This window comes from Littorina saxatilis, linkage group LG17, assembly GCF_037325665.1.
Source record: "Littorina saxatilis isolate snail1 linkage group LG17, US_GU_Lsax_2.0, whole genome shotgun sequence".
NCBI classification, from domain to species: Eukaryota; Metazoa; Mollusca; class Gastropoda; order Littorinimorpha; family Littorinidae; genus Littorina; species Littorina saxatilis.
In genome coordinates, this window is record NC_090261.1 from 3,464,176 (window position 1) to 3,532,305 (window position 68,130).

The following is a 68,130-nucleotide window of genomic DNA, read 5'->3' on the forward strand; positions in this document are numbered from 1 at the left end:
CACCGAGGGCTGGGAGTGGGACACGGCTGTGATGGTGGGAGGGGGGTTGACACGCACCATGGTGCCGCCCTGAGAGTGAGAGAAGTGCGGCAGGAGGGTGCTGACAGGCGGGAGAGACACTGTGGCCATGGGGGAAGGCTGTACCATGGTCATAGTCGCCGGAGCGATGGGAATTTTAGAGCTCTGAGACACCGGTGAGGTTTTTATCCGGCGTGGCTTCAGCTCAACAGCAGGCAAGATGGTTGAGGGTCCAGGGGCGGGTTCCTGTGCATGCATGGGCTCATGGGACGGTGATGACTCGTTGGATTTCTTGTAGGGCTTGGTGCGCACCTTAGCAAACTCTTCCCGTGACATGCGCTTGATGCCCCTTGCCGTCAGCAGCTTGCCGTGTCTGGTCTTCAGGTGCCGCTTGTAAGTGTTTCTTGTCTTGAACTTCATTTTACAGTCTTCACACTCGTAGGGGGTCTCACCAGTGTGTTTCCTCTTGTGCTCCTGCAAAATTAAAACACCAGTCATGAGAAACTACATGTCAACAACAACCAATACAGCGGAACCACACTTGCAAACACATAAGAAACTACTCTACAGCCCATCCAAATCTAAAATGTGCCATAACATCAGTCCACCTTGGTAAAACACACTGACATTCAGATCTTGTCAGCTGTGTTAGTGTTATTACTTGTAATTTCCATCAGAAATGATTTCCTTGTCTTTGATCACATAAACTGCAGAATGCTGTTTTCAGATTACTGATCAATGCGGCTCTCATCAACTGTTTTTGTGTTTAGGATTTTTGCTATAATTTCTCTCAGTAATATTTTCCTTTCCTTTGCACACAAATATTGCAGAATGCTGTTTTCAAAGTACTGATGAAGCATGACTTACATTGTAATGTGAAGGATGCCTGAAGCGTTTGCCGCAGTCTTTACAGACAAAGCGACTCTCGTTTCTGTGAATCATCATGTGATAATTCTTGGAGTGCTGCCTGGTGAACTTCTGCCCACAGTCGCTGCACTCAAACGGCTTGATCCCTGCAACAAATGGATCACACATTGTAACTTTACAATTACAGAATTAACAGCATGCTACTCGTGCAATCAATCACACTGAATTTGCAGCTTTCTACAAAACCAAGAATTTCTTTAACCAAAACAAAAAGTAAAAGAAAGGTTAGTTAGTGGAATGCTCAACTCATTGTCTGCCTGGTACGAATATATCCGTACCCACTCAGATGGCTCTATCTGATCTGGTACGGATATATCCATACACACAGTCACTTCAGTCGCTTCCTGTAACGTCAATCTAACGCCTGCATTCCATCGTGTTGATACACAGTTGCTACAATTCTGAGTTACCTGCTGCAGCACAGCTCGTCTCGGCTAAAAAAAAGTGTTAAATATAGACAAATTAAAATTCCCTACAACTTCAACTCTTTGATAGTGAATGAACAAGACACACACCAGACAGAGAACAATGACAAAAGATGATGGCAGGAAGCAAAATGACAAAAGGAATGGCGCAGAAAGGTTGAAGTTCTTGTGAATATTGTTTTGTTTTGTCTACAATAATTAAAAGGTCCATAAACTTATCCTACCGTATTTGACGGACTACAAGCCGCGACTTTTTTTCAAAAATAATCGCATTGCAGCTTATAAAAAGATGCGGCTAAAACGTTACCTAAACTTGAATAGCATTGACCTAATGGAAGTCGCCGAGGATTTTCATTTTGCTCAATTTTGCTTTATTAGCTCTCTACTCAAGACTCTGCGCTTTTCTCTTTCTTTCGCGAATCTTCGTTTGTCAACAAGTCGTCGTGACAAGATAGCGTACAGAGAAACACCGGATGTATCAGGATGTCGCGCGCGCAAGATTTTGTTTTTTTGAGTCTCGCGATAGTTGGAGGAGCGAGAGGCGCCATGTTGTGTTTTCGTCTGCTCGAAATGTGCGCTAAAGTCGTAAATCATCCCAAAAAAGCTTATTCCGGGCGGGACTACATGTGTGTGTTGGTTACAAATTGTGTGTGTGATATTTTTCTTCAAACTTTTTCACTTTTCTTCTTTGTTTCACTTGTTTATTCTCGGAGCCGATTTCGCCAAATACCGTACTTTCAATTGCCTGGTTGTTTTGATTGATTGACACGATCTGATTAAATTTTTTTTCGACGGCGGCTAATATAGTGACGCGGCCTATACGTGGCTCGTCCCAATTTTTTTTTTAAAGTCGGGGGTGCGGCTTATAAAACGGTGCGTCTTGTAATTCGTCAAATACGGTACTTGCTTTTCATTCTTGATTTGGAAAGCAATTTCGGAATTTTTCTAGAACTGTTTTTGTTCTTGGTCAGAATTAAACAGAAACATACCTAACTAGATCAAAGACAGTTCAGCAGTTCAAATGTGCATTATACTTTATCAATTGAGCCATCAACATGACAAAACATGTCACACATAAACTATAAGGGGTGATGCACAAGTCTGCATTCTTTACAGATTATTTGAGTATTACTTTTTGTTTTTAACTTGTAATTATTAATCAGACACATGTGCACATGGGTGTTGGAACAAACAACTCAGTGATAAATGCCTTCTTGTGTAATACTCAACAACAATTTAGGCATAAAGAAAAACAGTGCATTAGGAATTGTGGAATTCATACCAGGGAGAGAACATACTTCATTTTTATCTCTGGTCCCTGGGCACACCAACTGACCAAGGGAGACAACACACTTCACATCACCTCCGATCCCTGGGCACACTAACTGACCAAGGGAGACAACATACTTCACATCACCTCCGATCCCTGGGCACACCAACTGACCAAGGGAGATAACATTCTTCACATCACCTCCGATCCCTGGGCACACTAACTGACCAAGGGAGACAACATACTTCACATCACCTCCGATCCCTGGGCACACCAACTGACCAAGGGAGACAACATACTTCACATCACCTCCGATCCCTGGGCACACCAACTGACCAAGGGAGACAATATACTTCACATCACCTCCGATCCCTGGGCACACCAAGAGGGCCAAATGAAAAAGGTGACACAAGGAAGAGAGTCTTACCTGCGTGAGAGCGGTAGTGGTAAATGAGAGTGGCCCCAGCAGTAAACTTCTTGCCCTCCTTGCAGATCTTGCACACATACTCGATCTTTTCGTCTTTCTTTCGCTGCTTCAACTCTCGGATATACTTCAATGCAGATCTCTGAAAATGCAAGAATACCTGTGTAACAACAATCGATGCAATATACGCAGGTGTCATTCTCAGGTTAATCAAAATTGAAAGTACACTTCACTTCATTGCAAGTACTTTTCTTCGAAGATTTAGACATAATCTTTTAAAACATCAAAAGAAATGAAGTCATCATTTCCCTTATTTACACTCAATTACAGGTAAGATATCTAGACAGACAGAGAGGATACTACATCCCCCAAATCCTTCATTAAAAAAATGTGTTTACTGTAAATAAAATACCTACTGTTATTAAATACATCACTTGTGCGTCTCCCTCTGTTCATACATTTATAAAATCTGCTGGTAATTATGCTAATTACACAAACACAACTACAACACTAAATGCTTCCTGACCCTCATGATTGTGATCAAACAATTTTGTACCTTCTCCCACTCTGGAATTTCGTCGTTTTTGGTGCGCGGTAGAGCTGGTCGCCTCTGCTTCTTGATTCCAGCCTTGCTGTCAAGCTCATCATCCAGGTAGCCATTTTCCTCCTCCGGGACATACAACTGCCCTCGCCCCGTTGACTTGGTCGCTGATGGAAACACTTCTGCAGATACGAAGAATCATGCTATCAAACCTAGCTGCATTTTTCGTTTTGGACTGACAACAAGAATTGCCATCATTCCAGGCTAGTAACTTTAGGGATTCACTTCATTTTCATTTCCACTGACCCAAAATGCTTTTGATATATCTCCATAACTGATGTATCTGTAACACAGAGAGTTTAAAAAAAAAGATATAAATATAGCATTTTTGTTTGTTTGTTTGTTTGCTTAACGCCCAACCGACCATGAAGGGCCATATCAGGGCGGTGCTGCTTTGTCTTTGACATATAACGTGCGCCACACACAAGACAGAAGTCGCAGCACAGGCTTCATGTCTCACCCAGTCACATTATTCTGACACCGGACCAACCAGTCCTAGCACTAAGAGGCAACTTGTTCTTCTTTCATTAACCGTTATCTGGGTTTCCCAGCCTGATTCACTTTCCTCAGAAAAGAAAAAGATCGGTCGGCTATCTCATCCTGTACAGAGTAAACTGTACACTTGAAAATTGCAAACTGGTACCATGGAAAGTGGTTGGAAAAATAAATGTTTATGTTAACACTAACTGGAAAAAGCTTACAAAGACACAGACAGAAGAAGAGAAACAAAAAGAGACAATAGCTGAACAAGACAAAAAATAAAAAGCTCACTTTTTTCTGGCATGGATTCGTGGAAGGTCTCCTCCTTGCAGACCATGGGAGTGTTCGTCAAGCCTGCGTCGTACAGATGGATGCCTCTGGAGAGATCCTGGGAGGCCCTGGAGTCCAGACTAACACCGCTGGATATTGACGCTTCGTCGTCCGAGTCTGCCATTTCGTCCTCGCTTCCAGAATGTTCATACACTTTCCTTTCATGGCCAGCGGGGGTAGAGTAATCGTGATCACAGTGAGGGTAAGGCTTCAGTTCATCAGCTTCATCCTGTGTAGCGGATTCTGCTGGTGCGCCCTCACTACCCGACGTTTCACTCAAAGAAGGGTTTTTGACTTTCTTCTTCCTCTGCACACTTGGGGTGGAGCTGTCGGTTGCTGTGGATGAAGTAGTGGTGGGTTTGTTTTCTTTGTTAGCGTGTTTGCTGGTTTGCTTTCTGGGGGTCTCTCGTTTGACCTTCTTAGCTTTGCTGGCTTTTTTCTTGGCCGATTTGGTGCCAATGTCGGACTGCTCTGACTGGTCTTCTTCCTGCATGGCTTGTTCGTCTTCTGGAGAGTTGGCCTTTATGGAGGTGAACTTGCTATTTCTTTTGGATGCAGAAGATGATGACACTTTCTTGCGCTTGATTTCTGCAAAGAAATGTTCTGCTTTAGTTCACATAAAACAACCTGTTGCAGGTAAACCTTCATGATCAAGCAAAAATTCAGGACTAACAATTTACAAGAGGAGAGAGAGAGAGAGAGAGAGAGAGAGAGAGAGAGAGAGAGAGAGAGAGAGAGAGAGAGAGAGAGAGAGAGAGAGAGAGAGAGAGAGAGAGAGAGAGAGAGAGAGAGAGAGAGAGAGAGCACATGCATACAAACCAGTGCATTATCCAACATAGACCAGTGCAAGTGCCTTATGATATGTTTGTTATACATAGAAGCAGAGGTATGTTGGTCAAATTTAACTTTCAAAGATAAAAAAAAAAACACAATTACTTCAAAGATATCCATTGATAATGTTTGACATTTATCCATTGATAATGTTTGACATTTCTTCTTCTTCTTCAGCGTTCCAGAAATTCTGGTGACGTGTGAGCTTGTTTGCCCATTTGGGTTCCCCACACTATACTCTGAGAGCATAGTCAGCTTCACTCCGCTTTCGTTGGGTAGGCATGCTGGGTATGTTCGTGTTTCCATAACCCACCGAACTCCGACATGGATTACAGGATCTTTTCCGTGCGCACTTGGTCTTGTGCTTGCGTGTACACATGAAGGAGGTTAAGTCACTAGCAGGTCTGCACATAAGTTGACCTGGGAGATCGGAAAAATCTCCACTCTTAACCCACCAGGCGGCAGCGACCGGGATTTGAACTCACGACCTCCCGATTAGGAGGCCAACGTCTTACCACTGCGCCACTTCGCACGTCTACTTTTAGATTCAAACTCATTCAAATGCAGAACCTTATTTTTGCAAGAACAGAGTAAGACATGAGTCTGTAGCTGTAAGACATTTAACAATGCCTAATTTAGAAAGGGCTTCCCTTTCTTGTTTAATTAATTAACTGAACACCTGAAAACAACTGAACCAGAGGAAGAAAATGTTGTTATGAGAGAAGACAAGTCGCGTAAGGCCAAATAACAACATTTAGTCAAGCTGTCGAACTCACAGAATGAAACTGAACGCACTGCATTTTTTCACAATGACCGTAGTCCGCCGCTCGTACAAAAGGCAGTGAAATTAACGAGCCTGTTTAGTGCGGTAGTGGTTGGGCTGTGCTGCAAAGCACGCTTTTCTGTACCTCTCTTCGCTTTAACTTTCTGAGCGTGTTTTTAATCCAAACATATCATATTTATATGTTTTTGGAATCAGGAACCGACAAGGAATAAGATGAAAGTGTTTTTAAATCGATTTCAGACATTTAATTTTAATCATAATTTTTATATTTTTTATTTTTATAGCTTGTTTTTAATCCGAATATAACATATTTGTATGTTTTTGGAATCAGAAAATGATGAAGAATATGATAAACGTAAATTTGGATCATTTTATAAAAAAAAAATTTAATTACAATTTTCGAATTTTTAATGACCAAAGTCATTAAATAATATTTAAGCACCCAAGCTGAAATGCAATACTAAAGTCCGGCCTTCGTCGAAGATTCCTTGGCCAAAATTTCAATTAATTTGATTGAAAAATGAGGGTGTGACAGTGCCGCCTCAACTTTTACAAAAAGCCGGATATGACGTCATCAAAGACATTTATCAAACAAGAAGAGCAAACGCTCGATCGAGTCACTTTCGCAGTTCTGAATATTATATGAGGCATCAGATGGACAGGAAGAAATTGCTATTCACAACACAATGAGTCACGTTCACATAAAATTTGAGCCCGGTCACTTTTATAGTTTCCGAGAAAAGCCCAACGTTAAGTTGTGTGTTGCCGAACAGAAAAGGCTAGTTATCTCCCTTGTTTTTCTGATAACGTTCGTAAAAGGCTACAGATGTAAATACTTTGATGTAAAGAATAATCCTACAAAGTTTCAATCACATCCGATGAACTTTGTCAAAGATATAAAATGTCTAATTTTTCCTTTGACGCTGACCTGTGACCTTGAAAAAGGTCAAAGGTCAACGAAACCATCGTTAAAGTGTAGAGGTCATTGGAGGTCACGACTAAACAAAATATGAGCCCGATCGCTTTGATAGTTTCCGAGATACTTTGTCAAAGATATAAAATGTCTAATTTTTCCTTTGACGCTGACCTGTGACCTTGAAAAAGGTCAAAGGTCAACGAAACCATCGTTAAAGTGTAGAGGTCATTGGAGGTCACGACTAAACAAAATATGAGCCCGATCGCTTTGATAGTTTCCGAGAAAAGTCCAACGTTAAGGTGGTGTCTACGGACGGCCGGCCGGACGGCCGGCCGGCCGGACAGACTAACACTGACCGATTACATAGAGTCACTTTTTCTCAAGTGACTCAAAAATGAAAAAAACGTCTGGGGATATCATACCCAGGAACTCTCATGTCGAATTTCATAAAGATCGGTCCAGTAGTTCACTCTGAATCGCTCTACACACACACGCACAGACAGACAGACAGACAGACACACACACATACACCACGACCCTCGTCTCGCCTCTATGTTAAAACATTTAGTCAAAACTTGACTAAATGTAAAAAGGTTCATGGGCCTGCAACTTACCAGCCTGCTTTTCTTGTTTAACACGGAACTGAACTGAAGTAGTTTTGAAATCCTTTGATGAAACTCCTGCAATCACAGAAAAACATTGAAAGTGAAACAATGAAACAAACACCCAAGCACACATTGAATTATAAATGAATACAATGGTTCCTCTTGATAGTTTTGCAGTATAGTCATTTAGTATAGACCTCAAACACCAAGCATACAATGTTAAATGTTTAACGGTACCGCCCTCTCCAAATGGACAATGGTGCAAGATATATTTGTCGAGACATTTACATGGGATCAGAGCATCTTTCACGTGGACAGATATACCATGGAGATTCACAAGAAGGAAGCTATCTCTTACAGATCAAAGCGGTCTGACAAGGATTGTAAGAGTGGGATCAACACTGAGAAAAACAGGCAGGTAATTATCACTATAGCACATAAAGCCTTACCTTTCTTGATGAGTTCATTGCGGTGTTTGACCATGTGTTCTTCCATCCTTCTGCGCACTTGGTCTTCGTTCCGATAGCCTTTAAACTCTTCCGAGCACACGGCGGGGTCTTCAAAGAACTTGCACAAAAAGGTGATACGGTCCTCGTACTGGTTGTCTGTGTGCAAGCGTTCAGAGAACAAGTCCACCAACGTCTTGGTTGGCAGCTTGACCAGCATGTCGAAGGTGATTGCCTCCACTGTCTGCAGGTTCCTTTTGGTCCACTAAAAATACAATAGCAACAGACAAATTAGAAGAGACAAATTCCATTCACTTGGCTAACAATAAGTAACATGTAAACTTGTAAACGTAAGCACCTCAGCCTTGTACCGATAACAACATCTCTCGCACTATATTATTACATAGCAAAAGAGTAATAAGAAGAGAAAAAGCCAATTTTGTTCACTTGGTTAAAATGTAAACTTTTAAATTTAAGCACCTCAGCCACATCTCTGGCAGTATATTGAATAGGTATGACAGGGACACACACCTGGACAGACAGCAGGGACAGATGTGTTTTACTTTCAGCTGCAACCACGTCAATCTGCAGCCAATAATACCTTTCCATATGAAGTGCATGCCAGAACATCATACCTTTTGAGGTTTAGGAGTCGTCTTCCTTGGAGTCTCCTTGTCACCAGTTGCAGCAGCAGCTGACTGGAGTGTTGTGTCCATGTTTTGCTCATCCTGAGTTGTAGCACCTGCTTCTGGTTCAAAAGAAGTGTCAGCACTTTTGGCCTTTTGATCAATGACACTTCCCGCAGCTATCAGCATCATCAGACCATCATTCTGTTTCATCGTCTTCTTTCGTGGGGACTGTCGTAAAGGCGCAACTGCAAAAGAGGAGCGAACACAATAGTCAAGGCAAACAATTGCTAAAGTGAAGATCAAGAATGCTGCTCTGTCAAAACAACAAAACCCAATGTAATGTATTTGTAAAGCAATCTTTCAAACATATTGCTACCTTCGCTTCAATATCACAAAAAGTAATCCATTTTACTGAGGTATGAATCAGGTCACAGGTGAATGAACTTACAAGTTCCTATTATATATTATCCTTCATTGGCTCCCCTAACACCAATTTTTAACCACTTGCTTCCTTTAGTATATAATAAACCAGCCATAGGGCGTCGTAGTTCCCCATGCTCATGAATTAGTGTGTTAGACAGACTCAAATTTTCTCTTTTGACCCCAAAAGACATTGAGCCCGTGAACATTTTCCCAGAATTACCCATTCTAATTTAAGTAACATCGGCTTTAGGGAAAAGCCCAATTGATGATTGTATCACTGCACGTCAACTCCATGTAAATTGTAATGGTCGTTGTCTACATTTCGTTGAATAGCTCTGTCCTAAACATTATTCTCTATGAGCAGTTAACCTGGTGTGTGTGTGTGTGTGTGTGTGTACTCTAGTTTGTGCATGTGTGCTTTGTTGTGAGTATCGATCAGTCTGTTGTATGTGTTTGTTCGCATCCTTGACAGTGCATACAGTGGTGCACTGGTAAACTATTTGTTTCTTGGTATTACTACCCATACATACCCATGCTTTTGCATTTATGTATGTGTGCTCTTTGATGAGTATTTGCCTTTTTATTTGAGACATTATTAATGCAAATGTATTAATTGTATATATCATGATTTTGTTGGATTGAACTTGTTAAGCACTTTGAGCTGTGGGGAAGCGTTAAATAAATGTTCCATTATTATTATTATTTATTACTTCTAATAAATACACTAGCTTCCGCCGTCACAATATCCCCGATTGTGTCCCAAAGCTTTATCCCTGTCAAGCCTTGTATTATACATATCCCCCAAATAAGAAATAGTATTCACAGAATGAAATAAAACATAAAGCAAATAAATCAGTTAATCCCTGTATGGTTAAAGGCACAGTAAGCCTCCCGTAAACCATCACAGATACTGTCAGGCTTTTACACACAGTACAAATACCCTTCCATTTGAACGCTCACCAAACGGGAACATCCTAGGTGCCCTACGTAAAGAGCGAGCAATTTTTAAAGAATTAATTTTTCTCGGACACTTTTTGGACCCATCCTGAACTCAGGTCAAAAATGAGTTACTTCCCTTCGGGTCTTATTCTAAACTGGCGATAGCCGTGGATCGAAGAATGTTAATGGACCGTGGTGCGTTTTTGCGCTAGACCTAACTTTTAAAATCTAAATAATAAATTGACAGCTTGTTACACAAACATTCTTCAGTTTAATCATAAAAGAATTCTTTTTTCATCAAGACAAGATCAGTACAATTCGAAGTTGTGAAAGTTTAAAAAAAGAAAAGCCCGGAAGCAGGGTCACGCAAGGGTCGTAGCAGACGACGGATTATGCATATCGCCAGTTCCTCTCAACAGTCAAAAGCCATCGCTAGAGTTCTTGTGAACCACAGCCGTTTGTTTCGTGCATAAAAACGTGCTATTGCAGATAAGCTCACATCGAGTCGCATTCAAATTACAGTAAAACCTGTAGAATGCGGTCACTGGACTTGACGGCCACTCGCACAATACGGCCAGTCTTTATTGGCACGGATCGTTTCCTTCATTAAAATCACTGTACTTAGCGGACACCTCGGAATTACGGACGTGGACGCTTATTTTAGGTCCCTACTAAATTGTGTAACTGCTCAATACGGACAAAGGATGTTCGTTTAACTTCCAAACATCATTGCGATTGTCTGTCTTCTCTCTCTCGCAAGCTTGATTTGAGAGGTAAAAGAAGCTTAATCGCGATTGGTCGGCTTTGAGCTGAAACTGAAACAAGCTTATTAGCGATTGGTCAGCAACCTCATAGCCAATGAAATGCATCGAAAGTATTCGACGGAAGTCGGTACATTTGTAAACAACATCGAAGATTCTCACACACTTGCACAGCTGATTCAATCGCGTTTTGCCGAAGTTTGAATGAATCACGATGGCTTCTAGGTTGCGGAAGGAACGAAACGCTCTCACTTTAGAGCAACGAATGTCGAGCAGATCAAAAAAGGATTTCGAAGAAGGCAACTGATTATGAGGAACTAAATGATGCTGTTTTCCAATGGTTTTCAACAAAGTGTGCTAATCATTTTGCCATCAGCTGTTCAACCTGTGTTAAAGCTGTTGTGATAAGTTGTCTGAAGGACCAATTATTTTTACTTTAAATAATTTATATATTCTTGTTCTACCTGTGTTAACAACATGTGATAAAGTGTTCTTTTTAAAAGTCCTTCTCTGTGGACTGGATCTGTTACAACTGGTAATAAAATACTGTATTTCACTGTTTTTACTTGTTTTCTTTTTACTCTTAAACATGTACATACTTGTACAATATAGCACTTTCCTTTTCGCAACCACATTTGCTTGAACCTGTAAAATAAGGACACCTGCAGAATAAGGACACTTTTCACTGGTCCCAATAATAAGCATGTCTGAACAATGTTTATAAGTTTCACACCTGAAAAATAAGATAAAACTCTCCACTCTTTTATAGTAGTTATAGTAGTACACGTAGTAGTGGTTAGGGACTGGATTGATATCCATAAGCCTCACCCTTTTTTCGCACCCCATCTCATTATCAAATTTGTTGCAGGTCAATCATATTAACATGCTCAAAGTCGTATTTACTCAATATCAATTATCGTACAAATAAAGTGACTCACTTTGCACGCACTGCTACAATGTTCCTTACCAACCAAATGGGACAACTTTTCCTATAAGATCACAAACGCGCTCAGCACCCGACCACATGGAATAGCGTCACGGAAGTTTACATAGCCTCGTTCTCGATGCACAGCAGTCGACAGAATTTGGGGTGCAACGCAAATGTATTCTCAGTAAATGTCCCATGTCAACGATTCGTACCTGCTCATCTGCTCAACAGTTAACAAAATAATCAAGCCCATAGTGCTCCTCGGTAGAATTCATGACCGGAGACGAAGAGAGACATATTTCTTTGGCTGCAACAATCGGGACGACCGCAGCCTCGCTTTCGCCACGAAGCAGACGGCACGTTACCCAAATGGTGTTTTCTTTGTGCACTGTTCGAAGAGATGCCCGCCTGTAATTCCAATAACGACACGCCAAAACCATTACATACCTTTCAGGGAAATACATTGATGCTAACAATAGAATAAAACGGATCTCAGTTAACATACTCAGCAAAAGAACACACCAAACGTTAACCTGTTCTGGCTTTGGCGCCGAAAGTTATTTCCCTGCTAAAATCCGCCATCTTGATTTTTCGTCTGTAACTTGTAGTCTTTGTCGAGCAAAAAACGATCAATCAACTAAAACAAAGGCATGTACAATGTCAATTTTACAAGTAAGGCAATCTTCGAACCATAAAGCATCCTAAAAAAGACATCGTTCATCGAACAGTCGGACAGATCGTAGCAGATTTAGCTTTTAGTTTTCACTGCTGCTGTTAACAATTTTAGCAGTCGACGAGCCATGATCAACGTTGGGACGAAGTATGTTATTGGACAGTAAGAAGCGTAATTCGACCACAAAAACTGTAAAAACCAGAAAAGTAATCGAAATCAAGTTACTAACGTTTAGCTGGAGAATCTTCCGTCTTGAAAACGGTTGCTTTAGCAGCCTTTTTCCTTGGAGAAGCCATCTCGTCTGCTCGAGGATCGTTGCCTGCCTCGACTGGCATGTGTCTGCTGGCCCAAAGTGATGAAACGGTTTAGTGATGGAGCCCAATTTGGGGATTTTCCATACGGGTTTTTGAAAGAAATGTAATTGCCATATAGGCCTAATTTATGTCAGATTCCCATTGCGAAAAAGTCTCAATGATTATTTTTATTATCATAATTATTCATTATTAATTATTATCATCATTATTATTATTAATTAATTATTTAATAAATATATATATATATATATAAATCAACAAATAGATAAATAAACCAAGCAATAATAAGACTGGCAAGCCAACAGCCGCAGCTCAGTGTAAACGCTCAACAATAAAAGGCCAGCCGAGATCAAATAGCTTCTTTCTCTAACTTCGGGAGTAGATAGATAGATACTGAGATTGTAATTGTCTGATTGGTAGGTCCGTAACAGTTTGGAAGATAACCGCAGAACAAAAACTGATCCGGCAAAAAGGCGTAGCTAGTGCTGACCGCTGACCATAGTGTGTAGACCACTTGGTATCAAAAAGAGCATTTCCTTCCTGTACACATGAACAGGCCACAATAGGCCAAACAGATACGGCTTATGTGCAGTGATGTGGCCCTGTGCAGTGACTCAGTGGCCCGAAACAATAAAATACTTGACTTGACTTGACCGTTGAATACTTGAAGAGCAACTCTGCTCCGACACGACACCGTCTTCAGAAATCAGTCACTGAAGTCTCAGTCTTGCTGACTTAATTACGCAAATGGACAAAGCTGTCAGTTACAATATTCCCCCTGCATCCCCCCCCCCCCCAAAAAAAAAAAAAACCACACACACAAAAAAAACACCACCCACCTAACAAACAAACAAACAATTAGGTCGCGTAAGGCAAAATTACTACATTTAAGTCAAGCTGTGGAACTCACAGAATGAAACTGAACGCACTGCATTTTTTTTCACAATGACCGTAGTCCGCCGCGAGTGCAAAAGGCAGTGAAAGTGACGAGCCTGTTTTTCGCGGTAGCGATTGCGCTGTGCTGCATAGCACGCTTTTCTGTACCTCTCTTCGTTTTAACTTTCTGAGCGTGTTTTTAATCCAAACATATCATATCTATATGTTTTTGGAATCAGGAACCGACAAGGAATAAGATGAAATTGTTTTTAAAACGATTTGGGAAATTTATTTTTAATCATAAATTTTATATTTTTAATTTTCAGAGCTTGTTTTTAATCCGAATATAACATATTTATATGTTTTTGGAATCAGAACATGATGAAGAATAAAATATAAGTAATTTTGGATCGTTTTATAAAAAATAATTGTATTTACAACTTTCAGATTTTTAATGACCAAAGTCATCAATTAATTTTTAGGCCTCCATGCTGAAATGCAATACCGAAGTCCGGCCTTCGTCGAAGATTGCTTGGCCAAAATTTCAATTAATTTGATTGAAAAATGAAGGTGTGACAGTGCCGCCTCAACTTTTACAAAAAGCCGGATATGACGTCATAAAAGACATTTATCGAAAAATGAAAAACATGTCTGGGGATATCATACCCAGGAACTCTAATGTAAAATTTCATAAAGATCGGTCCAGTAGTTTACTCTGAATCGCTCTACACACACACACGCACAGACACACACACACACAAACACACACAAACACACACACACACACACACACACACACACACACACACACACACACACATACACCACGACCCTCGTCTCGATTCTCCCTCTATGTTAAAACATTTAGTCAAAACTTGACTAAATGTAAAAACACCAAAAAAGCCCACACCAAACAAACAAACAACAAAAACGAGTAAGGCGAAATTACTACATTTAGTCAAGCTACCGAAGTCACAGAATGAAACTGAACGCACTGCATAACACCCCGCGGCACTTATCCCGTGCAACACGAAGTGAAATTGACAATCCAGAATAGCGCGGTAGCGTATTGCGCTTAGCAGGAAAGCCCGGTTTTCTGTATTCTTGTTAACTTTCTAAGGTTGTTTTGAATACAACATATCTGATCATATTTATATGTTTTGGGAATCAGGAAAGGATAAAGAATAAGATGAAATCATTTTTGGATAGATTTCCTAAATTTTAATCGTAATACTAATTAACCTATTTTCGTTAATTGTGATCACATTTTAAGAGTAAACATGGCATATGTATATAATTTTAGATTCAGAATTTGATGAAGAATACGATGCAATCTATTTTAAATCTGTTTGCGAAAATTTCATTTTAATAATGACAACTTTAATGAGCAAACGAATTAATTAATTTTTAAGCCTCAACGCTGAAATGCAATACCAAAGTCTGGGCTTCGTCGAAGATTACTTGAGCAAAATTTCAACCAATTTGGTTGAAAAATGAGGGTTGACAGTGCCGCCTCAAGTTTAACAAAATGCCGGATATGACGTCATCGAAGACATTTGGCAGAAAAAAGAAAAAATTGTCTGGGGATATCATACCCAGGAACTCTCATGTGAAGTTTCATGAAGATCGGTCCAGTAGTTTTCTTGGAACTGATTTATACACACACACACACACACACACACACAGACACACACACACCACGACCCTCATCTCGATTACCCCTCTATACTATGTTAAAGCATTTAGTCAAAACTTGACTAAATGTAAAAACAACAAGAACCGGCAAACTTGTGTCAACAGAAAGCAGTCAGGAGGCTGCATATGTCTTGTATTCAGTGCCCAAGTGGAAAGATGCTGCTCACTCATACCTCATGTATAAACCCGGCAGCTCTCTTGTCATTTACAACATTGTATACATGTGCACAAAAGAAAGGTACATGTACTTGTAGGGCCAGAGATGACACAAGCTTTTGGTCCAAAACACGTTTTAATTCCTCAACATTTTTGGTAGTTTACACACAATGGAATCATTGTGCGATGACAATTTGTCCTTTTCATCGCATGTATCCTCTTCCTTGCAATAAAGTAATAATTTTCAAAGTAATTTCATGAAACTTGACAGCATTTTGAATAATTTTGACGCAGGCTATTTTTTCAGAATCGTTTTTTGAGAAATACTTCATTGGGAAATACTTATCTTCTAGACAAACTGTTAAATCTTCTTACTGTTTTTATTGTTAGTGTTATTTTTTTAACAAATGATGTCCCTGTGCTTTAACAGAGAGAATTTTATTATGAAATACTGAGGAATGATTTTAGAAATTCTGTCAAAGTACATAACCTTGCCTCACTTTTCGAAATGTTGTTTGTGCCTATGATATCTACCCAGGGAACAAATTTGTTTATAAATATGAACAAAATTGCTTTATTATTGCATGGTGGGACCTGTTCAGAGTGAAATAAAACAAACTTCAAAATTCTATTTATTTTTTTCTTAAAAGATGAATGTTTTTTCGAAAACTAAATTTGTTACATCAAAAACATCATTTCTGACCCATAAATAAAGTAAATATCACTTTTCATAACAAAAAAACAAAAACCCACCTTAACTGAGTTTTTTTAGTTTTTTTTTTTGTGGTGGTCAACAACCATGAAAAAAACAAAAAAACTTTAAAAGTTGTTCAAAAGAGACTTTCGTAGCACAATCCTGAGCATTTTGCCTGACCCACATTGAATTGTTTGTGTCTGTCTTTCTTTTTTCTTTACATAGTAAGTCAAACATAAACAGGGAACATTTCTTTTTCCATTTTGATATTACCCCTTTTTCACTTTTTTGGATGATTTTTTTTCTCTATTTCTTTTCTTTTGTGTGTGCGAGTGTGTGGGAAGATGTTATTAATAAAAAAAATCCTAGGCGACGCGGAGATTGGTAACCAAAAGGTACAGAACTGAACAAAATAAAATACTGCATACCCACTTTGGTTATCCAAACCCGTACAGGAATTTACCGTTTTGGTTCATGATAGCAGCAGAAAGTATTGTCAGCCAATCAGGCAGAGGAAAACAACCACAGTTTGTCACGTGGGAGAAAATGCTGTCAGCAATTGGTTGAACTTAAAAAGGCAGCCATGGCTGAGAAGTTTGGTTTTCTACACATTGTCCAACTTTTGTCGTTAAACTGAAACTGCCTGCCAATAAAAGTTATTTGAATGATTCACAGCAAATTTTATTAACATTAATCCACACAGTATTTAAAAAGATCAATTTATAACAGAAACAACCATTCGATCAATAATAAAGTAGTGAAATGTACAGCAAATCCTCACAAGCGAACAAACATAGCAGACGAAAGCCAGTGGAGTCTACAATCTGCCCAATTGTGTTATATTTTGCGATAAAACACAGGTAATAAGTCAATCAAACTCGGGAAAAGTATTTGGGCCACATACACAATACATCAGATGCAGCCTACTTGAATAGGATTTGTTATACTAAGCGATTGTTCGCGTTGTGAAGAAATTCGTCTGCTTTGTTTTCTTCCCAAATTGTCATGGCGGACAAGTCGTTGCAGACGAAATTGAACAAACGACTGGCTGCGCGAATCCCTGCCTCTAACTTCGATCATTCTACAGTTGTCCTTCCTTTATTTACAAAGCTTTACGTTATAAGACAAACAAAATGAAAATTAACAGAGAACTGATTTAAAACAAATACATCAATATTACCAGCGATAGAGGTGTTGGTCAAGTCACGTGACTTTAGAAAACGTACAAGATGGAGTCTTCCGTAGACGACCTGGAAGCAACATTCTGTTAAATTTATGGGAAAATTCAGTTTCTCTCGCAGAGTTCAGTCCGATTGTAGGAAGTAACGGATCCATTACTGTCAATCTGTGCATGATACACACAAGGTAAGCTGAAGTATAAGTGATGAACGCAATCAATTTGGGGCAACACTAGTCATAATAGTACACAGACAACGAGATCCATCATAAGATTTGCACTAGAAACAAACAATACATGCATGAAGGTCACATGTAATGTAATATCATGTTAGACATAACTCTTAAGTACAAAATAACATGTAAAAGCGACAGGGTTGTGGCACGAATGGCGAGTGGGGAAGAAGTGTCTTGTAGAAACAGGGTTTAACATCATCAACTCCAGGGATGGAAAGCACCATTTGTTTTTTAACATCATTCATTTGGTGGATTGACTGAATGCTATGACATTTGTTTGCAACAGTCCCCTACAACAGCACCAGGGACAGTCATGGAAACCATAGTTGCAAGGAGATACTTTTTACTCTTAATTAATCACTTGTAGTTGTACCGTTGTACATTTCCTTGCACTTGCATCGAACATTGCTATTTCTCAAGATTCTTTGGATGGTATATATCCCCCAATATCACTCTGTAATGTCATATTGGGTACTTTGTCTTAATAGGTACTGCATCACTTCTTGAAATCTCATTGTGTAAATTACATAAGAATTTCTGTTTGTGACGACAGCGAACTGTCATCTAAAATAATTAAGTTATCGGGTTCAAAGATATGTTATCTATCGACCAGTCTCTGCTTTGAGGATTCTGATGTTTCTTGCTTACAGTTTGTCACTGATGTTATACCTTACCTGGAGCATATTTGTGCACAGGCCTTTGATTTACTAGTTAGCTTCAAGAGTCATACCAATGCAGAGGTGTGTCGGACTCGGAGTGTGTGCTGCCAATCATGTCTGCTATATTAGTTATAGTTCCAGCGTTGTTCCCAGGCCTTAATTGGTCTTCAGTCACTGACATATATACTTTTTCAATCTGACGCATAGGGCTGACCCTAGCTGGTTGACCATCTGATAGTTTTGACACGTAGAGGTTTTCTGACCATCCATTCCCTACTACATGTAATACTAAACAGACTCAGCCAGGATATTTGGTCCCATAGATGTATTTTGTCGATCCAATTGACCTGTTGTCCTCGGAGAGTTTTAACTGAGACATTTTCATTTCAAATACAGTTGAAGCCCGTTTTAAGACCTCCAGCATAAGGTCATAAGGTCATAAGGTCATAAGGTCTTAAAATAGAAGGATTGAGGGGTCTAAAAATGGTTGTAAATCTACAAAATATGTTATGAACGGAAAATCATTAGGCCAAAAAAAAAAAATAGTCTGTTTACGGTAACCCGACCGACCCTATTTTTTTCGCGCAACCCTAGACTATTTTTGGCATTTGGGAAAAAAAAAAAAAATATATATATATATATATATATTTTTGGGTTTTTTGGCAAAATAACGTACAAATATGATTTTTGGGGAAAAAAAAAATTAAAAAAAAATCCCGACCTACCGACCCTATTTTTTGGGTCTATGTTACCGTAAACAGACTATTTTTTTTGTTGGCCTTAGCAGGTCTTATAAGGGGGCAAGTCTTAAGTTAGGGGTCAGTTTCAAGAGTCATACCAATGCATGTATAAATGAACCTAATAAATAAAGCACTTTCACTTTCATAGATTTATGCAGCCTGCCTTCTACAGTAGTCATGCAGTCACAATTTTTTTTTATCGATGTCGTCACAGAGTTTTGGCGTAACTGGATTTAGACAGCTTTTCAAGAGAAGGCCAAAACTGCTTATTTTTATTATGAAATAGTGTTTATATTTGTACCTGGTACAGTTAGAAAAATAAAAGAATGTTATATCATGTATTATCAATCGTAGTTAAGGGAATATTTTTTATTGGAGAATGATTTACTTAGTCGAAAGCACAAAAAACATCAAAATCGCCAAGAATCGAGTTACGTCCCCCCGCGGGTTAGGGGGAAGAATTTACCCGATGCTCCCCAGCATGTCGTAAGAGGCGACTAACGGATTCTGTTTCTTCTTTTACCCTTGTTAAGTGTTTCTTGTATAGAATATAGTCAATTTTTGTAAAGATTTTAGTCAAGCAGTATGTAAGAAATGTTAAGTCCTTTGTACTGGAAACTTGCATTCTCCCAGTAAGGTAATATATTGTACTACGTTGCAAGCCCCTGGCGCAAATTTTTGATTAGTGCTTTTGTGAACAAAAAACAATTGACAAGTGGCTCTATCCCATCTTCCCCCTTTCCCCGTCGCGATATAACCCTTCGTGGTTGAAAACGACGTTAAACACCAAATAAACAAACAAACAAAATCGAGTTACGCCCAAATTTTGTGTTGACGTTGATATGACGGAACAGTGCGTAATTCTATATATGAACTGGAGAACGATCCCTTAGCACTAGACTGCTTGGAGGTCGGTCAGTAACATGTACAAGTCAAGGTATACAAGGCTTGTTTGAAAGTATTGAGAGATCGAGTTTCCCATTCAGACATCAGCTGAAAGAACTGCTCTGATTTGTTTTGTTTCCTTGCATGGGCCATGTGTTTTTTGTTTTTTCCTCTAAAAAAGACAAAACAAATTCAATCATGGCTTCTCAGAGAGTGAGATTACAAAAGGGGGGGGGGGGGGGGGGGGGGGGGGGGGTGCCGTGTCAGTAAATACAAAGCACCCTGGATGTACTGTCCACAAAATAAGATAATTGTTTTTGTTAGGTCTTTAAAGAAGGGTTCCACTGTACTGGAAGAAGAAGAAGAAAATGCTGCCTTTGAATGTATTTGACAGGTTCCACTTATAGAATTAAAGTTGCCCCTGTGTTATTGTGCTAAATTAGTTTGATTTGTTAATTCCTGTGACTTAATGACTAACTTATAACATAAGGCAGCTACAGTATTCTTCACAGATGTTAGGTGGTATCTATTAATAGAAAGGCTTTAAGTGTTATTGTTGCAGAAATATAAGTCCTGCTTGTGTCAGATACCATTGACATGCAAGTTTTCCTTGTTCTCCTGGTTTGTTGACAGTCTCTCCAGCAAAGAAATGATTGTGTGTCAGTCTTGATAATGACTGTAGAGTGTTAAAAGTGTTTTTGTGTTAGTGTGTCTTGAATTTTCTTTTTCTTTTTATGGAACATTGTAAATTACTCATTTTTATATTTAGTCAAGTTTTGACTAAATATTTTAACATCGAGGGGGAATCGAAACGAGGGTCGTGGTGTATGTGCGTGCGTGTGTGTGTGTGTGTGTGCGTGTGCGTGTGTGTGTGTGTGTGTGTAGAGCGATTCAGACTAAACTACTGGACCGATCTTTATGAAATTTGACATGAGAGTTCCTGGGTATGAAATCCCCGAACGTTTTTTTCATTTTTTTGATAAATGTCTTTGATGACGTCATATCCGGCTTTTCGTGAAAGTTGAGGCGGCACTGTCACGCCCTCATTTTTCAACCAAATTGGTTGAAATTTTGGTCAAGTAATCTTCGACGAAGCCCGGGGTTCGGTATTGCATTTCAGCTTGGTGGCTTAAAAATTAATTAATGACTTTGGTCATTAAAAATCTGAAAATTGTAAAAAAAAATAAAAATTTATAAAACGATCCAAATTTACGTTTATCTTATTCTCCATCATTTGCTGATTCCAAAAACATATAAATATGTTATATTCGGATTAAAAACAAGCTCTGAAAATTAAATATATAACAATTATTATCAAAATTAAATTGTCCAAATCAATTTAAAAACACTTTCATCTTATTCCTTGTCGGTTCCTGATTCCAAAAACATATAGATATGATATGTTTGGATTAAAAACACGCTCAGAAAGTTAAAACAAAGAGAGGTACAGAAAAGCGTGCTATCCTTCTTAGCGCAACTACTACCCCGCTCTTCTTGTCAATTTCACTGCCTTTGCCATGAGCGGTGGACTGACGATGCTACGAGTATACGCTCTTGCTGAAAAATGGCAGCTACTTGACTAAATATTGTATTTTCGCCTTACGCGACTTGTTTTTAGTTTTTGATGTCAGTTAGTCAGTTTTGTATGGCTTCATATTTTAGATTAAAAAAAAAGAAGGTATGTGTCAGTGTGTGTTTTAAAACAATAGTTCTTTTATAAACCATAATGCAGATTATTGTGCAAAAATGTCACAACATACAAGCACATCACCAGGCTCCAACAGAAACTAGTGATCACTCAGTTATGGGTACATGTAGTATTTAAACTTCTGGCACCATAGGGGAGTGATGCACTTGCTCAAATTCATGCACGTCTTTTTTTTTACATTCAGTCAATACTTGATGGAGGGTGAGGATTGTCTCCTATACATGTGTGTCTGTGACAAGCATTTCTTAAAGACTACCCAACGTATTTTTTTAAATATTTTTTTTTTTGGGGGGGGAAGAAGAAAACCTGTTGAAGAAGCTAGACTAAAACAGGCATTTGTGACTGGTTGATTTTTGTACTTTATGCTACATGTACTACATGTATTTGAATATGAAATTAATATTTGCAGACAGAATTCCACGTAGATTTTATTTGTTGGTTATTGTGCCAGCGTCTATAATTTAACTCATAACATTTTATTGATCCAACAAAGGAAATTAAATTGGTCATCAGCATATATAGGTCATTAATTAATAATTATAAAAAGAATAAGAGAAGAAAATTCATAAAACCCATGATAACAAAACAAATATCTAAAGTAATATATGTACAACTACAATACCCTTTTTACTTGCACACTTGACACACCGACACACCAACACACATGCATACATACCTACATACATACATACCTACATATATACATACATACATACATATATACATACATTCCATGTTAAAGTGCAGCTAAGAATATCACAATAACCATATCACTGTTTGGACTAACAGACAAGTCCCCATGCAAATGATGATAACAACAATCCATAATTAACGCTATTGCACTACCAAAAGAAGAGACCAACCAAACACATAAAACCAATTTCATATCATTGTTATAGATCTATGAACGTTAATGGAGTGAGCTAAAAATACACATGAAATTACAGAAATTGATTTTTCTCAGAGAAGTTATAACACAATGTGACAGTAGGTTCCACTGTATTTTAAGTAGATGCCTATGAGAAAAAAAAATTCAAATACAAAAACACACACACACACACACACACCACACACACACACCACACACTAATTCAAACTTCCACCTCCTATTCTGTGAGAATGATTGACAGTGTTATTACTTCCTTGTTTATGTTGCCTATGACAAAAAGTGTCTGACAGATTTTCACAGGCACCTGAAAAATACACCATAAATTGTGCAAAATGCACATTGGCGATCCTTTGGAAAATAAATACTAATTTTTATATCTTTTAACAGCAGTATGACAGGTTTGTCTGTCTTGATTTGATGAATAGTGCTTGACATTTAATCTGATTCTGACAGTCACACCTCATTTTCTTGTACAGTGGAACCCGCCTTTAAGACACCCCCCCCCCCAATTTAAGACCTTGTTTTGTCAGACTTTCTGTTCATAACCTCTGTCAAAATACCACCATTTTAAGACTCCCTCCTTATTTAAAACCCAATTTTCTCAAATTTTTGAAGGTCTTAAAAACTAATAAAAGGGGGGTTCCCACTGTATAAGAAGGGTGAAAGGAGCACTTAAAACTCACAGTTACATTAGTTTTAATGCTTCTTCCCTCTCTCATAAACAGCTAATACTCTAACAGGAAGTTGTATGCTTCCTACAAAGTACAAAGCTGCTGTAGAGCAGTTCATTTAATATTCTGCTCACATTCATGCTATGATGACTGTACTGAATATGTTGTTGGCTGTCATTTTTACTGAATTCATTGTGGTGATGATGATGAGTGTGGTAATTGCATGGTTGCTGTTATAGTTCCTTTCGTAAAATGAGAAAACTTTCTGCAATATATTACATTGAATATTATATATATGCATTTAAAATATAGTTTTACAGCGCCTGTACGAGTCTACATTTTCATGCCAAACTCCATACATAATAGATATATATAAGTGTTGTACCAAGGCACTTAGACTTTCATTTTTCTAGTGGAAAACTGTACAAGCTGTTGACAGAAATTGAGGGTGCAGCATAAGAATCTCTTTTGGACTCCTTCATTTGACTTATGGAGTACTGTGACAGTTTGTTTAGTTGTGTTTAGTTAATTAAAAATTCAGTAAGGTGATATGCCATATGTTGAGGAATTAAAAAATCGGATTTTTTGTACAATTTTAAGATTTTATTTGTAATCAAAATCTTGATTGGCTTGTATAAAATAGAGTGGATAAGTGGAGTAACTGTTCTGCTTGTCTTCAACTGCAGGTAATACAAGATGAGTGTGTGGAAACGGCTTCAGCGAGTGGGCAAGTCCGCATCCAAGTTCCAGTTCACAGCATCCTATCAAGAACTGGTTGTCGAGTGCACAAAGAAATGGTAAGTACATGTACCTCCATCATTACTTATGGGCTTCGGAATGAGGGGGTGGGGGGCAGAGAGAGAGAGAAAAAGAGAGGGACACAGACACGGCGAGAGAGGGACACATGCACAGACAGACAGACAGACATAGACAGGCAGAGAGAGACAGAAAGAGACAGACACAGTCAGTCGAACAGACAATCAGAGATACAGAGGCAGAAACAGAGAGAGAGATTTACTCCATGACTGATTGATTTATCTTTATTTACATGAAGGAGAGAGACAATGACATAGACAGAGTCAGAGAGATGACAGGATATGCTGGTGTTGCTGGCTTGTTCTTGATTGTATGCAATGTTTGAAGGAATGTCATGGTTCCATGCTTCCAGTCACACTGACTTGGATTATTTAGCCTGTTAGTGTTAACTTAATTGTGTCAAACTGGATTCATTGTGATGTCACTTTGTTCTGTCTTTTTTCCTAGGCAACCAGACAAGCTCTGCGTAGTGTGGACACGCAGAAACAGACAAAAATCTTCTCAGGTGACATTTGTTTAAAATATTCTGCCAGAGTGTGTTTGTGTGTGTGTTTGTGTTTGGTTTAAACATAAGTTTATTTTAACAAAGGTTACAATCATGACATGTATACAAAGTTCACAGAAACAGCAACAAGCTAGAAGCTTATAGTGGTGTTCCTGCATGACAGTACAACATAAGGCGGTAACGGCTGAAAAATTTGTCTCAATAAACCAAATCTATTAATAACGTAATGAACGTTGCATAATGATGATAAAGAAAGACAGTAAAGGAAGAAAGGAGGGAAAGAAGATGAATAAAAGAAGAGGGATGGGTAGGAGATGTGCAGAAGTTAAAGTTGTTGTCCGGCTTGTAGAGCATTTATTCTGATTTACCCAAAGCGGCCTGAACGTTTAATGAACGAGTGTACGGTGGAAATTTTTTTCTTGTGTTTGTGTGTGTATGTGTGTGTGTGTCAGTGTTTGTGTTTGTGTGTGTGTGTGTGTGTGTGTGTGTGTGTGTGTGTGTGTGTGTGTGTGTGTGTGTGTGCAAGCGTCCGTGCGTGTGTGCGTGTTTGTTTGTGAATTTTCAAACCAGCTCTTGTTTTTGGTTTGTACAGCATATTCTTAGTCATATGTACATAAATGTAATTGTTAACAAAAACTAATGCTTAGTCTTCACACTTCTTCTTCTTCTTCTGCGTTTGTGGGTTGAAACTCCCACGTACACTTGTGTTTTTGCACGAGTGAAATTTTACGTGTATGACCGTTTTTACCCCGCCATTAAGGCAGCCATACGCAGCTTTCACACGAAGGGGGATAAGCCACTAGTAGGTCTGCACAAAAGTTGACCTGGGAGATCGGAAAAATCTCCACACTTAACCCTCCAGGCGGCCGCGGCCGGGATTCGAACCCTCGACCTTCCGATTAAGAGGCCGACGTCTTACCACCCCGCCACAGTGCCCGTCATCTTCACACTGAACCGACAGTTTTACAGGATTAAAAAAGACACATAGTGACAAACACACACACACACATGCACACACAAAACCAAAAACACAAGCAACAAAAATAGCACCAAAAAACCAACAAAAAACAAACCGAAAAAACCCCCAAAGAAACAATTGCTTTAAGAAAGAAGAGAAGAGATAAAAGTGAAGGACAGAAAGGGGGATGTTGTATTAATACAGAGTGACTTGTTTCTTTCAGCATCACACGTGGAACCCCACCATCCAGTTTCCCTACGTGGGCCAGGTGGTGTGGACTGTGCCGGAGAACGTAGAGATCCAGGTCACGCTCTTCAGGGACTCGCGCCACTCAGACTTTGAGGATAAAGAGTGGACCTTCGTCATTGAAGATGTGAGTCATTCAACAGGTTTCTGCAATTCTTGTTCTTTGCAAGTGCGGTTGACAACATTACTTATTTACTCAGGGGATTTGTATTTTTCACAATGTTTTATAGTCTGGTCTTGGTTTTAATTTGTCCTTGGAAAAAGCCTCCTTTTCATTGTTCTGGCTTAGTGGTGTCATGGTGATTTACTCACTAAAAAACAGAATAATGTGGGTGTTGTGTCATGGTGATTTACTCACTAAAACAGAATAATGTGGGTGTGGTGTCATGGTGATTTACTCACTAAAACAGAATAATGTGGGTGTGGTGTCATGGTGATTTACTCACTAAAACAGAATAATGTGGGTGTGGTGTCATGGTGATTTACTCACTAAAACAGAATAATGTGGGTGTGGTGTCATGGTGATTTACTCACTAAAACAGAATAATGTGGGTGTGGTGTCATGGTGATTTACTCACTAAAACAGAATAATGTGGGTGTGGTGTCATGGTGATTTACTCACTAAAACAGAATAATGTGGGTGTGGTGTCATGGTGATTTACTCACTAAAACAGAATAATGTGGGTGTGGTGTCATGGTGATTTACTCACTAAAAAACAGAATAATGTGGGGAAAAAAGATCACCACTTGTTTCAATGTATTGACTCATATCTGGTGTTATTATTCTCATGACCAATGGGTTTATTAGTGGGGAAATAAAGAAGAAAAAGACAACCAGCACACATAATAATAATAATAATAATAATAATAATGATAATAACTGGACATTTTTAAGTGCTTAACCTATGGCTCCAGGCCCTTTACAAAAGAACATATACAAAATAGAACAATTAAATGTACAGTGGTACCTGTGATGAAAGGACACCCTTGGGACCAGCCACAAGTGTCCCTACATTGCAGGTGACCTTTGATGACAGGTATACTTTGGTAGAGATTGTATAAAAAGGGACAAGAGAATGTGTCCTTTTAAGGGAGGTGTCCTCTCATGGCAGGATCTACACATTGCAGGCACTGCTGTACAACCTACATAAAACAATTAATCATACGGACAAAAATCACCACATGTACTGTTCACACAATATTCATATATATATGCTATACACACTATATATGTATACACATACCCAGCGAACACTTTCAACAATCATACCAACTTAAAGGGAGAGGAGTGCCTGCAGAAATGGAATGGAAAAGACATTAGGCCGGGTTGGTGTAATATTGTGTGAAAGAGAAAAAGAAATTGACACATTCTTTTGACAGCTAACCCTTCATGCACACTAACTTTCAGTTGTTCAGTTTTGAATGAATGACTTTGCGTGTGTTTAGCATTCCAAGGGGAAGAAGAAGGTGCTGGCGAGCCAGACCATCAACATGGCGCAGTACGCCAGCGCAATCCCGATGCAGACAGACATCAAGCTCAATCTCAAAGCCGCCAGCAAGAAAGTGGTGGCTGCCTCCATTCAGTTCACCCTCTCCTGTGTCTTCCTCAGGGAGGGCAAGGCAACGTAAGTAATGTTGTACTCTGTCAGCTGATATGCCAGCAAGAAAGTGGTGGCTGCCTCCATTCAGTTCACCCTCTCCTGTGTCTTCCTCAGGGAGGGCAAGGCAACGTAAGTAATGTTGTACTCTGTCAGCTGATATGCCAGCAAGAAAGTGGTGGCTGCCTCCATTCAGTTCACCCTCTCCTGTGTCTTCCTCAGGGAGGGCAAGGCAACGTAAGTAATGTTGTACTCTGTCAGCTGATATGCCAGCAAGAAAGTGGTGGCTGCCTCCATTCAGTTCACCCTCTCCTGTGTCTTCCTCAGGGAGGGCAAGGCAACGTAAGTAATGTTGTACTCTGTCAGCTGATATGCCAGCAAGAAAGTGGTGGCTGCCTCCATTCAGTTCACCCTCTCCTGTGTCTTCCTCAGGGAGGGCAAGGCAACGTAAGTAATGTTGTACTCTGTCAGCTGATATGCCAGCAAGAAAGTGGTGGCTGCCTCCATTCAGTTCACCCTCTCCTGTGTCTTCCTCAGGGAGGGCAAGGCAACGTAAGTAATGTTGTACTCTGTCAGCTGATATGCCAGCAAGAAAGTGGTGGCTGCCTCCATTCAGTTCACCCTCTCCTGTGTCTTCCTCAGGGAGGGCAAGGCAACGTAAGTAATGTTGTACTCTGTCAGCTGATATGCCAGCAAGAAAGTGGTGGCTGCCTCCATTCAGTTCACGTACCTCTCCTGTGTCTTCCTCAGGGAGGGCAAGGCAACGTAAGTAATGTTGTACTCTGTCAGCTGATATGCCAGCAAGAAAGTGGTGGCTGCCTCCATTCAGTTCACGCTCTCCTGTGTCTTCCTCAGGGAGGGCAAGGCAACGTAAGTAATGTTGTACTCTGTCAGCTGATATGCCAGCAAGAAAGTGGTGGCTGCCTCCATTCAGTTCACCCTCTCCTGTGTCTTCCTCAGGGAGGGCAAGGCAACGTAAGTAATGTTGTACTCTGTCAGCTGATATGCCAGCAAGAAAGTGGTGGCTGCCTCCATTCAGTTCACCCTCTCCTGTGTCTTCCTCAGGGAGGGCAAGGCAACGTAAGTAATGTTGTACTCTGTCAGCTGATATGCCAGCAAGAAAGTGGTGGCTGCCTCCATTCAGTTCACCCTCTCCTGTGTCTTCCTCAGGGAGGGCAAGGCAACGTAAGTAATGTTGTACTCTGTCAGCTGATATGCCAGCAAGAAAGTGGTGGCTGCCTCCATTCAGTTCACCCTCTCCTGTGTCTTCCTCAGGGAGGGCAAGGCAACGTAAGTTAAATGCTGTACTCTGTCAGCTGATATGCCAGCAAGAAAGTGGTGGCTGCCTCCATTTAGTTCACCCTCTCCTGTGTCTTCCTCAGGGAGGGCAAGGCAACGTAAGTAATGTTGTACTCTGTCAGCTGATATGCCAGCAAGAAAGTGGTGGCTGCCTCCATTCAGTTCACCCTCTCCTGTGTCTTCCTCAGGGAGGGCAAGGCAACGTAAGTAATGTTGTACTCTGTCAGCTGATATGCCAGCAAGAAAGTGGTGGCTGCCTCCATTCAGTTCACCCTCTCCTGTGTCTTCCTCAGGGAGGGCAAGGCAACGTAAGTAATGTTGTACTCTGTCAGCTGATATGCCAGCAAGAAAGTGGTGGCTGCCTCCATTCAGTTCACCCTCTCCTGTGTCTTCCTCAGGGAGGGCAAGGCAACGTAAGTAATGTTGTACTCTGTCAGCTGATATGCCAGCAAGAAAGTGGTGGCTGCCTCCATTCAGTTCACCCTCTCCTGTGTCTTCCTCAGGGAGGGCAAGGCAACGTAAGTAATGTTGTACTCTGTCAGCTGATATGCCAGCAAGAAAGTGGTGGCTGCCTCCATTCAGTTCACCCTCTCCTGTGTCTTCCTCAGGGAGGGCAAGGCAACGTAAGTAATGTTGTACTCTGTCAGCTGATATGCCAGCAAGAAAGTGGTGGCTGCCTCCATTCAGTTCACCCTCTCCTGTGTCTTCCTCAGGGAGGGCAAGGCAACGTAAGTAATGTTGTACTCTGTCAGCTGATATATGTCACATAAGTATAGTGTACTCTGTGAGCTGATATGCCAGAAAGCTTTTTCTGTTTTAGTTAGTACAAAAAGGTTTATTACGGTTTTTTATCATTATTTTAGAAAAGCAAGATATTTGAGTTTTTTTAACATTTATGTTTCCTTTCCTTGCCACTCCAGTATTCAAGAAGTTTCAAACTCAACTGACTAGATAATGAACAAGTATAAGATGGAAAGGTCTTTGAAAAATGATGAAGATGGCATGATGAATAACGAACATAAACATCTTGCCTGACTGCAACCCTCTTGTTTGTAATATTCGTTATGTTGTTATTCATCATGCCATCTTCATCATTTTTCAAAGACCTTTGGGTCGACGTACTAGTAAATGTAACGTTTTGTTTTGTCAATAATAAACGATCCCATTACCTACCATTCTTGTGTTTTGATTCTGTGTTGTTCAGGGATGAAGACATGCAGAGCGTGGCCAGTCTCATGTCCATGGGCAGGGTCGACGTGGGCAACCTGGATGACCTTGAAGAGGACGACGAAGAGGAGGGAGGGGTTGCCGAGGGCAACAACAGCCGGCGCCAACAGATGACGTCGGAGATCAGCTCCATCACTAACAAGATGCAGCGTCTGGACGCTCACTTTGGTAATCCTTTCGGCGACGATGACATGGGCTTCCCTGACGATGACCCTGCCTTGAACCCTTTTGGTGAATGCTTTCTTTGGTTTCTTTGTGTCAGACTTCTTAGCGAAACTTGCAGGGCAGATTTTTTTCTTTTAGAAGGGATGTGAGGTGGAGAAATCTAACGAACAAAAGAAATGAGCACAGTGATAAAGGTCGGGGCTTTCTAAAAACATCAGTTTTAGAATATTTAAAAAAACAAACATTCTAAGCACCTTTGCTTTTTCTAAACTGTTGCATATTTGCGATTTGTCACCGCAAATACATGTACACATGTCAATTTAATATGGGGTACCTAATTGGGATCCAGCTGTTTGGTTGAAAAACTATTTTTGTAATCAGTCAAGTTGCAAGGATTTTGGGACAAAGTATGGTCTTTGTTGTCAGCTAAGGTCAACTGTACTTCATCACAAACTCTTGCACCAACTTTGATAATCATTTTATACTTGTCACCTGTGGAAGTGTCAGATGCTGCTCGTTAACACTTCAGTCACAGGAATTCTGGGAGAAGATGTTAGCTTGTAAGTAAAGCTACGTGTTATCTGGGTTTGAAAGCAAGTTTCACTGAGGTCCTTGATTCCTTGTTTGATTTGCATTGCTACTGGCCGTGCCATTATTATTTGATGACGGCATGAGCCTTAAAGGCACAGTCATTCCACTGCAGACGATCTGGGTCACCATCCTAGATCTATCCAGGCCTTTAGTTTTACATGGGATAAGACCACCCCTCCACTTACACATATACAACAAAAAACTGACTGGATGCTTCCAGTTAAGAGCGGGAAATTGGTAATGAATTCAATTTGGTGAAAGCCACCAGTGTCATTTATACAAATACGTTCCCATCCATCACAGAGTGCAGCTAGGCAGTTAATTGTTGTTATTCCCCCCTCTGCTTCTTTCTCTCTGTAAATGGTGCAGGGCTAGTTATTTTTCGGTAACTTACCCAACAACCAAAATCACTTACCCAATTAACAACGGGCCTGAATCCTCGATAGCTCACAGGTTGACGAGTTAGACTTTGAGGGAACTACTTTAGCGATTGAAAAGTTCCGAACGCTCCAATGTACGAAATATACATCTCTAGACCAAACAATACAAACATACTGCATTTAAACTGGCAACTACAGGCTTGAACACATTAATCTCCATATGAAATCGATGAGTCTCGGTTGTTTTCTAAATCCAAATCTAACGATCAGTGCAGAGAAACTCGCTTTAGTGCACGCAAACTCCCAAGGCAAGTAACTCTCGTACGACAAGAGTAGTTCCCCTTCCAAATTTTCTGAACTGAGTTGCTTGGACAAGAGACTGCAACCCGACGGTTAGTTTTTGACAATATTTCATTTTATAAACAGATCACACGCAACCAAATGCACACATCGCATCAATTTAAAGAACATACAGCTGTGTCATACACTATTTTGCCCCAGAAAACGGAACTTCATACAGTTTTTAACGTTGGAACACGGGTGCAAAAGTTCGTCTGCTTGTCCCATTCGAAGAAAGAACATTTCCTACGCGATACCAAAACATGACCAGAACAGATCTGCCTTTACCGGCACAGTAGAATAACAACAGAACTGTGTACTTGATTTTAGTCAAGAAGTGTTAACAGAATTGATTGATTTTCTCTGAACTATACAACCGCGCATTATTCAATCGCCAGCGCAGGTAGACTGGTTGAGTGATTTGGATTCGATCAAACTTTCGCACAAAAACTCTTCTTTTCTTTGAATAACTGAAGAAAGGAGGAATAAAGAGGTTACATACCTCGTCTCAGTGATTATTAAAAATAATGGTCTCAGTTCGCGGTCATGAAAAAGCTCGCTGAAGCTCGCATTTTTCATGATCCGCTAACTTCGACCATTATTTTTGATAATCACTGAGACTCGGCATGTAACCTCTACGTATTTGTCCAAATGGAGGGGTGGTCTTATCTCAAGTACAGTAGAAGACTGGACAGATTTGAGATGTTCATCAGAATTGTTGACAAGAGATTTGGATTTTGCATTTGGTATTTTCTTGTTTCATTGTTGGTTTGTTGCATGTTGGACACTATCTGGTAGATATCCTGCCATTTTCATTTGCTGTTTGTTTGTTTTTCCTATATCTGTTTGAATTGTTTCATTGCATTTATGGACATTTACTGGAGTAACTCCACTGTACATGTTTATGTTGTTATGATTTGATGTTGTGTGCAAACATTTTTGTTGTACATACAAAGTATGTACAATGTTGTTATCAACGCATGTTCTCTTTATTGTTCTTGTGATATTAAAGGCACAGTACTTCTCGTGTAGGCAATTGTGCATTACACCATGAATCAGTCCAGGCTTTTACATGTGATCATAGCATCCTTTTACATGTGATCATAGCATCCTTTTACATGTGATCATACATGTAGCATCCTTTTACATGTGATAATACATGTAGCATCCTTTTACATGTGATAATAGCATCCTTTTACATGTGATAATACATGTAGCATCCTTTTACATGTGATCATAGCATCCTTTTACATGTGATCATAGCATCCTTTTACATGTGATCATAGCATCCTTTTGCTTGGACACATACCACAAATCAACAGTGTGACAGCTTAATGCGCAGAGTGGTAATCTTTTGCTGAATTAAATTTGTAAGTGACACCAGCTTTGACAGATTGCCAAATGAATTCAGTGAAGAATGACTACCCTGCACAGGAAGTAGCCTGGCTGTTGAGTTTGAGTACTTGTTCCAGTGGCTGGATGCCCTTATCCCATGTCAAGTCCTGGGCAGGACTGAGATGGTGTGCATGATTGATTGCTATCAGGGGAAGAACGGTACCTTTAATGTTACTTTTTATTTTTTGTAAAGTGATTTTTGTTTGTTCCTCCTATCCAGTTTTCCAGTTTGATGGGTTTTGATGTTTTTCTCTCTTTTTGTGGGATGATTTTATTTGCATTTTGATGAGTCTGGATTTTTTCTCCTTGTTTGCATGTTGTTGTTGATGTTTACAATGATGATGTCGACAACAGACAATGAGGACGAGGATGACAACAATGACGATGACGATGATGATGACGATATGATGATGATGATGATGATGATGATGATGATGATGATGATGATGATGATGATGATGATGATGATGATGATTAATGCCAGGTATATTAGAATGTCTCCAGCAAAATCTGGGTAGTTTAAAGTTTGAGCTTATGGTACAGTACATGTATTCATATGTGAGCCTCAAAAGAGATAAAAAGTTCAACAGAAAAGCCAAGATGTTTACTCATATACTCAGTATCTACCATGGCGAAGAAGTAAGGAATTTCATAATAATTAGAATGCATACTTTGGACGTCTGGGCAAGAATAATTAAGTTACAAAATCATGAACTGGAATGTGGACTTGTCTGTTACCTAACTTTACTTTTGCCTTCCACAGAAATATTACCTCTTCTTCCCTTGTGCAGTCTCTCATTTGCCTATTTACCTTTGCAGTAGACGACAAGCCAGCACCAAAGTTTCAGAAATTCAAACCAAAAAAAAAGCCTGCACCCCCACCCCCCAACCCATTTGGGTCTGACGAGGAGGAGGAGGAAACCATTCCAGACCAGCAAGCCAGCAATCCATTTCAGGATTCTGCAGAATCGGCACAACCCAGTGGGGTGGCGAACCCATTTGAGGAAGACGAGGATGAGGTGAGGATGATGCATTTTGTGAATAATGTTGATGTAAAGAAGTGCTTACATGATAATTTTGATGGACAAAAATGCCCTCATGCATGCGATTTGGGGCAGACTTGCTCAGATTTACACATATACACATTAGAAGGATTGAGAGAGAGAGACAGAGAAGACACATTGATGCAAACACACAGACACACCGTCTCTCTTTTTACGGGCGGGGACGTAGCTCAGTTGATAGCGCGCTGGCTTTGTAGCCAGTTGGTCGTCATCAGCGTGGGTTCGATCCCAACGTTCGGCGAGATATTTATTTCTCGGAGTCAACTTTGTGCAGATTCTCTTCGGTGTCCGAACACCCCTGTGTGCACACTCTCGTCTCTGATTATCATGATCGTATTTCGATACTTTGACGAGACAAACCCAATGCTGGTGTGTCGAAGAAGACAGCCACAGCCGGCTTGTTCGAATCAAAGTATCACACCATATCTTCAGCGTATTACCAATACCTGTCCCAATATAGACCAGTTGGTCTAAGAGGACGTTAAACCCTAATAGTCAGTCAGTCTCTTTTTACATTTAGTCAAGTTTTGACTAAATGTTTTAACATAGAGGGGGAATCGAGACGAGGGTCGTGGTGTATGTGTGTCTGTGTGTGCGTGTGTGTGTGTGTAGAGCGATTCAGAGTAAACTACTGGACCGATCTTTATGAAATTTGACATGAGAGTTCCTGGGTATGATATCCCCGGACGTTTTTTTCTTTTTTTCGATAAATGTCTTTGATGACGTCATATCCGGCTTTTTGTAAAAGTTGAGGCGGCACTGTCACACCCTCATTTTTCAATCAAATAGGTTGAAATTTTGGCCAAGCAATCTTCGACAAAGGCCGGACTTCGATATTGCATTTCAGCTTGGTGGCTTAAAAATTAATGAATGACTTTGGTCATTAAAAATCTGAAAATTGTAATTAAGATTTTTTTTATAAAACGATCCAAATTTATGTTTATCTTATTCTTCATCATTTTCTGATTCCAAAAACATATAAATATGTTGTATTTGGATTAAAAACAAGCTCTGAAAATTAAAAATACAAAACTTATGATCAAAATCAAATTTCCTAAATCGATTTAAAAACAATTTCATCTTATTCCTTGTCGGTTCCTGATTCCAAAAACATATAGATATGATATGTTTGGATTAAAAACACGCTCAGAAAGTTAAAACGAAGAGAGGTACAGAAAAGCATGCTATGCAGCACAGCGAAACCACTACCGCGCTAAACAGTCTCGTCAGTTTTACTGCGTATTGCACGAGCGGCGGACTACGGTCATTGTGAAAAAATGCAGTGCGTTCACTTTCATTCTGTGAGTTCCACAGCTTGACTAAATGTAGTAATTTCGTCTTACGCGACTTGTTTCCTTCTCTATCTCTCCCTCTTTCTCTTTATCTACCCCTGTTACACACACACACACACACACACACACACACACTGTATCTCTTTTTTCCTGCTCTATCTCTCCCTCTTTCTCTTTATCTACCTCTGTTACACACAGTGAAAGGCACAGGTAGAAGATGTCAGGATGACACGCAATTACATGTATTTATCTCAACTGTTGTGTTTATCATGTAGGATGAGGAAGTAAAAGAAGCCAGCAGAGCTATGGACGATTCCGTCCTGACCCCCGCTAACACCAATCCCCCGCCAGCCAAAGACCCTAAGGAGTCAAGGTATGCAACGTTACCTGCAAAGATGTCAAAGAAAGACGCAGGGTCCAACGGCAAATCACCTCGCAGCAAACTGAACCTGTCAATCAAGTCGTCCCAGTCGGCCATGGAGCGTCCCATCTATGAGGGGACTCCTCCCACCACACCAGAACACGAAAAAACACCCAGCTTGGTTCGACCGATCACTCCGCCTTCTGACTACCGTGCTGAAGAATCACGCGCCTCTGCTGAGAGGTAAGCTTTTTGTGTGGAGACATTATGAATTTGAAAATAATCATGAATGACACAAGGCGGAACAACGTATGCTCATTTTCTGTGAAAGGAAATATGATTCACTGTGGATTTCATGGACAAAAACGAACAAAGACTTGAATGCTTGCGTCCAGAGTATAAAAAGACATGAAAGATGTTAGCCATTTGCTTCTCAGATTGTTGGGACTAGCATTCCACCTAGGAGACCACACACCCATATCCATTCACCTAAGCACAAATTTGTTCTCAAGCTCAGTGAATTAACTTGGAACATATGTTTTCTCATATTTTTTGTCTATTTATGGGATAGTTTTCAAAGAAGGGAGATATTTGTATTTGTGTTTCCTACTCTTCAGTATAGAGCTTGACTTCTGACCCCCGTTTCTCAGCTGTGTGCGAGTGAAGCTAGGAAGTAATATTTTTGGGGGACTGCTCACTGTGAGGTAATCTAGGATTTGGTGAGAGTAGGCATTCTTCTAGAAGTGCTGATTGCATGAGTAACATGCCAGCTGCACAGCTACCATTTCCATGGCTGGTCACTATTGACTGCTGACGAATCTTTTGGTATCAACCAATCGTGTTTAATTCTTGCCTGGCTAGCTGAAAATCATTTCGAATACACCCTCGTTTACTTGCCAAGCAAGCGGCTAGCTGCAAGCATTTCTTGCAGGCGTCTGTTCTTTTACAGAGCCTTGATGTTGCCTCAGAAGGTTCTGGACTCACACAGTTTGAAAGTAGAGATTGTGTTTGCAATGTGTGTGATGTGTTGTGTGTCCCCAGGTCTGTGGGAAACGGAGCTGGGAAGGGAGACGACAGTGTGTATTCAGCGGCTTCTGACCTGGATGACTCACAGGTCAGAAAAAGAACCTTACATGTTTATTACTGTACAGGGAAACCCCCCCTTTTAAGACCCCTGGTTGAATACTCTCTCCTGTTTAAGACATGGTTTTCTCAGATTTTATTGAGGTGTTAAAAAGGGTGGCTTGTCACTCTTTCAGGGGGCGTTATCATAGAATAATGTCACTAACTTACGCTGTAGTTGATAGGTGCCGATCTCAACATTTCAGGCAGGATGTATATGATTTGGTTTTTGAAAAGTAGAACTTTAAAACATAGAAGAAGTCATTTGTGTGACGGTTTGCAATGTCTTCTCGTAAATCAATAATAAAGAATTAAGCGGGGCAAATTTTAACTTTGAACTTTCTGGTCTGTGAGAGTCTGTTCAGTGTTTAGTTTTTAAAAAAAATTCTGAATTGCTTCTTTGTGATGGTGTTTTCAGGCGGATACGTCGTCATCCAAAGCCAACAACCCGTCGGAAGAGCTGTTGGAGTGGTGTCGCGGGGTCACCAAGGGTCACCGCGGTGTGCGAATCACCAACCTGACCACATCCTGGCGCAATGGACTGGCCTTCTGTGCCCTCATCCACCACTTCAGGCCAGACCTGGTGTAAGTCACAGGTGTCACATTCAGAGTAATGGACCTGTCCACACAATTAAAGGGTCATAAAGTAACTTTTGGAACCTGACTACAGATGGTGGCTTACTGTGCAGCATGAATATTGATTATTTTCATGTCTGGCAAACCGTTTTGCACACAAACGCCCCGTGGAGATCCTTCGATGGACAGCAACATTTGTCAGGAGGACCAAAGTGCCTGTCTGAGAGAACAAGCAGAGGCACACACACATATGTGGCCATTCCTGCATTTCATTCTATTTTGACAGGTTTACAGGTTTTGTTCTGCCATGTTCTTTGTCAGAAAAATTATATTTTCCTCTCTAATAGATATACAAAGATTTTTCTTTTTTTTCTTTTCTTTTTTGCCCACAAATAACATAATATTACAAAGGAAAGGAAAGTGTGCTTGTTTATATACAAAGATTTTAGTTTCCAACTTTCACAAAACTTGTACATGAACATTGCTTTTAAGTTGAGGATGCAGTGATCCTGACTTCACTTCCGGATCTTTCTTTTTTATGTTGCAGAAACTTTGACAAGCTGAACCCACATGACATCAAAGCCAACAACAGAATTGTAAGCACCGTGATGTAGTTGTTAATGCTTTTGCTAGGATGAAATTCACAAATCAAAACTGGACGGTAGTACTTTGTATCAATCACAGTGAATAGAAACATTAATGACTGTGAGGTTGCTTGCAGGAATCTGTAGTGATTTTCAAGCCGTTTAAGATGTATGCTCATTTTATTCCCAAAAATAAACTGGATATTCGCAGGGTGAAACACTGACATTTCAAAATAAGTGTTCCCAAATAAGATATGATAACTGGAAAGCAAAAAGACTTGTAAGAAAAAACAAGAAATTCCTCCGAGGTAGGAAAAACACCCCCGTTGGTCAAAGGGAAATAACCATTCTCACTGCCACCAACTGAGAAGGTTATTTCTCTTTGACCATTAATATGTCCCTCTATAAGTCCTTGTAGAATCTTAATCCACCAATAACTCCCTAACCGTGTGTTTGACTGGTCCCAATTTTTGTAAGGACCATCTCAGGAATGTATAGAACCTGTTCACCAAGTTTGGTGACGATCGGTCCGTTCATTCTTGAGATCTATATGCGAACACAAACACACAAACAAACACATCGACCGAATCCTATACACACCCCTATACCGGGGGTGTAATAAGAGGAACAAAATAAGCAGTTTAGAGCTGGTAACAGCTAAGGGAGACAATCAGAAAGTATTGCCGATGGAGTGTGAGTAAAGATTGTGAAGAAGATGTTTTCCTTTTCAGGAGTTAAATATTACGAATATAAAGGAATATAAATCCACATTCATGTGTTAAAGTTACTTAAAGTCATTACATTTTGCCACAGTTATTATATAGAAGTTGTGTGTTGATGCAGTACCATTGACTGTACTGCTTTCTTCTTCTTTGTTCATGGGCAGAAACTCCCACGTTCGCTCATGTTTTTACACGAGTGGGTTTTTACGTGTATGACCAGTTTTACCCCGCCATTTAGGCAGCCATACTCCGCTTTCGGAGGATGCATGCTTGGTTCATGGGCAGTAACTCCCACGTTCACGTCCACGCTTTTGGAGGATGCATACTTGGTATTTTCATGTTTTACTGTCATCATTTCAGGCGTTTGATGCAGCAGCTAAGCTGGGCATCCCCAAGGTGATCGAGCCATCGGACATGGTTCTCCTGGCGGTGCCCGACAAGCTGTGTGTGATGACCTACCTCCACCAGCTGCGCTCCTACTTCACCGGCCAGTCCCTGGAGGTCCAGCAGATCGGCACGCACACCAGCGAAAGCACCTACACCCTGGGCGAGCGAGACGAGGAAGATGACGAACGCGTCGTCGAGGAAATGTACGGGCACCATAAACTCCCCGGTTCTCCAAAGAAAAAGAAATCCGACCATGGCCTCAGCGGATCTTCGTCCAGACAAAGCCTCAGAAACGATACCGAGGAGCAGAGAAGGACTCCGGAAAGCGACAACCCCTCGTTGAACTCGCAAGCAAACCTCGACCAAGAAATCCAGTTAGCTACGGCGGTGGCCACCTCAACGCCGGTGAAAGAAGGCAGTCCACAAAAGCCGCCCATTAAGAAGCGCAGAGCTCCCAGGCCACCCGCAGAAGAGGCGACAGAAGAGGACAAGCCACGCTTGATGACACGGCAACAGTTGATGAACCCCTTTGATTCCGACGATGATGATGTTGAGAGAGGCGCAACAGAAGCGGACGACCATTCCAAGTTTTCCAGTCAAGGGGGACCTTCCCCTGCTGAAAGGTTTGTAGTAAATACTGTTATAATGATAGTACATTGATATAGCGCTTCTCTTACGGCACAGAGCACTTTGCAATGAAATACTATGTGCACAGGTGAATAAGAGTTTAAAACAAATCAAGTAATGTTGTACTGATTCTTTGTAGAGATGAAGCTTCCTTTGTAGAGATCAGAAATAACTGCCCTTGTGGTGAACGAATAAGCTGAATTTGTCACATTCATAGTTTCCAACTTCTGTTTGCTTGGATGCAGGAGAAAGTGTTCAGGAAAATATGTAGATGATTTTGGAAGTTATGTTGTTTTTTATCTGATAATCCAAAGACAGATGGACTGCTAACGTTCCACAATCCACAATCCACAATCCACAATCCAAAAACAAGGAAGGTTAGTTATTTCCTCAAATAAGTTCAAGAGAACCATTGAAACAGCCTGCTTTGGGTATCCTACATGTAACTCTCACATTTTTTTCAGACAAATAAAAAGGTTTTCTTTTAGCCGTTTATAATACTGTTACAAACATGCTATTGACTTCCAATCTTTTTGATAAGTTTATTTGGCTAATTTTTTTCAGATCTCCAGAGAAAGCAGGATCTCCAACAAATGATGTGAGTAAATACGTCAGCGGAATGCATGTTCTGCATCTTTTTTGTTTGGTTTCTTGGATCGTTTTACCTTTATAGCTACAGGTGTTATATATGTTACAATAATATCATTTAAGATGGGGGTAGTGAAAGGAATGAACATGAGATTAGACTGACAGGAAACGAGGTGGCATGAAATTTGTGAAGTTTATTTTTATATTTGTATTTATTGATTTGTTTGCTTTTGAGCAGATAATTTCCGTTGCCAGGTGCAGACATTGCTGAAACACAAGTCTATTGTGGGATTAAAATAAATCTGCTTCATGTAATTTATAAATAAAAACAGAACACAACAGTAACCAGGTTTGGAACAGTCTTTGTCAATATTTCGAGAGCTTGTTGCTGCCTTCTTCAGAATGGTAAAAAGTAAGGAATTTATGTCATCTTCAGACTCAGAACCCGTCCGATCGCCACAATGCGCTGAAGGAACGCGCCAAGCTGTTGCTGGAGAAGGCTCGTAAAGAAACGCAGTACGGTTCTCAGGCCAGCGGCAGCAGTGCAACGTCCCCCGTGTCAGAACCAACGTCAAGCACCAACCAGACCTCGGCTGAAGCAAAGGTACAAGGACACTGAAGATGAAGTGTGATCTCATGTTTGTTTTTGTGTGTGAATTTTTTTCGTTCATGAGCAGAAACTCCCACGATTTTTACGTGTATGACCGTTTTTTCGCCGCCATTTAGTCAGCCATACGCCGCTTTCAGGAGACAAATCTCGTGTTATTATGTGTCTTGCCTGCTTAGTGTAGTGTTCTGTCACGAGCTGAGATATGCCACATGCGTTAGTTTAGGTAAGATGGTGTACTGTGAATGTGGTACAGTTTCAATGTGCAAACTGAACAGTAGTAGGCGTCCTCTGACATTCTCTGTGTCAAACTTTGATGCCTTTCTTTCTTGGTTTTTCTCAAAAAGATCGCCTCAAGCACCATAGCTGCAATTTTAGGCCTCTATGAAGAATTCAGTGAATTCCTGAGGCATTCAATGTTGAGACATTTTGAATAATGGCAGAAACTACTGTCTGGATACCGGAGGACACTCCTTCTGTGAATTTTGACTAGCTTTGAAGGCTACATAAAGAACAGGGAAAGACGTTATTTTCTATAACAGCCATATCAAGGTAAATACATACAAGGCTGTGAAGTGGTAACAGTGCAAAGATTATAGTGAAAAAGAGTAAGGGAAGAGAATTTAGAAGCTGTTATTCTTGCTACAGTGGAACCCGCTTTTCAAACCCCTCCATTTAAGACCCCTCCATTTAAGATCCCTCCATTTCAGACCCCTCCATTTAAGACCCCTCCATTTCAGATCCCTCCATTTCAGACCCCTCCATTTCAGACCCCTCCATTTTAGACCCCTCCATTTCAGATCCCTCCATTTAAGACCCCTCCATTTCAGACCCCTCCATTTCAGACTTCCTGCATGTTAAAACTGTGCTTGTTCACATTGTTGTGTTGATAAGCTCTTTAAATGGACCTCCATTTTTAGACTGCCTCCTTTTGAGACCTTATTTTCTCAGACTTGTGGTTTTTTTTAAGGGGGGTTCCACTGTAGAGAACAAAGAGTAAGGGAAGAGGACTCTGAAGCTTTTATCGTTGCTATAAGCACAGCTACAACCAGCGTTGGTTTACTTTGCACAGTGTATTGACTTTCAGTCAAGCATACAAGGATCAAGGCAACTCCTGTCGGTGAGTTCCAAGCTTTTTTCGTAGTTCCTCAAGGAGTCAAGCACATGGTACATCGACCTAGGCATGGTGGAGGGAAGCGAGGAGTGCGCATGTGCTGTGACGTATATCATGATGTGCATGTCTGGCCTAGTGCCGCACTAACTGATGGTGTCACACAGGAGGAGGAGAGGCAGCGCAGACTGAGGGAGCGTGCACGAGCGTTGATAGCGGAGGCTCGGGCCAGCCAGGACTTGCCCGAGATGACCGCACAACAAGTGGATGACAAGGAGGCTTCTCAGTCTGCAAGTGTTGCGCCAGGTAAGGAAGCGTGGAATGTGAGAGTTGGTTTGCTGGTGTGTTCATGTTGTACAGAGGAGCTTGTCATATGCGACCTTACAGTGACTGGTGATTGCCCTAGCATTGCACCTGCTGCTAGATGTTTGGCTGTCTACAGTGGAACCCCCCTTTTAAGACCCCCACACACAAGACCTTGTTTTCTCAAACTTTCTGTTTGTTTGTTTGTTCGTTCATGGGCTGAAACTCCCACGGCTTTTACGTGTATGACCGTTTTTTCCCGGCCATTTAGGCAGCCATACGCCGCTTTCGGAGGAAGCATGCTGGGTATTTTCGTGTTTATATATAACCCACCGAACTCTGACATGGATTACAGGATCTTTTTCGTGCGCACTTGGTCTTGTGCTTGCGTGTACACACGGGGGTGTTCGGACACCGAGGAGAGTCTGCACACAAAGTTGACTCTGAGAAATAAATCTCTCGCCGAACGTGGGGACGAACTCACGCTGACAGCGGCCAACTGGATACAAATCCGGTGCGCTACCGACTGAGCTACATCCCCGCCCCCAAACTTTCTGTTCATAACTTCTGTAACTTTACCCCCATTTTCAGACTCCCTCGTTTGTAAGACCTGGTTTTCTCGGATTTATAGAGATCTTAAAAGGGGGGTTCCACCGTACCATCAAAATGTGATGGTTCTTAGATAGGCTGGTCCCATATCACAGGTTCCGTTTGTGTTTGCCTGTGCTCGACTTGTTTCAAAGTTTCACTGTTAGAGTGTTAGTTGTGTTGTGGATTATAATGTGAGTGTTGTGGTTTGGCTTTAATGTACTAATCAGAGATGCTGTATATGAAGCTAGTAAGGGAAGAGATTTCATCAGTTTCTACTTTTCTTTTTTTGTCACTGCTTTTATGCTTCTCTGTAGAAAGATGATTCTTTTTATGATTTAATTCCCATTTGTGGGAATTGTATTAGCAGAACAGAAACCAGAGGGAAAGCGTTAGTATATCTGTATATCCGCTACAGCTCTTTGTACCGTGGTTTTGATTGCTTAATATACTATGCTTAGAAGCAGATTATGTTTTTATTGAGATTTTCCATATACATATTGTTTGTGCAATTTCTGCACAGCTGTGGGAGTTTGATTTTGAAAAGATTTCGAGTTTGCTTTAGCATAGTTTTTTTTGTTAACTTTGATTTTGTTTTTAACTAGATTCTGAATTAAGTTTGTTTGCATGTAGTGTTATGTTTTGAGTTAATTTTGTTTCCAATTGTATACAAAGTTTAGAATTGTTAACATGTAGAAAGATTATTTTCAAACTTTTTGCCACTAACTGCTTGTTGAAGCCAGAAGAAGTCCTTCTAACGTGTGAGAAAGACCATGCTGTAAGTTGTGTACAATACATTGTACATTACGCTAAAAAACACTGCATTGTACATTTTCATTGACATGAACAAAACTGCAAAAGATGAATACACTAAAATTTAAAATTAACACTTCAACAAGAATATAAGGAAGCTTCTCTCAAACTATAGCAGCAGAAAAGGGAAAAAAGGCACCAGCACCCCCCAAAAAAAGGTTGCTCTGCTAGTTGCTCTGCTAGTTGCTCTGCTAGTTGCTTTGGTGATTTTGCAGCCTGGCTCAGTCAGTAGCAGCACTGGCTTCAAAACCAGTTGTCGCTGTCGGCGTGGGTTCGATCCCCATGTTCAGCCAAGAACCCAAGTTCACAGCGAAAGTGTCAGGCTTGGAAACATGAAAACATGCATGCAGCAAAAAGTAGAAAAAAAATGGGTAGCATCATACTGTATGGCAGCTCACTTTCCCCAGAGAGAAAGCAACCCAAATTTCCATGAGGGCAACCTCACAAGACTATATAAAATCATATCCTTATCCTTTATATTTGTTAGTGCTCCCCAGCAAGATGTTAAATCCATCATTCGCATCTCGTTGACTCAATTGTGCTTTTAGTGGCAAAACAGTTAAAGTCTGCTGCACTACGTGAGTGTTGTGACTTGAGTTTTGTTGCCTTGTTTAATCGCCTGTGTTGCATCGGGGTGTGCATGGTGGGGTTTGGCGTGCAGTGTCGGTCAAAGCGCTTGGCCTCAGGACCAGTATCAAGGTGCTGCGTGGTAGGTACCGCCTCCTTCTTCCACCTCACCCAGTGTGTATGTAAGCCTTATATGGACATCATACACATATGGACATTATCAACATTATACAGGTGTATTTGTCTATTGGTAAAGGATCCTACAAATTACTGTGTGTGTACATAAGTATTAAGTGTTAGCATAACACAATTCTATTTGTTTGATAGACGAACTCCAGAAATAACTCTTTCCAGTTTGTACGGGTTGTGAAAGAGTGAATGCTCTTGCTTTTATTGAGGCAAACTTTCCACACTTTTCGCTCCTTGTCCACGAGTTTAAAGGTACTGAACTTGTCAAATCCAGGTGCACAGAGCTCCTGGGGCTTTTAGTCATACCTCAGGCAGCTATCCGTTAAAAGAACTACCAAGTTTCATTGACTTGCACCCAAAGAGTCAAGAACTGCGATTTTTTTTTACGAATTAATTTCGTACTCGGACCCGGCTGGTCTTGGCCTATTTTTGGATCTAAATTTAGATCAGGTAGATCACCACATGCACATCATGCACAACTGAAAAGACACGTCACTAAGCAAAGTATGTCAGACGTCATCATGAGTTTGTGTAAAACAAAATGGAGGCCGGAATCATTCAGTTGAATCGAACTCCGACCAAACACCACGTAATAACTAGGTTAATTTATGCACTCGCGTGAACAAGAAACTGTCGAGCTTCACAGATGTCGTCGTTGGGTAGTTTTGGGTTTGTTTTACTACCATAGGAGGATTTTTGAACTGTAAATGCACTCAGCTGCAACAAAAACGCAAAACGAAGGCTGTGAGCTGCACTGTACCTTTAACAGACACAACCCTCGCTAGTGACTGGCCTATAATGTCATGTGAGAAAGTTTGCCTCAATTAAAGCAAGAGTATTCACTCTTTCACAACTCATTCACATCAGAGTTATTTCGGAGCATCTTCTATTGCAGATGTAAGAACTGTATCACGTGTACTAAGGTATGATACCACTGTATAACATGTGGAACTAGATCTGTCTCTCTGGCAGGAGTAGTGTGGGTCATTTGCGCGCTTTAGCAATTATAATAAGTACAATCCATGCGCAACAGTTTTTCCTGCTCTGACATATCTTTTGCAATAGTATTATGGGGCGGGGATATAGCTCAGTTGGTAGCGCGCTGGATTTCTATTCAGTTGGCCGCTGTCAGCGTGAGTTCGATCCCAGGTTCGGCGGAAATTTATTTCACAGAGTCAACTTTGTGTGCAGACTCTCTTCGGTGTCCGAACCTCTCCCCGTGTACACTACATTGGGTGTGCACGTTAAAGATCCCACGATTGACAAAAGGGTCTTTCCTGGCAAAATTGCTTAGGCACAGTTAATAATTGTCTACCTATACCCGTGTGACTTGGAATAATAGGCGGTGAAAGGTAAATATGCACCAAAATGGCTGCAATCTACTGGCCGTATAAAATTTCATCTCACACGGCATCACTGCAGAGCGCCTAGAACTGTACCCACGGAATATGCGCGATATAAGACTCATTGATTGATTGATTGATAGTCTATTACTAAAACTCTGTAAAGGGTGTGAGTAATTAAAGCATTTGACAATCCAGTATGTGTTTGTGACCAGCAAAGACTAAATATTTAGAAACAGTTTCATGACAATTAGCAACCTGTATTGATTGCTGAGACGCATTTAGTTATCTACGCTAGATGGACAAATATTAACCTTGTAAATATTAACACAGAGAAGGCAGAATATGTACCTGTATATATATATATATATTTCATTATGTCTTTCCTATCTGCTCAGTCTTCATGCTGTAATGCTATCTCTATAACAAGCAATATGTCAAACTGTATCATGGTTTACTGTGAGCAGTTACTGGTAATTTTATGAATTTTTCTATTTTCCTGACATGTAAGCAACTACATGTAGAACCATATTGTTTTGTGATAATGGTAGTGTTGTTCTTATTCAAAATATACTAACTATATCATGAATGTATTGCATACAGAAAGAGTTATTCTTTTATTATTTGAACAGTACAGTACAAGTATGCCCTTTATCTGATTAAATTACATATTCTTACTCCGAGTCACATATTAGCATTGACGCAGTCGAGATGCTAGGTAAACTGAAACGCTATCCCGTCTATAGTCTAAGGGAAGCAACCCAAGCTAAAAAAGTAGCAAGCTTGCTACCCTGGGTTGCCTCCCGTAGCGTGTCACGCCACAGATCTCGTACCCAGTACGAGACACCCTCATTCGACATCTTTCAGCCAGAGAGACAGGTCGTGCTTGATTTCGCTCCTAGGCTGTTGTTTGCTGTCTGCTTGACACCCACCGGCCTTGGCTCCCCGTCTGCTCATTGCTGTTTCTAGCGGTGAGATCGTTCCATTTTGTTGTTGTTTGCATTGCCATTCTGCTGAGAATTTTCTCGTCCGCGGACTTGTGAATTTTACTCGGTAGTTTGTTGCTGTGGCCGCCATTTTGGTCGCCATTTTTCGCTTACACGTGGTGTTTTTTGCTGGTTAGTTTGGGTCCGTGCTCGGACTTTTAGCGTTGACCAGTAGCACTATTACCGCCTTGTAACTTGTACTTTGTGCTAGTTTATTCTGCTGAAGTTTTACGTCCTAGAGACTTGTGTATTTTCAGTAGTCTGTTTTTCTTGCGCGACAGCATGTCGGATAGTGAGAAAAAGAGAGCGGCTAAGGCCGAGAGTAAGGGCATAGGCCCTGGCAAACCTAAGTCCTCGGCTTCTACTTCTTCGGCTAGGAACCCCACGGTTCACGTTTCTGACCCGAAGACTAACTTCGTTTTTTCGGTGCCCATTTCGGCGCCGGAGGAAACTTCGTCTGGCTCGCGGGCGGCGGGCATTACTACTACCACGTCCGTTTCGACCCCGGTACCTGTGCCGGAGGCTGGCACTCTTGTGGCTAGCCTTTTGTCCTCTTTGATTCCAGAAATTCGGACGCTCGTGCGTACAGAGATGGCGCGGACGGACCCTGTTTCCAGCTCTGCCTCCCTCCCGGGGGTGTGCGACCCTCGGTCGTTGGCTTCCTGTGTTCCTGTTGTTTCCGGATCTCCTGTCCAGCCTGCTGGCTTCGGCGTTGGTGCTGGAGGCCGTGCACAGGGAGGCGTTTCTCTTCTCGGCCGGCGCTCGGTGGCTCCCGCTTGCGGGAGTGCACCTGAGCAGGTCCCTTTCGGGATACGGTCGTCGCAAGGTATGTGCTCGCAGCAGCCGTCCGCGGCAGCTGCACTTCCAGTTCCTGGGAGTAGTGGTTCACTGGACAGCGGACAGACCATGGTCCCTTCCGGTTTGAGCTACGAATTACGTAAGCAGTCGTTCGCGGCAGCTTCCCTTCCGGCTCCGGCCGGAAGTAGTGGTTCACTGGAAAGCGGACAGACCATGGTCCCATCCGGTTCGAGCCACGAACTACGTAAGCAGTCGTTTGCGGCAGCTTCTCTTCCGGCTCAGGCCGGAAGTGTTGGTTCACTGGTATGCGGACAGACCATGGTCCCTTCCGGTTTGAGCTTTGCCCCGTTTCAGCAGCCGTTTCCGGCAGCTGCTCTTCCTGCCTTGGCGGGAAGTGTGGGTCCAGCCGGTCGTGCACAGTCCTCTGTCACTTCCGGTTCCGGCCAAGGGCTTCCGGGTTGTAGCTGGCAGTCTCCACAGCCATGGCATAGCTATGCGGTTGCGTCTGCTCTTCCGGCTCCTCCCGGTTCTTCCGGTTCGGTTCACACTGCGTCCGTTGGGATGCCGGTGGATTTCGAATTCGGTCGTTCTCCTGGGCATTCGGGCTTTCAGCCTCTGTTGGGTCAGCAGCAGCCACCCACTCCGGTGGTGTCTGCTAGCTCCTCCCTTCAGCTGCCTTCGGTTGCTGGCGTTTCTCACCCTCCTCTTAGCCAGGGTATGAGTTTCGTCGATGACCAACAGGAGGGGCGTTTGGCTTCCGGCCTGTCCTCGCAGCGTCATTTGTCGGGTTCCTTGGGCTATGAGCCATCCCCTTCATGTGGCGGTTCGGACCTTGGGTCTGTGGACGAGGAGCAGCTGCCTTCGGCGGCTCCAGCCAGCTTCAGGGTGGCGCTAGAAGCTGCCGCGGAAGTCACTTCGCGTTATTTCCCCGAAGGGGCTTCGTCTTCGGCCACGCCTTCGGCGTCGGGTCCGTCGGCGATGGCAGACTTCCGGTGGGCGAAGGAGGAGGATAGCTACTTCCGGTTTGAAGAATCACCGTCAGTAGCTTTCCAGCTTTCTCGTTTGTTCGCCAAGCCCGCTCCTGCCGGCAGCGGGTTGCCTCCAGCAGCAGTTCCGCTTCTGGTGCCGTATGGCACAGCTCCGGAGCATGCTTTGCCTTACCTGGCTGCTGCAACACAGGCAGACTTCTTCGTGCCCTTGGCGGCTCAAAGGAAGTTGCCTTGGCCTAAGGCTTCACGGAACCTTCTTTCGTCCTTTGCTCTGCCGCGTGCACCGCTTCCGGTCACGCCGGCATTGCTCCCTCTTTTGACGAAGCCTTTGAAGAAGGATTCCGTTCTCCCTCTTTCGGAGCAGTCTCTCCTGTCCTCTGAGGAGGTGGGAAGGCAGCTCTTGGAACTCAGTTCCATTTCGGAGACTATCCTGCGGGCTCTTTCACGTGCTCTTACAGAGTCTTTAGCTCCCTTTACCTTGAGTAAGGAGCAAGATTCGGAGGACGTATCCACACTCCTCTCCACGCTGGCAAGGGTGAACGAGGAGCAGATGAGATTGTCCTCTCTGCAGTACGTACATTTTGTCTCGTGCAGAAGGGACTTGTTTCTCGCCCACTCCCAGTTCTCTGAGGAGTCGACGAGAAACACTCTCAGATCGTCGCCCTTGGTGGATGGTGCTCTCTTCGGCAACCTGGCCGCCGATGCCAGGAAGCAGGAGATCGACACCAACAGAGAACAGCAGTTCTCTTCTTTTGCGCTTCAGTCCCTGAAGCAGCCCAAGCAGGCTGCTCCTCAGCAGGCTCAGCACAAACAGGCTAAGACCTCTGCTCAGGCACATCCTGCTTCCCGGAAAAGATCTATTGCCCCTTCCCGCGGGTCGGGCAAGAGATCTTTTTCGAGGAGGGGTAGGGGCTCTTCCAGTGGAAAGCCCCACCCCCAATGAAGCGTTCCCGGCTTCACGCCCCCCCCGCCCTCCACCTTGGTGATGGCGGGGGGCCTTGCTCGGGCACTTCCACATTGGCTGGCCGCCATACGCAGCCGATGGTTAGTGGGTGTTGTGAAGTCGGGATTCCGCTTGCTTTGGCTGGGGGACAAGGCCCCTCTTACCAGGTGTCCTCCAGCCTTCAAGCCCCCCTTCTCACAGGAGGCAAGGGCCGTCCTCCAGTCGGAGGTTGCCTCACTGATAGAGAAGGGCGCGGTGGAAGCGGTCTCGGACCACAGCTCCCCGGGGTTTTATGGACGGCTTTTCGCGGTCCCCAAAGCTTCGGGAGCTTGGCGTCCTGTCTTGGATCTTTCGTTTCTCAACAAGTTTTTGAGAACGATTCGATTCAAGATGGAGACTCCTGCCTCGGTTCGGGACGCTCTCCGCCCAGGAGACTGGGTGACCTCGATAGACTTGACGGATGCGTACTTCCATATTCTGGTGCATCCCGCCGACCGGAAATGGCTCCGTTTCCGGTGGGCCAGTCAAGTCTACCAGTTCCGCGCACTGCCTTTTGGGCTGTCCCTTGCCCCATGGATCTTTACCATGGTGGTGAGGCAGCTTTGCGCGCTGGTGAGGTCACAGGGAGTGCGGCTGCGAGCATACCTCGACGACTGGCTCATCATGGGCCAGAGCGAGGCTCTCTGCAGGCAGCACACTCTCTTGGTTCTCCGGGAGGCCAGCTTGCTGGGATTCTCGGTCAACCAGACGAAGTCAGAGCTCGTGCCGTCTCAGTCATTCACTTACCTGGGGATGACGTTCAATACGGTCACCTGGACTGTCCAGCCTTCGCAGAAGCGGGTGGACAAGCTCCAGGCTCTCATCCGCTCTACTTCGCTTCTCCTGAGAGCTTCCCTTCGGACTTTGGCCTCCATCCTGGGGCAGATGGAGTCCATGGCCCTTCTGGTTCCACTAGGGAGAGTTCACAAACGCCCGCTTCAGCACGCGCTGAAGCCGTTGGTGGACTCTCCTTGTGTGGATTGGAACACTCTGGTTCCCCTTGGGGATTGGTTCCAGGCTGCAACCCTCCCGTGGCTGGACTCGGGATGGGTATGCAGGGGGGTTCCCATTGTTTCCCCCCCTCCCAACATGGACCTGTTCACAGACGCGTCCATGCTGGGTTGGGGGGCTCACACGGACCGGCTCACGGCCTCCGGACTGTGGTCTGCGGAACAGAGCACATGGCACATCAACTCGCTGGAGTTGGAGGCCGTGTTCCTTGCTCTGGTCGCGTTCCTCCCTTCCCTGGCAGCCAAGCGTGTGCGTCTGTTCACAGACAATACGACAGTGGCTGCCTACGTGAACAAGCAGGGAGGTTCGCGGTCCCCCACTCTCTCCCGCAGAACGTGCGAGATCCTCTCCTGGTGCTCCCAGCGGGAGATCTCTCTCTCAGCGCGTTACCTGCCAGGGAGTCTCAACACACTGGCGGACGCGCTCAGCCGCTCCGACAGGGTGTTGCAGGCGGAATGGACCATCACGCATGGTGCCCTTCTCCGCCTTTGGGCTGTGGCCCCGAAGCCTGTGGTGGATCTCTTCGCCACCAGATTCTCCAGGCGCCTTCCGGTGTTTGTCTCCCCCTTCCCCGATCCGGAAGCGTGGGGGACCAACGCCTTGGACATCCCCTGGACAGGGCTGGAGGCTTACGCCTTCCCACCCTTCCAGCTGCTCAGCCAAGTCCTCAGGAAGGCGGAATTGGAGAGGCCGTCCCTGCTTCTGGTCACCCCTCTGTGGCCGTCTCAGCCCTGGTTTCCGGACCTTCTGAGACTCGCACACGGCCCTCCAATTCCTCTGGCTCTGGTACCAGGCGAACTCGTTCAGCCTCGCACCGGAGTTCCTCACGGGCACCCGCAGTCTCTCAATCTTCACGCGTGGAGACTGTGAGGTCCGCTCTGAGGCGGTCTGGGGCTTCCGACCGCACTTTGGAGTTGGTGCAGCGCTCACATAGGGCCTCTACCTCCTCAGTGTATTCGTCGCATTGGCGTGCCTGGGTCACCTGGTGTCAGGCTCATGGGCTGAACCCGGTGGCTCCTCGTACTATGCACGTAGCCAACCACTTAGCGGATTTGTCTTCTCAGGGGGCTTCTTCCTCCTCTTTGAAGGTTCGCAGGTCGGCGATTGCCTCGACTCTCAAACAGATTGGTCATACCATCAATGTTAGCGGAGTTGTCGCTGGGGTTATTAAGGGCGCGTCTTTGCAGGACGTTAAGCGCTCTTCTCTGCCCAAGTGGGATCTTTTCCTTGTCCTCGAGTTCTTGCGCTCGGCGGACTTCGAGCCTCTAGAGGGCTCTAGCCTCGCGAACCTTACTCGTAAGGCTCTGTTCTTGCTACTTCTGGCTTCGGCCCGCAGAGGTAGCGAGATACACGCTCTTTCAGGCAGTCCGCAGGACATTGGCCGAGAGCGTGACGGCTCCTTGTCTTTGCATTTCCGGGAGGCCTTTCTGGCCAAGAATCAGACACCGGATCAGCCTTCTCCCTGTGTCCTTGTGAGGCCCCTGTCTCATATTGTGGCGCAAGATGACCCAGACATGGTCAATTGCCCGGTTAGGGCCCTGGAGGCATATTTAACCCGGACTCAACCCATCAGGTCGAGCTCCCAGAAGCTCCTCTTTATTTCCTTGAATACGTCCATGGACAGAGATATCACGAGGACTACCTTGGCCAGGTGGGTGTCGGCTCTCATAAAACAAGCTTATGTGTGGAGTCTGGCACAAAAGGGGGGGGCTCAGCCTGCCTTCCCTCTCGAGTCGGCTAGAATGCACGAGTCCCGGGCATGGGCATCGTCATTGGCTGTTTTGAGGTCCCGAAGACTCGACGACGTCCTGCGCACAGCATACTGGCGTTCAGACGACGTCTTTATCTCGTTCTACTTGAGAGACATCGCCGCGGTATGCCGTGATGGCTCAAGGACCCTCCCCGCACTGGTGGCAGCGGGGCAATGCCTCTCCAGATCATAACAGTGAGTTTGAAATTTTTTACTTCTTACCCACCACCTTGTTGGAGTTATCTGCTAATATGTGACTCGGAGTAAGAATATGTAATTTAATCGAAAATTTTTAATTAAATTTTCATTTGATTAATATACTTACCCGAGTCACATAGGTAATTCCCTCCCACCTTCCCCGCTTGTAGTTTCTTTGGATTCTAGAAGTCGAATGAGGGTGTCTCGTACTGGGTACGAGATCTGTGGCGTGACACGCTACGGGAGGCAACCCAGGGTAGCAAGCTTGCTACTTTTTTAGCTTGGGTTGCTTCCCTTAGACTATAGACGGGATAGCGTTTCAGTTTACCTAGCATCTCGACTGCGTCAATGCTAATATGTGACTCGGGTAAGTATATTAATCAAATGAAAATTTAATTAAAAATTTTCGATTTATTACGCTTACAGTGTGTCAAGAAAGGCTTTTAATTTATATTCTAATCATTACACATTTATCCTCTCTTTTAGAGAGAGAGGGAGGGAGAGAGAGAGAGAGAGAGAGAGAGAGAGAGAGAGAGAGAGAGAGAGAGAGAGAGAGAGAGAGAGAGAGAGAGAGAGAAGAGAGAGAGAGAGAGAGAGAGAGAGAGAGAGAGAGAATGAATGCTTTTTATGTCACCCAGATGTGTTTTCAGAGAAACGTACAATTTGTTTATGTATATTATTTGCATGGGTGTGCGTGGATGCACGTGAGTGCATGCTTCTGTGTGTGTGTGTGTGTGTGTGTGTTTGTGAGTGTGTGTGTGTGTCTTTCTATCTGTCTGTCTGTCTGTGAGAGTGTGTGTGTGTGTGTGTGTGTGAGCATATCAGTGTGTGTGTGTTGGGTGCATGTCTGAGCTGATTTTATGAGAATGAAGATGTAGAAGGATAGAACAGACTCCGTTATTTTAGCAGTATAAACAGTTTGAGCTGTTAAATATTTCCCGAGTCACGTGAACACACACAGCCATACTATATAATTGACTGACCACACTGTTGTGACATTGCAGAGTTGCAGGCGAGCGGAGTGGCCGGGGGAGCACAGGGAGAGGTCAAGCTGAAGCGCATGTCGCTGACCAAGCCCAAGCTGGCCACGCTGGGCTCACCCTCCGCTGAGAGAGCCGCCACAGGGGAGAGGGTAGGTTAATATGATACCGATACATTCACAGCCTGGCACTAAGCTGACAAGTTCTTTTTTACTTCTGATATGACAAACTCACTGAGACAAATTTTGTTCTCAAAATTCTTTATCATTCCCTTGAGACATGCAAAAGAAGTGCCAACACTTTTTACGTGAAATATAACGATTCCAGTGTCGATCTTTAGTGCAAGAAAACAGTTTAAATTCCCATTACAAAAACGATGCATACCATACATACCAACAAGGCCTAATTCCTCTCAGTTGGCAATCATGGTCAAAGGGAGACAATTTGTATTTTTCACATAGTAGTCCACAGTTCATGCAGTGTTTACTTTTTTGTTCCTTTCACCTTTCAGGACAATGGGATGGATAGAGGAGCTTATGCTGACCAGCAAGGTATTGTGATTTGTTGTAGATATATTTTGTTTTACTGGTGAACAACATCTATGTCAAGTGCTGTAGTGTCATGTGTTTCAGTGATTTCAGCACTGGTGTTTGTGTGTGTGTGTGTGTGTGTGTGTGTGTGTGTGTGTGTGTGTGTGTTGTGTGTGTGTGTGTGTGTGTGTGTGTGTGTGGTTGTGTTGTGTGTGTGTGTGTGTGTGTGTGTGTGTGTGTGTGTGTGTGTGTGTGTGTGTGTGTGTGTTTCTGTGCTTGTGCGTGAGTGTGTGCGCGTGCGTTGGTGCGTGTTTGTGTGTGAATGTGTTAGAGAGGGATGGGTGGATGGCTTGTTGCAGAACTGATGAATTGGTCTTTTTTTTACAATATTCGAGAAGTTAGCACATTTATCATGAAAGAAAATTTGTTGGAGAGAGAAAGGGTGCCCACAGGAGAGAGTGTGTGTTTGTGCAAGTGTGAAGGTATGCATGCCTTTCTCTGTACCTACATGCTTGTACGTTTGAAAAAACCATTCACATCTTTGTTACTTTGGAAGAACTGATTGTATAAAACCTTGTTTATACAGGAAGTCGTGAGGATGGACTGGGAAGTGACGGTGAAGAAGATGAGTCAGATGACCTTGACCTTTACCTTGGACTCAACACGGATGAGGTTAGTACAACTGTCTAGGATGAACATCCAACTGATTTTTTTATCTCTCTCTGATCTTTTTTGATAAAAATTCAATAGAACTGGATGTTGTAGTTTTCTGCTAGTTTTTTTTTCTCTGCACTTTTTACTTCCACTACAGGAGTAGATTTTGCTAAACAATTTCACCATTAGAAAGTAGAGACTGGAATTTTCAGATAGGAATGTTTTAGAACTCTTGGTAATGTTTTTCTTCTTATTGTAGCTTTATTTTTCTCTGGTTAGAAAGCTCTGCTAAGAAACACCAGAAGTGTCTTGTATTGTAATGAATTGTGGATACAACACGATAACGTTTTAGTTGTGTTTTATGTTGGCCCTGTTTCATTTTTACTTCTTATCTATGTATTTGGTTGTGTTCTGGTGATGGCTGCAATGCTGAACAAATTGTATGGATGTTAAAAAGAAAGAAAGAAAAAGAAAGTAAAAGTGTAAAGGTGTAATTTGCAAGATATGATTTTTCTAATAAGATATACATGTGTAATCCTTGCTCTTTGAAAATTCTTATAGCATCAGCATTTCTTATGCTCTGGGTAGTGCCACATTTAACAGGTTAAGAAAAGAGAAAATAGTGTGATTTTGCAATTTGCAGCTCACTGGGAAACTTTGCATAAATCAAATATTCAAAATATATTTTAAAAAAGCAATTGGGGAAAAAAAAGAATAATTTCCAAGATGTAATTTTTCTACAGAACTTAACACGTATAACCCTTACTTATAACAGGTTCTTATACCATTATCTTTTTTTTTTAACCACATATATTTTCCCAGTTTGTTATCTGGAGGCTGTTGCTGGAACATGTATGTTCTTCCTGCATACCTGATACCTTGCTAAACGAGCGCTTTGTCTTTTTCATGCCTTGGTTGATTATTGCCGTCTTTTGTTTTATTCATTCATTTGTTCATTTCTTGGTTCCCTTATTTGTCTTTTTCATGCTTTGGTTGATTTTTGGAATCTTTTTGTTTTATTCATTCATTTATTTGTTTATTTCTTGGTTTCCTTATTTGTCTTTTTCATGCTTTGGTTGATTATTGGAATCTTTTTGTTTCATTCATTGATTCATTGATTAATTGATTCATTTATTCATTAATTCATTAATTCATTCACTCATTCAGTCAATTTATTCAGTCATTTATTTATTGGTTCCAAATTATTGGATCCCATGTTACATCCCCCCTTATTTTCTCTATCCATCTATTTTAATTTTGTTGATTTCAGTAATTAGCATTGTGGTCCTTTTTTAAAATTTATTGATCCACTGCACGTAACTGTGTGATTTGACAGAATAAATGTGATGGCGTACGATTGGCGGTATGTAGTTCTGTTTTGAGCTTGTTCACGTTGGTGGCATGAGTTGTGTTTGTTCATGAACTAAAACCTTTGTGTTTGAGAAAACATCGTAAAGAAAAAAAAACACATCAGAGAATCTCTGTACATATGTTTGACAAAAATGACACACGTGTAACTAAAAGTCCTCTTTGCCTGTGTGTATAGGCGCCGGGTCCTTAGCTCAGCCCGGAGTCCACTTTGCCAAGACTTCGTCAAATCTTTTTACCAAAAACTCACTGCTAAAGCTCATGTGCGGCCAGCTTCGCGAAGTGGACTTGGCCCAGTTAAGGACCGGCATATAGCTCAGTCAATGACGGGCGAAGTGGACTTGGCCCAGTTAAGGACCGGCATATAGCTCAGTCAATGACGGGCGAAGTGGACTTGGCACAGTTAAGGACCGGCATATAGCTCAGTCAATGACGGGCGAAGTGGACTTGGCCCAGTTAAGGACCGGCATATAGCTCAGTCAATGACGGGCGAAGTGGACTTGGCCCAGTTAAGGACCGGCATATAGCTCAGTCAATGACGGGCGAAGTGGACTTGGCCCAGTTAAGGACCGGCATATAGCTCAGTCAATGACGGGCGAAGTGGACTTGGCCCAGTTAAGGACCGGCATATAGCTCAGTCAATGACGGGCGAAGTGGACTTGACCCAGTTAAGGACCGGCTTATAGCTCAGTCAATGAAGAAGGTGAAACTGTGCTTCCTCAAAGTCAGTGACGCAGTCTAAAGATGCAAGTTATGCCACTGTCTTTTCCTTTCACTATTTTTTTCTCTATTTCTTTTTATTTTATTTTTTGAATAGTGATATATTTGCTGTTCGAGAAATTTGAGCGGTCAATGATTTTGAAATGTAATCATCACCAAACATTTTGTGTACTTCAAACTGTCAAAATATTTATCATTTTCTTCCCCAGTTCTTGTGCATGTGTTTGAAGTGTGTGCCATGAATATAAAGGTGTCATCACCTTTTCTTTGAATATACTGGAACCCCCCATTTTTTTAATACGGTCAAAAATGTCTGAGAAAATCATCTCTTAAAAGAGACAGAGTCTTTAAATGGAGGTAAATGCACACATGTTGTGAACCGAAAGTTAGGAAAAGCAAGAAGGTATATTGTTGTTAAAAGGGGGTAGTCTTGAATTAGGGAAGTCTTGAATTAGGGAAGTCTTGAATTAGGGAAGTCTTGAATTAGGGAAGTCTTGAATTAGGGAAGTTTTAAATTGGGGGTGGTAAAGGTGGGTTCCAGCATACAAGTTTTCAGGAAATACTTCGTCCTCCATTTTCCTTGCACAGAAGAAAGTGAAGAATACGATGGTATTGTATAGTGGGGTTGACTTAGATTGTGCATGAAGCAGAATTAGACCATGATGGGAAATGACGGTTTGCTTTACAGCAGCTTCGGCATTACTGACACTGGAATGCGCATTCATTTTGCAGCTTGTGCTTGATCTGAGTGATACGTTTGAGACTTGAAGCAGTATTTTCTGAGATGTGCAGTTCACTGCCACCCTGAGTGCAGAACCCTATTTACTCGTATGGAATATAATCAGCATCGTCATGGCTTTGTGGCATTGAATGAGTGTATCCATAAGCCTCTCACGCAGGATGGAACTGTATCTGAAATCTTGGCATTACTAGTTATAAAAAGGAGAAGACAAAAAAAGCAGGCAGTTGTATGAAAATGTGTAAATCCATCTTTAACACTATTTGTTTTGGAATGATGATAGTGATAGCACCAACAAGGTGTCTTTTTCACAGCCAGTTCTTGTACATACTCCTGCTTGTTCACCCAGCTGTCACACCCATCCCCCCCCACCTCCCCTCTCAACCCCTGCCTCCCATTGTGTCCAACTTCCCCTTCTCCCTGTTCCTCTTCTTACCCCCCCCCCCCCACCCTACCCCCCATCAGTTTCTGTTACCCTAGTCACTCCTCATAGGCAAACTTATCTCATGTCTCAGTTTTAGACTGTTATTTTGTGAACCTGCTGTTGAATATTGCAGTCTCATGTTTCTGTCCTATTGTCTTGAATAAAATTGATCTCATTTTACTCTGTGTGCCTCCAAACTCCCCCCCCCCCCCTTTTTAACTCCCTTGTACAGATTGTTGTGGCTTGAAATTGACAGACTCAGTAATTGAGTGCATAGTTAGTCTGATGAAGCAACAGTATGAATTGAATATGATCAGTAAATTATTAGTCAGATAAAAATTGAATAAAATTGATGTCACTTTACTTTACTTAATGTGCCCCCCCCCCCCCCCCCTTTTTGTTTGTTTAACTCAATTGTACAGATTGCTGTGGCTTGATATAGGAAGACTTAGTCATTTATTGTGGTATCTATAGTATGATGAAGCAACAGTATTAATTGAATATGATCAGTTATTAGTGGGGTTGACGAGAATAGTTGTCGCTATCAGTAATCACGGGCGTAACATAAAACACCTGGCTATAATGGTTTTATTAAATCCAATCATTTTACTTAACGATTTTATTAGATCCAAAAGTGATCTTAAGGACGGTGCTAATAATGAAGCTAGGTTGTCATAGTGTTTGGGGGCGTTGGGGCTTGATTGCTACCTGAGTTGCATCAAGCATTGCTGTACAGACACACACTTTTAAAGAGACTGTTCTGCCATTGACAGAACAAGGAGAACTGAGTTGCATCAAGCATTGCTGTACAGACACACACTTTTAAAGAGACTGTACTGCCATTGACAGAGCAAGGAGAACTGAGTTGCATCAAGCATTGCTGTACAGACACACACTTTTAAAGAGACTGTACTGCCATTGACAGAGCAAGGAGAACTGAGTTGCATCAAGCATTGCTGTACAGACACACACTTTTAAAGAGACTGTTCTGCCATTGACAGAACAAGGAGAAACGGCGTGCATGTTTGGTGGCTGCAGGGCTTCTTTCTGATTCAAAGTCTAAAAGAAAAGCAGAGTTTGAAACAGAGCGCAGAAGAAGTGCTCAGAAGCACAATGTTCAATTTACATGCATGAATTGAATATTTTAAGCTTTTTCACAGGCCTGCATGTACGTACACTTTTTTTCTCAAGTTTTAGGAGGATTAAGAAAAGATGTGAGCAATGTTTCAGTTGCAACTGCAAAGATGCCATTTAAATTTGAGTTGCTGATGAATATTTAAACAAATATTTTCTTCTTCCAGCAGACCTGTTTGTAATTGGTATAAAGTTAAAAGCAAACATGGATCTGATTTTTTTCATTTGACATTTGTTGCTAATAATTTATATGATTATCATCAGTTTTATTTTTCACTTTTTTTGCATCTTGTGTGAGTACATGTATCACCAAAGCATCAGACTGTACAGTACATGTACAAATCTGTACAGTACATGTACAAATCAACTTTATATTGAAATTAGTTTGTGCAATTCAAGCGCTTGTGGCATCTGCTTTTTCATGCTTTGAAGATTTGAATCATACTGCCACATGCTTCCACACCCACAGCCACCAAATCAGCTTTGATTGCTTTTGTTTGAAAGTGGAGGGTAAGATTTGATGTACATGAGTGATGGAAACTGAAAGCAAAATGTTTAAGCTTGTGTGGTGTATTATGGTATTTGTACTGAACCCAATCAGCTGAACAAAGGGGAATGAATCTAGTGTTTTATTTGATGTTGAGTGAGAAATCAGTGTTGCAAACAGTCAATTAAGCGTTTATTGTTGGTACAACCTACAGGACACAAAACAATCGGCATGCATGCAGACAAGCCAAGCTGAGATGTACATACATATGCTGAGACTTTTCTCACACTACAAGTCTGTATTGGACGAATATATATCTTCCACCTGTTCAGAAAACAGTAGACCTGTACATGTACAGTGGAACCCCCCTTTTAAGACCTTCAAAAATCAGAAAAAAATCAGGTCTTAAAAAGAAGGAAGTCTTAAAATGAAGGTAAATTTACACAGGTGATGAACAGAAAGTCTGAACAAGCACGGTCTTAAAAGGGAGAGAGTCTGAAATTGGGGGGGGGGGGGGGGTCATAAAAGGGGAGTTCCACTGTTCTGTGATTCTTCAAAATATGACTTTCTCTGCCACAATAATGTTGAAGGTGTGTTGATATGAGTGTTGTGCGTTTTGTGTAGAACCTGCAAGACACCAACCAGTACGTGAAGAGTGAACTGGACGCACTGGAGCACGAACAGCTTCAAATCGACAAGGAGGCCGCAGAACTGGAAGTCAAACTCAGATTCTTGATGGACAAAGGTAGGCACATACCCTTTATGGTTTTTGCTTTGAAACGGATAATAGCTCTTAATTATTGAAATGCGCAAGAACATTAAAAAGTGTATCAAGTGAATGGCTGGCTGCATTGAAGTAACTTGGCCAACAGTTCAGATCAAAACAGGGGGTCTCTCCCACAAACAGAGTATGACTGTAAATTACAGGGAGGAAAAATGGCCATATATGTAAAATCCCACTTGTGCTAAACACGATTGCAAACCATGAACGCAGAAGAAGAAGAGTGGACGGTCCATTTTTAGGATATGTTTATTTGAAAACTTTGTAGATTTCTGTCTCTGCGTGACTGGGGTTTGAACCCAAGACCAGTTGCACCACAGGATAGTGTGCTTTACCACTCCTGAGAGCAGCCAATGAAGGCATGTGTTTGTGACAATGTTGCAGGCAAGAACAAGCGTCTAGAAGAGAAGCTGATGCAGCAGTGGTTCTGTCTGGTTAACAAGAAGAACGCTCTCATCCGCCGCCAGATGCAGCTCAACATTCTGTGAGTACTGCTGTTGTTGGTGTTGGTGGTGTTGGTGTTGTTGTTGCTGCTGTTGATGTTGCTGTTTTTGTTGTTGATGTTGCTGTTTTAGTTGTTATTTAGTTTTGCAACTTTTTGTGTGCATGAGAGAGTTGTGAAAGATGTGCTTGGACTAAAAGAAAGTGTTATAAAGTAACTGATGATTGAACGTGTCAATATCTAAACCAGTAAATCAATCAAGTGAATAAAGTTATATGATTTAAAAAAAGATAGGGAGTAAATGAGTCTAAGAATCGTGAAATAGATACATACATTTAAAACAAGGACCATAAAAAAAGGTGATGGGCGTATAACAAATAAATACATAATAAAAACACATGATTTGTTTTAAAATCAATCTCTCTGTCAGCCAAGCAATCAGTCAGTCAGTTAACCAATCAATCAATCAACCAATGAATCAATCAATAAAAAGGGGTACGAAGGGACAAAGAAGAACTAAAAGAGGGAAACTTGAGCCACAAAGAAAAGGTGTGACTGTAGTCCATGGGAGACAATTCATGCAGACCCTCCTGTTTAGTACTGATTGCTTCCCTTGCACCACCCAACGCAAAGTAATGTTCCAACTGTACTTGCACCCTTCCCCTCCGGAGGGAAGCTCTTTTCTTGCACTGACTGTTTAAGGTCTTCTGCATTTTCCCAGTAAGTTTCTTTCTATTGGAAACGATACATTTTATTGTTATCATTTACTCAGTTATGTATCCAAACAGCAGACTTACAGAATCCTGGAAAAAGGTGAACACCTTTTTGACATTTTTCTCTGTTGAATGTTTTCAGCAACTTCTGCTGTAATGTTTATTTGACAACTTGTGTGAGAAAATGATCAGTCAACAAAATAATCATCAAAATCCTAGTGCATTCCAATGTGATCTCGATCATCTGCCCGGTTGGCCTAGATGTACTGTAACTGTTGTCTGGCGTTTGTCTTTTTTGTGGGCAGAATATGAACACTGGGTTTGTAAGTAGATATTTTCACACATCTTCTCACCATCTCTCTGGCAGATGAAAAATAATACCTACAGTAGTTAATTGCATGAAAATCGTGATGACGACAGAATTATACAGCCTGATTTTGCTGTTCCGTTTAGAGAGTAACAGTGTGTCAATATATGCAACAAGGGAGGAAGCACTGCAGCAATAGTAATATTAGCGGTTACCTCCCTTGCACCGCTATGCGGTATGTTTCAGTGAAACCACCCCAAAGGAAAAGAGGTAGATGTACACACAATCTGGCTAACTTTCTTTTGCGCACAGACACTCTATTTCTGTGCTATATATTTCGTTGCTCTCTCTGTCCTTCCTCTCTTGTCAGATGCTCTTTATTTTTACTGTTGCCTTTTTAGAGAGAGATCACTGGACATGTCAGAACATTACAGCGGAACCCACCTTTTAAGGTCATCAAAAATCTGTGCAAATTCTTTTTTTTTCTTAAAAAAGGAAAATCTTGATATGGAGGTAAAGTTTTTAACATTTTGTACAGAAAATGAGAAAAGGCAGGGTTTTAATAGGTGAGGTCTGAAATTGGAGGGTGGGCGGTTGGAGGGTTAGGTTTTGTTGAGGGTTGTCTTAAAAGGGGTGTTCCATTAACTCATTGAAGCCGTATCATCCAAGGAGTGTCAATGACAAACAAAAACGATGAGTCAATCTTGAAAACTGTCACACATGTTTTCAAATCTGCTTAGATTTGAAGTGGTGTAATGTGAGTTTGTGAATCATACTCAGAAAGTATGGAAAATAAAACGCAGTCGTTGATGACACAACCATTTGTCGAGGATAGCGTAGGCACCCGGTCTGCTCCCCGCCTAAAAAAGGCCAGTGCCGTTCCGTCTTCGAGGGACTGCGTGGGTTTCATTTCGGAGTTTTCCTTCTCCTAGACGAGTTTCCTTCCATGGATGATGAGCCTCCTCTACCCTCGTTTTGAATTCAGAGTGGTCTTAGGATAGCTGCCTGCCAGGGTTGACGAGCCTATCCTGCCCGGCTATTTAACCCATAGCTGGAGGTTGGTTCGTGGGCACCTGGGCGTTTCCACACACCGGTGGGCCCGCATGCCGCACATCTAGGGGCCAACCTCCTCCGAGTCCTTGTAGTCTAGCCTGGGGCCTTGCGGTACCCAGTTTACGTCTGTCGCCGCGATGGAGGCACTACATAGGGCTTGTTGTGGAGAGGTTATTGTACTGGCAGGAGAGACTGACGCATTCTGCTCTCTTTTCGCATTGTCCTAAAAAGGACAGACAGTGCTAGCCAGCGGTGAGGGCTGAAAGCGAGAAGTGACAAGCACAAGACACTTCGCCAACACACTAGACACGTCACACAACCGTTTGGCAGGCAAAACGCAGTCAAAAAAGCCAAACTTATAGCCATAAAAAGAAGGTTTAGTTAATGCATTCCCAATTGTTTTGTCTTTTCATTTTTAAAATGTGTTTTCTTATCTAGTATTTGTTTGAGTACTTGTTTGTTTGTTTCTTTTTTTCTTTCTTTCTTTCTTTCTTCTATTTTTATTTTTAGAGGAAAACTCACCAAAGACAACGTACACAAAATATTCTGTACAAATATGTAAAATAAAACACATTATATTAGATGTGCTGGTACTGTTCTTCAATCACATTTCAAGAAGAAAGATGACAGTATGTGCGACTGTGGAACCATTATACCATTACAAGATAAAGAAACCGCATGGCATTCCAATCTTGCGGCTTTTAACTATCTTGTGTTCAAGTAAAAAAATATTTGGGCTAACTCAGTCACAGAGTCTGGACAGTTCACACATTCCTGTACCATTATTCGCAACACAGGGACATTTTTAACTACTCAGTAATGTTTGAACGCACTGGTCAGTGTAATTGCCCGCAATGGTCATTTGGCTACTTATGGTGAGACCTCTCCTCCGCATTTCTACAACTCGACTTTCCCATGCTTTTTGTTCTGGCCTGAGTCTTGTTTTGATTTTGTAATGCCTGGTCTGTTTGTTTCTGGTTCTGTCCCCCGTGAGTGTGTTTTGTGTTGACCCCTGGTACTCTGTCTATTTGGAACCGTGTCCACACAGTTGTTAGGGGGGGGGGGGGGGGCACGGACAGTCTTTTCTTGGAGACTTAACCTGTCCCTTGAGGAGGATACTCTGTCTTTCTCTCTGTCTGTCTTGTTGTTGGAAGTTGCCTGCAGATCTGTCTCCTGTGATGACCGTTGATCCCTGGCGGCCTTTGGGTTCTCTTCAAAAACTGCCTGAAATACGTGCAAACCGTTCATCTCATCCTTGTCTCTCCCCCCCCCCCCCCCCTCTTCACTGCATCTCTGGCTGTTTGGTTTGTTTTGGTTTGTTTTTAGATTGTTATTTTTGTGTGTTCCTGGTACTCATTTCTGCTGTCTTGAGCCAGATCCCCAAGGAGAGGAATATAACTCTCATTAGCCTGTCTGTCCGTCCGTCCGTCCGTCCGTCCGGCAGACTGCATGTTACAGTCTCTCCCCCCTTCCAATCTCCAGCATCACCAGCACGAGCACCTCTGCCTTTTTCTCTTCCTGTAACTTCCATTGAATTGGCCAATCTTTTCGCCGTTCGTTGGGTTGTTCTTGTCAAGCTTTTCCTGGAGGATAGAAACAACTTTCCCCCCGCCCCGCCCCCTTTTGTTGCGTTGTATGGAGTGGGGTAGAATGTGTGTCGGTCAGTGTGTTGTCTTTGGGCAGAATGGGCAGGCTGGAAGCAATGCAGAGCGGTAAGCAGTTGTTTCAATATTGTGTCAGCCAGCTTAGGCAGTGCGCCCTCAGCCTACCACGCTTCTCAACCTCGCCGCGCTTCACTTCCACACTCTACAGTGGAACCCCCCTTTTAAGACCCCCCTCCCCAGTTTAAGACCCCCCTCCCCAGTTTAAGACCCCCCCTCCCCAGTTTAAGACCCCCCTCCCCAGTTTAAGACCCCCCTCCCCAGTTTAAGACCCCCCTCCCCAGTTTATGACCCCCTCCCCAGTTTAAGACCCCCCTCCCCCGTTTAAGACCCCCCTCCCCAGTTTAAGACCCCCCTCCCCGTTTAAGACCCCCCTCCCCAGTTTAAGACCCCCCTCCCCGTTTAAGACCCCCCTCCCCAGTTTAAGACCCCCCTCCCCAGTTTAAGACCCCCCTCCCCAGTTTAAGACCCCCCTCCCCAGTTTAAGACCCCCCTCCCCAGTTTAAGACCCTGCCTCCCCAGTTTAAGACCCCCCTCCCCAGTTTAAGACCCCCCTCCCCAGTTTAAGACCCCCCTCCCCAGTTTAAGACCCCCCCTCCCCAGTTTAAGACCCCCCCTCCCCACCCCCTCCCCAGTTTAAGACCCTCCTTTTTTTCTGTCTTTTTAATCATAACTTCTGTCATTTTCCCCCTTTTGAAACCCTGTATTTTGTTGTCTTTTTATTTATAACTTCTATAACCCCCCCCCCCCCCCCTCCCGTCTCCCTCCTTTTTAAGACCTGGTCATCTGAGATATGTTGGTGTCTTAAAAGGGGGGTACTACTGTAGTCGTAGCCTGAATATTAAGATGTTTAGGTGGGGGTGGAGGTAGAAGTTGGTATTGTTACAATGAACTATGAAGTCCCCACTGTTACAATGAACTATGAAGTCCCCACTGTTACAATGAAGTGTCAACTGTAACAATGAAGTCCCGACTGTTGAGTTAAGGAGAGAGGAGGGTCCATATTGCTGGGTGGAGGTGGGGTGGGGTGGTGGTGGTGAAGGGTGGGTGGTGGTGGTGAAGGGTGGGTGGTGGTGGTGAAGGGTGGGTGGTGGTGTTGAAGGCTGGGTGGTGGTGGTGAAGGGTGGGTGGTGGTGGTGAAGGGTGGGTGGTTCAGGCTTCTCCAAAACTGGTTACAGCGTTGATGAAAATGTTTGTTTTGCACTCGTTCAGCTCTGACAATAGCACCTCACGCTCCAATGTGCAATGTAATTGGTTCCGATGGAGTGTCCAGACGCGCCAAATCAGTTCAAATAATGGCTTCTTAGTCTTGGCCTTCAAACCGTCTGACGGTGTCCTGCAAAGCCAGGAGTTGTGTGCGGCATTATGTACATTGTAGTAGGATTCTTGTCATTGTAGACTGATTTTTCAACGGTTTTTCACAGTTATACCTTTTGATGAAGTTTCTGCAAGGCCAACTCATCCTGGAGTCGTAGAAATGGAACACAAATTCTGTACAGCTGAAGAAAAACATAACAAACAAACAATCAACAAACAAACAATCACAACCACAAATGATTGATACTTTCGAGGTTTTTTTGATTGTTTGTTAGACAGTTTTTTTAATTTTTTTTTTATTTAAATGATCTTTAATCTTTTTGTAGCGGAGATGGCTCTTGTTTCTGCGTCAGTGTTGTTTACCACGTTCATCGCTATCTCCTTTTCCTTTTCTTGTACCATTCAAACGGTCTGTATTTTTTGCTGGACCATCAGACTTGTATTATTTGTTGGTTTGGTTTTTTGTCCTACCGCCGTGTTTGAAATGGTTCTTATTTTATGTCGTGGTCGTTTCTCATATTCATTTGTCGTCTGCGTTCTACGTCGTGGTCGGTCGTCATATTCATGTATATGTTTCTTTCCGTCCTTTTTCGAATTTAGATATTTGTGTGTTTGCTGTACCATCAAGCCTCTCATACCGTATCTGTTTATTTACACCCCCGGTATAGGGGTGTGTATAGGTTTCACTCGATGTGTTTGTGTGTTTGTTTGTGTGTTTGTGTTCGCAAGTAGATCTCAAGAATGAACGGACCGATCGTCACCAAACTTGGTGAACAGGTTCTATACATTCCTGAGACGGTCCTTACAAAAATTGGGACCAGTCAAACACACGGTTAGGGAGTTATTGGTGGATTAAGATTCTACAAGGACTTATAGAGTGACCATATTAATGGTCAAAGGGAAATAACCTCAGTTGGTGGCAGTGAGAATGGTAAGGACGGGGGTGTTTTTCCTACCTCGGAGGAATTTCTTGTTTTTACTTGGAACAAGAGAGTGCAGGTGCGAAGGCCTTGACCAAGATAAAAATGAAAATGTACTCTCCAGATACACACACAATAAGCACAACAAATGACGACTATCTGAAGTGAAAAGGGGTCAGTTTTTCGTCTGGTTGGTGTGTGTGTGGTTTTTGGCTCACGTAAGTGTAGCCTATGCGATGATAAACTTTGTCTGTCTGTGCGTGCGTGCGTGCGTGCGTGCGTGCGTATGTATGTATGTGTGTATGTCTGTGGTAGAAACTTTAACATTTCCGAGTCTATGGATTACGTCAGTCTCGGTCAAAAGTGTTCGACGTGTGTGATAGAAACTATTTGAAGACGTCACAGTATGACGTAAGAGGGTTAGACGTCACGCAAAGGAATTACTGAAAGTCTCGGTCATTGTTATTGTGAGCGGGCCGAGACTTCTTGGCAGATCCAGGGTCTCGCTTTCTTGCATAGTTTCACCTATGCTTACTGTGTGTGTTTGTGTGTGTTTGTGTGTGTGTGTGTGTGTGTGTGTGTGTGTGTGTGTGTGTGTGTGGGTGTGTATGTGTGACGGAGTGATTGAGTTTGTGTTATTGTTTGTCGATTTCTTACGTGAGCCTTGAAGGCTTCGCCTCTTGTTGTTGTTTATTTTTTGTGGGTTTTTTTTTTTTTTTGCTGATGAAGACTTTGGTCATTTCCGTTTTTGTGTTTGTATCAGATGAGTGCGTTTACTTTGTTATTTTGTTCTGTATATTTTGGTTTCGTCAAAAGTTGCAGTCTCACTCCCGTTGAAGTCGCAATGGTTCTTTCTTCTTCGTCGCCATTCTATTCTCTCTGTTCTATTCCAACCACTTTTTCCTCTTTCTTTTCCCATTGAAATGTTTGTGTTTACTGGAGCTTCAGAGAAGTGTGACAACTTGCCCGCCCACTGTGGGTTGCCTGGCCGGCTTAATCCGGCGTGATGCCGTGAGCATGGCCCAGTGCAGAAGACTGCGGCGCGAGAGTAAAATCAATATTAATTTAGTGCGCATCCGCTAAGCTGTTAATTTAGATCATTGGCTTCTCAGTGCAGCGGCAGGCAATGGCATTACCACATCGCACTACTCTGCTTTCACAATCCCTACAACACACACCACCTAGAAAAATAAAAACCCAAAACAAAACAAATTAAGAGTGAAAGCAGAAAAACTGGAGTCGGAGAAGTGTGCAAAGTTTATTGTGTATGGAGAAATCTGTGCCCACGACCCGTGGACTATGTAGTCTAGCTTGACGTTCACTGCCCTTCATTCCAATCATGCCAGCCATCACTCACGCCACTTTGGTATCTTCGACCTACTCCTGGTAGCGTATACATGACTCATATTATATTCTTTTCTCCTGTTTATATTTCGCTTCTCCACTATGGTGTATTTATGGTTGGTATTGAGCAGTCGTCCCTATTCCTTTCCTAAAGAAACAAAGAAAAAGAAAACAAGTCGCGCAAGGCGAAATGACTACATTTAGTCAAGCTGTCCAACTCACGGAATGAAACTGAACGCACTCTGGCACTGTATGTTTTTCACCATGTACCAAGACAGAACAGCTTCGTCAATCCCGGAAGAAACCGGGAAATCGCTCACTTCCAACGTGCAAAACGCAGTGAAATTGACACGCACTGTTGATGACGGC

General features: G+C 42.3%; 2 protein-coding genes across 5 annotated transcripts in view; one reads left to right on the top strand and one right to left on the bottom strand.

Annotated features, from left to right (window-relative positions):
• LOC138953018 (zinc finger protein 652-like) overlaps positions 1-12,748 on the bottom strand; it is a 16,843-nt gene extending 4,095 nt beyond the window's left edge. The window contains exons 1-9 of the mRNA XM_070324786.1: positions 12,640-12,748; positions 8,693-8,931; positions 8,061-8,322; positions 7,621-7,686; positions 4,437-5,063; positions 3,621-3,787; positions 3,068-3,206; positions 886-1,031; positions 1-492 (exon numbers count right to left, since the gene is read on the bottom strand). The exon at positions 1-492 is cut by the window's left edge and continues 4,095 nt beyond it. Of these exons, the coding sequence (XP_070180887.1) occupies positions 1-492; positions 886-1,031; positions 3,068-3,206; positions 3,621-3,787; positions 4,437-5,063; positions 7,621-7,686; positions 8,061-8,322; positions 8,693-8,931; positions 12,640-12,745 (2,244 nt within the window). The 5' untranslated portion in view covers positions 12,746-12,748. The remainder of the gene's footprint in view (positions 493-885; positions 1,032-3,067; positions 3,207-3,620; positions 3,788-4,436; positions 5,064-7,620; positions 7,687-8,060; positions 8,323-8,692; positions 8,932-12,639) is intronic.
• A 4,614-nt stretch (positions 12,749-17,362) lies between these two features.
• On the top strand, positions 17,363-60,488 carry LOC138953024 (EH domain-binding protein 1-like; the record flags this gene model as incomplete). Of its 4 annotated transcripts, none has more annotated exon segments than XM_070324793.1 (22): positions 17,363-17,510; positions 23,797-23,907; positions 24,374-24,431; positions 25,613-25,762; positions 27,082-27,260; positions 29,737-29,990; positions 33,449-33,648; positions 35,261-35,589; positions 36,388-36,460; positions 36,887-37,053; positions 37,592-37,640; positions 38,711-39,360; positions 39,929-39,962; positions 40,389-40,556; positions 41,838-41,976; positions 44,036-44,083; positions 53,192-53,319; positions 53,679-53,718; positions 54,284-54,369; positions 55,688-55,714; positions 59,848-59,968; positions 60,389-60,488. In XM_070324793.1, coding segments are annotated over 21 exon segments (3,101 nt in total), but the record flags the coding sequence as incomplete, so codon positions are not given.
• Between the last annotated feature and the right edge of the window lie 7,642 nt (positions 60,489-68,130).